The sequence below is a fragment of the Leuresthes tenuis genome, unplaced genomic scaffold, assembly GCF_036924035.1.
Source record: "Leuresthes tenuis unplaced genomic scaffold, fLeuTen1.0.hap1 SCAF_15, whole genome shotgun sequence".
Classification (NCBI taxonomy): Eukaryota; Metazoa; Chordata; class Actinopteri; order Atheriniformes; family Atherinopsidae; genus Leuresthes; species Leuresthes tenuis.
The window spans coordinates 22,092,856-22,163,400 of NW_027325369.1; the positions used below are offsets into that span (position 1 = coordinate 22,092,856).

Consider the following 70,545-nt stretch of genomic DNA (forward strand, 5'->3'; position numbering starts at 1 on the left):
AGCAGACAAGTCTAAACGGAAAAGTCGAATGATTCCTCTTTCAGATACCGCAGCTCTCTTACCACTGATAGCTGTAAAAAGATGTTTTTTGTTTGAACAAAAAGTGAAACCAAGAAAAAAATACAAACCAAAGAAAAGATTAAAGACACACTGGTAACAAAGCACCAAACATCTTATCAGATTTTCCATTTTTGGGCAACAAATCCCCTCCTGTTGAAGCATTGTTTCCAGGAGGGCACTGTAGGAGCACATCCTGCAGGGATATCCTTGTGTATTTCTGGCCACAGGATATTTGCATCAGATCTGTCTCCATGCCTCTTCTAAATATAGAATTTAGCAAAGTAAGGTTTCTCTTTTATTGGCCTTTAATCCACCATAAAGTAATCTAAAATTACAGAAGAAAAAACAAAAATGTTTCAATGTGTGTTTTAAAGTTTATTTCAGATGCTCAGAATATTGGTCTCTAATTCTACCATATTTTTTAATCATAATATTAAGCACAGGCAGGCAGCCTGTGTTGCTATAGAGACAAGACCACAATGGGAGGTTAGGAATCTGTAAGGATAAAGAAAAAAATTAATTAAATGATAAGAAATCACATCAGAGGTGAATTAAAGTCCAGACATATAACATAAGACATAATTTAAGACATAAGACAGCTTTATTAATCCTCACAAGGGAAACTCATTTGCCAACAGTCTGGAGCAGACAATCAGTCGCTGGCATATCAACAAAACACAGAAAACAAGCATCGCTGCAAATAAGTTCAGTAACATAACACTGAGACGCAACTTCACCCATGATCAGTATCCAAAAAGATTCAAGTAGCTACAAATGTATGTCTTAAAATCTCACTGCTGCTGTAACAAAAGACCTCCCAAAACATTCTGAAGTGTGACACAAGGGCTAAGAGGTCTCTAAAGATACTTTAGCTTCAGAGCCTTGTGAGTTGGAGACTTCTGAGGCATTCAAGAGCACCCTCCAAAAGACTTACTTTAGCTGAATGACCTTGTCATATTGCCAGATATGAGTCGTAGGCCTAGAGGAGACACAGATGCTCAGATTAGACTTGCACATGCTCCAATAGCAATCAACCCTCCCCTGATGCCTTACCCCGCACAGCCATTGAAAACCAAAAAGCTTCTTTGACCCCTTATGTACAGTCCTGCTATGTTCTCCAAAATCAACTGTAACCTGCTTAATTCATAACAGAATTGATTTGAATATTGTTTTTTGCAAACATGAAAATAGCTGATTACTATTTGGAATCAAATTCAGACTCTTTAGGCAGATGTCGTTTATCTACAAAATAGCCACAGCTTTGTGTGGGCTTCAGCTTTTGTGAGTTTCTCCTAAAAGCTTGCAAAAGCTACATGAAAATGACTTCAATTTTACTGTGTGGCGTAAATAAAGAACAATGCACACATTAAACCACACTGGAAAAGTAACGTTCAATAAAGCGTGAGTTAATTAACAGCTAAAAGCTAAATGCATGTAAAAACAAAAAAGAAATTATAAAAAATAAAACCTTCCATGAATGAACTGATTAGGATGCAAGAAATGCTCTAACTTCCCTCCACAGTCCAAAAAAAGTGCTTGATTGCTTTTAGATTTTATTGATTGAATTGATTTTCAATTCATTGTAGGAGTTTGAGTGTGATTGTTTTTTCCACTGTGTTTACCCGTCTCTGTGTTGGCCCTGCAGGGGGTACCCTGGTTAGATAAAGTGAGTATAATGCACAATGCAGGCAATGCTAGGTGACTAAAAAATATGAAGTATTCATATTTTAAAACAAGCACAACAAGGGGCAAAATGAACAAAGATAACAATGGTTAATAGCAAAGTTCCATCTTTTTGCTGGAAGAGTAAAGCACAGGTGTATTAGTAGAGCTAAAATTAGCCGATTAAGATGACATTCCCACTTGCGCCCGCTGAAAGCATTTCCCGACTGTCGCTCTGCTCTAATGAAATCCTGAATTTAAAATCGCAGCTTCATCTGAAAAAATCAGCATTCAAAAAAACCTAAAGACCTCTGGGAGGAATGTGGCGACGCTTATGTGCATGACGATCTCTCACAAAGAAAGTTAGGAGCAGAAGAATGTCTTGAAGGTTTTTTACAGACAGCCCAAAGCATCCCAGAGTTGGTCGATAAACTGACTCCTGTGCATGTATACTGAAACAAAGCGATAGTCCATTAAAATGGCCAAGTCAAGCTACCGCAGCTCGATTCAACTGTGCATGGACAGTTAAAGTCCATTCAGTAATGTCACACACAGCACAGGGAGGTAACACAGGTGAACTCTCTCAGTAGACAATATGGACAGGAACTCATGGCCAGCAGTTCAGCATCTGGGGTACAAAGATGTTACTTCTCAGCAAAATGTATAGACTTACTTCATCTGTTGTTAGTAAGCACTGCAATCCCTCTTCATTCACTGTTACCTCTCCATCTGCAGTCTCAGATTGCCCATATAGACTGAAGGCTGTGTAGAGAGGAGCCAGTCATGCCTGCAGCCATGTCTAGGGGAAACAAATTACGTTGCCTTCGTGATATCCCTGTGTGCTTGGCAGATCTCCAAAATTGTCCTTGATCTCCCATTTCCCATGACGATCAAGGGAAAAAATAGCTTAAACTTTCCTCTTTTCTCTCCATTTTTTCCTACTCTGCCTCCTTGACATGACCTCTTCAACTCATCTGAAATTCTGGTCTTAATCTAGGCATTAGCTCTGTCAGTCGCTCCCATATGCCAACAACTTTCCCACAGGTAAGCTGGTGCATATCCCATCCCAATTGTTGTCATTAACTGAATTTAATATTGTTGAGCTATGTTGACCTGCAACATTTGCCTAGTGGTTAGGGTTACATCTACAATCAGGGAGTGACTGTAGAGCGACATGCCTGGTCCTGTAAGTTTGATGAGTGTATGAGCCTCAGGTACACCCCTTTCAAACACACACACTGCAAAAACCCACAGTTACCGATCTTAGACAGACTGTTTTGATTATTTGGAAATGGACAGTTTTTGCTGGGTTGAGACTGATTCAGTTAGGTTTAGCACAAACTGGGAAACAGGCTATGTCTATAGCTAACAAAATTCCCCTACCAGTACTTCTAAAGATTTAAGGATAACTCCAGGTTTCACTCCAGGCTCCATGTCCTGGAGTGAGAGCAGGTTGATTGTTTAAGTCAACAACTGCTAAGATTGTCTACAGCACAAAAACTTCATATTGCCACATTAAACTCCAACCAAAGCAAAACCGTGTATTTTCTCATTTTCAAACATTTTCTATATCAAACCTATCCATGACCCTGCTTATGTGTCTAAACCTAACCGACCAAAAAAAAAGAAAATAGGGTCAGATGGTTCTCGAATCATACTGCTATGCCTAAAGCCATCTCTACCTATCTCCTTAAAATGTTTTTGTAGATGTTAAACTGTTAAACATTAATTTTGGGGCAGTTTTGTGTAATCCATTCATTTTCTATCCCGGCTTAATCCAATTCAGGGTCGCGGGCGGGGCTGGAGTCTATCCCAGCTGCCATTGGGGAAGAGGCAGGGTGCACCCTGCACAGGTTGCCAGTCCATCACAGGGCCACACAGAGAAAAACAACCATTTCTGCTCACACTAACTCCTAGGGTCAATTTAGAATCTCCAATTGACCTAACATGCACGTTTTTCAATGGTGGAAGAAAGTCGGAATACCTGGAGAGAACCCACTGATGCATGGGGAGACACACAGAAAGGCCCCAGCTGGGATTCAAACCAGAAAGCCTCTTGCTGTGAGGTGGCTAACCACCACATCACCCTGCAGCCAGTTTCATGTAAAATTTCCCCACAATTTTTGAGCCTGGAATGTTTTATGCCGTGGACCAAAGTAGCCATTAGACATTCTGGAGAGACTGAAAACTTTTTGAAAACATACTATAATTATAATCATGCTGACTGCTCATCAATCATCTTCTGAAAGTCTTGTGAGGAAAAATGCTTTGTGGTCTAAATAAGAACATTTGAGTTAAACTAGTGTGTTTCACAAAGCATTAAGGGCATTTTTGGAATTGCGTTATTTGTGCTGAAGAATCAAAGATAGAGGCGTCTGGCTACTATAACAAGAGTTGCTGGGCACACAACAAAGGTGGCTTTTCAAGAGAAGAACCGTACACCAGCTGTGAAACATGGTGGTAGAACTGTTATAGTTTGGAGTTGTTTTTTGCCTCACTGTCTGAGCAGTTAAATATTGTAGACTGTAAAGAAAAGACAAGCATTTGACTGTTTGTCTCCAGTAATACAATCTGTTTTAGTGCTGTATGTTGGATTACAGTCTTAAGAGTAGAATATCTTCTGTAAGTTCACTGTGTCTACCAGCCAGTGCAAACCCGAATCAAGTTTACTCAGCAGGTTATAATCTGCTTTGCAACAAGCATCAAGCTCACAGATGCTTTAATGCAAACTTTTATGCTGATAAATAATTACAATTATCTACTGTTATTAGCTGACTGGTGGCTGTAAATGTGAATTTACTGGGGCCTTATTTCTAAATGTAATGTGAAAATTTTTTTGAAATACAGCGAGATTCTGTTGTAAATCCACAAATTTACAGACGTTTGACACAGAGGGATTCTAAGTAGATACAAGACAAATCATCAGGAACTGTGTCAAGAAGGATCACATTTTTGCCTGGTTATGTAAAAAGGCAACAATTTAGTTGGAATGTACTTTCTTTTCCATATATCCAGTTAGCAAAGAGACATCGGGTGTTATTATTCTTATTTTCTCGTGGCAAAAAAAGCAAAAAAGTGTTTTTTTTAATGATCGTTCCCAATGCCTATCAAGTCTGTAATGTTCTTGCCTATCTATTTTCTCTTGATAATCTTTTTTTTTATTATTATTATTCCCTATATTTCTGTAGTAAAATGATTAACACCGAATTTAGCACTGGGGCTGGGATTTCAGAAATCTACCAGATTTATTTTATGCATTCAGGCACAAACCTCAACCCTCGTGTTGCTCCTCTTCATTCCCTTTCTCTCTTCGATAGTGTTCGATGTGACCTGGCTAGCTGTTGCTAAGTTTATCTCAATAATCTGTGCCCCAGAGGCACGCACAGGCGGTCCAGAAAAGACAGAGTGCACTGTTGGAATAATGAGAGAGGAGGGGAGGGAGGGATGATGGGGGAGGACGATGGGATGAAAACTTTTTTACAGGAGGTACAAGCTGAAATCAGCTTCGGGAAGAGGAACCATTGGCAACCATGCTCATAAGTGGATGTCACAATGGATAAATGTGACAGCTGTTTTTTTTTTGTCACATAACAGTGGGACTCATCAGCTTCAAATGGCAGCAGCAGATAATTTTAATTATTAGAACTAAGATCAGGACTGTGTTCGTGGTGACCTGCTGTTGTTTGCCTGCAAAGCTCGAGAAATGACTCAGCTACTTAATAATTAACACCAACCCCCAAACCTTTTCATGGGGCCAATGCCAATTATGCCACAATACACTGGACTGTGTCTAATTAATGACCACAATGGCTTACCAAACTGGTTAAAATCTTTTCTCTTTATAATGCTAAGAATAATTCCCCTGCTATTTTCACACAAACACTGGCTCCAGTAACTAGACAGGAACCTAAAATGTACATATATATGCACACAGGATGCCAGTTTTGTGTTGAATCAAGCACAGCAATGGGCAATTAAAGGAATTTCTCTTGGACTGGGAGATCTAAGTTCTGCTGGTGGGGCACCGTAGAAGGCATGGTTGATAGATGTGTCTAGATGTGAAACACGAGTCTGTAAAAACATGCGCTAATATTTATAAAGCAGCAGCTTAAAAAAGTCTTTATCTGTCTTCATCTGTGAAATAAAAATAGGACTGAACAAAATGAGCAACTTTAGCATTAAAACAGAGGTTTGGATGAAATATTAGTAAGGATTCTGCTGGCTGGTGTGATATTAATATGATATTATCTAAATCAACTCCCTCCCCCACCAAAAAAAAACAAAACATAAATGGGAGGGGTGCAAGTGAAAATAGCAAAAACTAACATGAAACATATCAAAGCAACTCCCGACGCTTAGAATCTTAAACTTGCACATATTCCTAAAAGTGATTACAGTGTTAATCTACTCTTATATCAGTTACTAAATCAAATGACTGTTTCCTAAAAGCTTCATGGTTTGTAAAAGCATTTATTCCCTTTGTTTGTTTAGCAGCATATTGTAGCCCAGCTCAGGCAGTGTCTATCAGTCTATTGGCTCAGTGATTTGAACCACGCCCTCTGATAACTCATAAAGTACTCAAGATGGTGAAAAAGAAAATCTGTATGCAAAAAAAAAATATCTGTATGCATTTCTGCACTATGCATTAACACTTCCCTCTTAGTTTAACAGTCGCTTCTTTGTTTATCACAAAGAAATCACTCTTTTTTTTTTTTTTTATTAGTGAAAAGTTGCTCATCACTGCTGCAGTCACATAAGGGATGGTCGTCTGGCTTTAGGACACACAGCGGCCTGATACTCACCTCATCTGTGGGTAAACCACAGGGTGTGGTTGACATGTCATAAAGGCAGCTATTGTAACTTTCCATTTCAGTTCACCCCAAAGTTGCAAAGGAAGGGCGAGGCTCAGAGACTCTGTGCTGATGACACTTTCGTTCTTTTACTTAAAAGATTCTTAATGTTTCTGTCAGTAACAGTTTTATTCTAAATAATATATTCTGAATTACAGCTTTAATTCCATGCAGACTGCCAATTGACCAAACTACAAGTTGTCACGCAAAACTAGATTACTTTGGAGATTAAACGTGTTGTGTATGCATGCTGAAAATGCTCTCATATTCAGACTTTGCTCATTGCTGAGTCTAGAAAAATACACTCCTACCAGCATGCCAACGCCTCTCGAGAGACACTGATAATGACACCTCATGGTAGAAAACATTCACTCACCTTTTTACAGTCTCCCAACATTTCATTCTTGGCTACATTCCTTTGCAAAGCTGGTGAAGATTCAACTCTGCAAGTTGACACAGGAGTGCATGAGTCCTCCTGTCTCATATCCTGACACCATGCACACAGAGTGTCTGTATCTGGGTGTGTACAATGCAAACACAGGGCAAAAATGCTTGCAGATAAAGAGATGTTCTTAACTATTTTACTGCATGTGTGACTCCACTTTTCCTTGCGGCTCAAAAAAAGGTCATGAGGATGAAAGAGAGACAGATGGCTGATGAGAGAGAGAAAGAGATCCACTTCAGCCTACTCCTAGGACTATTTCCTTTGGCTGTGTCCTTATTACTGTGGCACCCTGGGTGGGAGTATTGGAAGCCCGGTGGTTGTGTAACACCTTTTCCTGCCTCCGCACTATCAAACTGTGCTACAACAAGGTTGAATCACAGCAGCTTTCATCTTAGTGGGAAAGAGAATTTCAAGTTGTTTTTTTCTGATTTTTCTGTTTTCCTGCTCCAACCTTTACTAACTTTCTCCTACATGCACTGCAAAATAAATAGATACATAGAATAAGATAAATATATATAATTCAGTAAATATCTGTATCAGTTTTCTGCTCTATGAATACATCAGACTGAGTGATCAATCAGGGATTTTCCTTCTTTGGCTGAAGTAATGTAAAGTTATGGAAAATTGCAGTGAAAAACATGTGGGGCAAGTGAAATGGGCTATAATGTGGAGACATATCTCAGATGCAAGAAGTTTACATATTGAATTAAAAAATCTGAGAACATGAGAATTTTAACTTCATTCTTCTAAAAAAAAAAAGTGTCAAAGACTTACATTTAGAGCATGCATTGATAACTGATCCGTATACATCCAGACAGAGGAAAATGGGTGGCAAAATATTATCGAGTCGAGCACTGAATCATTCAGAAATGCAGTATGCCACATGACTGATGTCACCGATCTTTCTCATTAAACACAAGCAGCATTTAGTAAATAATAATAGTTCCAGTTTCAGAGGGCAAAAGCGTTGTTTACCTTTAATGCCGATTAATCATGTCAAAATGACCCAAATGGCATTTTCATTCATCTTTGATTTTCTTCTTAAATGACACGTGATTCCAGAAAGCAAACAAATACACTGAAGAGCTGATTTTCTTATCCGAAAGGCCTCCATTTGATCAAGGAGTAGACAGGAGTCAAAAAGTGAAAACTGAGCAGGACAACATCTTTATAGTTACTAATTATCAGGGCAGGGCATAATAATGCAATACAAAACAGCTGGAAGTGAGTGCTTATGCTTTGCTGGCATTTTCCAGCTGAGATTTTGATTAAAGCTCACATTCGCTTGCCTGTGATCTGTTAGGAATGGTAAATAATGCATCTACGGTAACCTTTGAGATGCATGACTAATTACATAGAATTGGGGAAAACTAGTAGACACTGATACAAACAGCACAGAAAATAAACTTCTGTGGTTTGCTCTGAATACCTTCCTCTGCAAAACACAGAAATCTATGGATTTAACTTTTTTTTATTATTACTTAATATTGGTGATTTTTAACATAATTACTGTGGCTTGTGAAACTGTTTACCTGCTTGGTATTTTCCTTTTTTTGCATTATAACCTGTGATTAATATAAATTATTTGGGGGGGTGTTTTTGTAAGAAAAAAATAGTGATATAGAAATAAAAAAATAGATAAATGGAATTAAAAAGATAATTAAAATAATTCAACAGAAACCCAAATAACAAGCAAAATAAATAAAAAAAAGCTGCACAGGAGATAGGTAGAGATGGCTTTAGGCATAGCAGTATGATTTGAGAACCATCTGACCATAGTTAAATAAGTTCCACGTGTGTCACATTATCTCAGTATACATACACCTGTTCTATACAACACCACCAATCAAGAGTCACCACCAAGCAAGTGACGTCATGAAGATCAAGGAGCTCTCCAAACTAGTCAGGAACGAGGTTGTTTGGAACTCCAAATCCTGATTGTTTTATAGAAAACACACCAAATTCTGAAAATCCCAAGGAGCACCATCAAATCCACCATCACAAAGTGGCAAGAATGTGGCACCACAACAAACCTACCCAAAAAGGGGCGTCCATCAATACTCACAGACCAGGCAAAGAGGAATCTGTGGTATGACTTTGAGATTGCTCGACACCAAGGGAACTCACCCAACTCCAACCAGTTGGGGTGGTTTTGCTTTGAAGAATGAGCTAAAGTCTGAGCGACCAGATATAGGGCATAGAGACATGCCCTATGAGATCCTAAGAGAACCCCCTGATCCTAAGAGAAAACGCCAAGGAGATAGAATAAGAATTCAAGCCTCTGTCTTCTGATCCATCATCATCCATCAGATAAATGCAAAAATGTTTAGTGATCAACCTGGAGGTTAACATTTACATTTTCTGGCAGCACTGGCTGGACCTGTTGTAAGGTGCAGGTGATCTGTGTCAGGGCTTATCATGTTTATCTGGAAAGTGTTAGAGAAACCAATGGAGAACTGTTTCCTCATAGTGAAGTTTCAGCTGAGACCAGCTGCACCCAAAGGTTATTTTCACATTATGTAAGCCCACGCCTTTTCATGGCCTCAGTTGTTTCCTTGCTCTGCAATTGAAGGTGGGGATCAAGGATAAAGGTTTCAATGTAGGGAAAGTTTAAATTGTGCCTGCAAACAAGCTCAAGAAGGAGACGTGAGAAGGTGATGGAAAATAAGGTTTGAACACCAACTGCCTTTAATATTTTCCAATATCACTAGAGTTAAGCTAAGTGCCATTTATTTTGAGCCAAGGAGCCCTGATGCATAATTGAATTTGTTTATGGTATGTATATCTGCTGTGCTCTTCCTCCAGCAAATAACTATGAAAGTCTAGCAGTATTTGGAATTTTCCTCAACAACTAGAAAGAAAGCTAGTGATGAACTATAACGATCAAAATTGCTTCAGAGTATAAGAAGTCTCATCATGCTTTTTGTCTTATGTCACAGAACTCCATATTTGTCCCAAAACAACTGATAACACTGACAAAACCTAACAAAAAAATGTAGAAGAATGCTGTATGATCAATTCTTGGGTGTTTTTGTGTGTTCATAAAAACAATACATAGTTGAAACGTAATTAGAAATATCTATTTCCACCTAAAAGGAGCTAAAAGGCCACACCCGCCTACAGCTACAGCAGCGTGTGAAAACTGGGAAGCGATTGGATGTGCATTACCATGGCAATGCGGTGACGTCTTCATTCCTTGCTCTAATTGGAGGAAACCCCGTGGCCCCAGTCTCTGCAGCGCTCCGGTCATTCAAACTATCTTCAAAGACCCGCCTCCTTCCCCCGCGCTTAAGAACTACTGGCTAAAACTACAAACAATCCCTGTCAATCAAACGAAACTAAGACTTGTGATTGGATAGCCCATATCTAGATTAACCCTCCTCCTATTTTAGCATGTTCAGTTGGATTTTTGCTGCTCCTGCCATTCTTTGCCTTTCTGACCAATCTCTCAAATCGGATCAATTTGGGGAGCAAATTTGGACTTCAGTACGTCAGATACAATGAGTATTATATTTTTTCCTTCAAGCATTTGATTTCGGGCTTACCGTTGAACTGACAAAGTGTTTTGTCGTTCGCTGATTTGGATAAATAACGCTAACATGACATTTAATATTAAAAGGAGTGGCCGATTTAGCTAACGCTAGCTAATTTTTGCTAACTTGCTAGCGAGCTGCACCAGACAGCTTTGTGGCGGGTCGCCTTGCAGAACGGATTGACGAGTAGATCTCTACTTCAGATGCTAACAGCAAACCTCGGTTAAAAAAAACGTGACAAATTATGAGACATTGTTGGCAGTAATTGTGGTTAAATCGAGAATGTAAATTTAGACGAGGGTAACATGTATTTGCCTTTTTTTCGGTTTTGCGTCTTTTAATGACTGGCATAAAGTTTTTTTTTCTTTCTTTTTTTTCAGTGCTATCAGTATCTAATGATTTAAAAATTCCTCTTACAGCTTGTGGGGAATAACGGCCGATCCCGTGCTTCACCCATCTTTCAACTTAACAGTCCTTGACCGCCACACACCCCCGGATTTCTTTCCCGGTGCCCCTGAAAATATAAACTATGGATAGAACGGATCTTATTCAGAAGGCCAAGCTGGCGGAGCAGGCTGAGCGCTACGACGACATGGCAGAATGTATGAGGGAGGTTACGGAGAAAGGAGGCGAGCTGTCAAATGAGGAGAGGAACCTGCTCTCCGTCGCCTACAAAAATGTGGTTGGTGCGAGGCGGTCCGCGTGGAGGGTGTTGTCCAGCATCGGGCTGAAGACCGAGGGCAGCGAGAAGAAGCAGCAGATGGTCAAGGAATATCGGGAAAAAGTGGAAAAAGAGTTGGAGGAGATCTGCAACACTGTTTTGGTAAAAATTTTTACATCTACTGCAAAGGTTCATGTTGCCTCGATGAGATGGAGACCACGTATTTTAAATTGTGCTCTCCGAGCAGATTTGTGTTGTGTCCTTACTGGTTAGAAGAGAGTGGGTGTAACCGACTTTAATCACCGAGGATGCGTTTCAGTAACTTGCTGCTTCTCCTGTAGGAAAGCAGAGAAATGTAATTGTACATTTCTTCTGGTATGACATCTCCTGTGAGCTCTTTCTGTAGTGTAAATATGGCCTTTAAAGCCAGAAAGGACAAGGAAGTATTATGTAGTCCTCCCACTGTTGTTGCCTTTTGGGAATCTGGATTGAGAACAATGAGCTTGAAGCTTTGCGAGGGCGTGAACTGCCTAGAGGTCATAGTACCAAGTCAGCAAGGTGTGTCTGAGTGAGTTAACTTTTAACTCGGAACACACACACACAACAAATGTCTGCTTTGGATACAGTTTTACAGTGTGCTGAGTATTCAGTCAGTCCCATCTGGCAGAGAGAAGCTTTTTGTGGTTACCCAAGTGCAAGATTTTACATGCACAAATGACTCACACTCTTCCTAAAGCCCAGTTTGTACAGCTCACCAAAATGACACTGTCCTGCGGAGTCACTTGTTACAACTAGTGGATTTAAATGCATTCTCAGGCATTACTTGCCACATTTTGAGGCTTAGCTTTAATGGAACGCTGGCCTGTTGTCCTTTCTACTCTGCTAAATCTAATACAACAGCAGAGATTGGTGCTTTACATTGTTTTTAGTCTGCTTTGATGATGGATTTGAGGTAATCTGGGGGGAAGCTTAGCTGCAAGATTGAGATGATTTCCCCAAGCCTCTGTGGTATTAAAAATGCACTGTAAAGCAGCACGGATCATTCAATTTCCACCAGCTCCTCCATGTGTGTTAGACTGTGTGCTTGCATGCATTTCAGTATCTCTGCGCACATGTGTTGAATGAGGGTTTGTCAGCTGAAGAGGATGTGTCGGTCCTCAAGCCTTAGCATGTCTGCCAAAGCCTGAGAAGTTGGCTATGCCCCCTCAAAAGCAGACGAGCAGAGAGTGCGATGGACTTGTTAGCTGCTTGTGTGCCTTTGTGTTTTAATTTCCTCCATGGTGAAACCAGACGGACTTCCCTCTCAGTTGAGAGGGAGTATAAGGACATGGATGTTTGGACTCTGGTTTCGACACAGTGTGTGAATGTTGGACTTGAAGGAACCGTAAGCGTAGCAGACTCAGACTGATGACATCCTCAGAATGTGTTATTTTACACAAGGTAAAGCCTCTGTAAAATGAAAGAATTGCACAAATGTAAAGTGTTTTTTCCAACTTGGTTCTTTGATTATGACACTTACTAAGCAGAGCAGTGACGCAAACCATTTTAAAACCAACGCCCTGCAGCTAATCAGTGTTTCCAATTGTATTGATAATGAGGCATCTATATTTGGCATGTGGTCCTGACAGCAAAGCTACTCTTTAGCCCCCAACAGTGTGTAGTTTTTCTTTTCTGTGAGGATTGACCTCTGTCATTAGAATAGAGGTGTTGGTGAGCATTTTCATTCCGAGTGAAATGGTTAATCTGCTCTCTAAATCAGTTAACTTGTACATAAATCACGGTTTCACTAACACAGATTATCCCTTGTAATCTCCCTGGCATGTTTGCTGAAAGACTAGCATGACTTAGCCTTGAGTGTAATCACAGGATGTGACTTTCTACACGTGATTTATGTTTAGTGACACTGCAGCATATTTTGTTACGACTCTAAACCATTTTTAGTGACTAGTTTTAGAGTTGAGTCGCCCAAAGTGTAAAAACAAAGATTGATAAGTATTTCCAGTCAGTTCTTTGGTTGGAGGAGAGACAAATGGGAAACGCTCTTGTGAAGTGCAGTAAATTTGTAGCACAGGTTGTAGATGTGATATCACAAGGGCAAAAAAACACAAAACGCATTTTGAACTAATTCAGCAATTTATTTATTTTTTTTTTTTTAAGCCAAGATCTCATTTTACAAGAAGAAGTTAGAAAAATGTCTGTTAATTGACTAATGTGGTTACTCGGGATATTTGGCTGACCTCATTCTTTGGGCCCTTAACATTGCTTAATCTAGATGTAACCACAGGAAGTGACCTCGGATCATAACTCTGCCCCTGCAGGCTTGTACGGGAGACATTAGACATGATGGGTGCAGCACTTTATCTTCTGCTGCTCTTACCTCGATGCACCCACCACTCTAGAATAGAGTAATTCTGGGCTCATGAGAATGTATGAGCTGTATTTATTGCCCCAGAATCCAGTCTTTATGCTCCCCAGCAAGTAGAAGTCACTGATGACTTGTCTTCATAATGTTACACAGCTGTTTTGTTCCAGTACCTTATGTTCTCTTTACTGTACATCTGTAAATGCTCTCACACTGTTCAACACTACTGTGACTACTACTCTTTATTTCTGATTTTGCATTCAAACATTTTAAGAGATTTGTGACCTCAATAATTCACGATGACCTTATTATCACTTCCCTCCAGGTTATAATAGATTTTAGTAGTTTTGTCAATATCCTCTGTTTTTGTTTACTTGATGCAGGCAAATAAATTGATCCCTCTGAAACAGAGCTGCATTTTTTCCACAGCCACAAGATGTGACTTCCAACATGGTTGTTTAAGTAATAAGAATCTCTTCACTGCATCACTTAGGGTTTAATAACTCGTTGCCAGCGGAAACGCATGAATCACTGCAGTACTTTTCCAATGGGAGGCTCTTACTTGCTTAGATAAATCCAGGTGGGGACTTTGACCGTACAGTTTACCCTAAAGTTTTGATTATTCATTGACTAGTGTAGAAATGAGGGACATTTGAATATCAGGAAACTCAATTTATGTCCAAATGTCGATGTCTGTAGTCTACCGGTTCTTCTGTAGGTTGCAAAAATCCCTGTTGAGACCAACAGCCTTTGATTTAAGAAGATATTCACTTGCTATGTCTCTCAATCCCACGAACGATGCCAGAAGCCGTGCCAAATGTTAAGTCACTGTGGGGCGTCTCTAGATGGAACAGCGACTGGTGCATTCTCTTTTCTTTTTTTCTTTTTTGCATCTGAGCTCAGATTTACGCTCTGCGCTCCAGTCTATGTGGAGGCATATCTTACACTTGCCACACAGAAAAGGAGCTGTGTTTAGGTTTATAAAATATACATGCACACGCTGCAGTTATTTTCTCAGCTTTGTGGTTTCTTCTAAGTATTACAAGCATGATGTAATGCAGGTAGGCCGGGCTTGTATGTTTCCCTAGACTTTGCTTATGGATTATTTGTGTACATTTCAGAAGGGGAAAAAAAAACCCAAAAAACTGTGCCAAGTCTGTTAAAATTGGCAACAGCAGTGTCAGCAATAAGACATCCAGTCCTGCGGTTCAGTGCTGATGAGAGGAGTGCGTATTAGAAGAAGTATGTATCTGGGGCAGAAGACAGCTGGGACACCCCAAAGGCCTAACCTGGTTGTGGACAATTTGGAGCAACCGCAGCTGAAACTAATACCGAGCTCCTAATGGAGCAGAAATGTACATCTAGCTCAGCAAAGCGAGTATTATTGATGCAACGCGTGGAAGAAGGGTTGGTCCCACTCATTTACGTTTTTATAATGCAAAGTGAATGTGTGTGTTTGTTGTCGTTGCCATTAACGACTTAATGGCTGTTCTAGGACTATAGCACAACTGCCGTGTCAGGGAATGATGTCAGTCTCTCAGACTTGGCTCGATGCAGTCTGTGAGATGTCGCTGTAGGCTTGTGGTTTGGCTGAGCGCTCTGAAGAGCCTTAATATTCATGATTTATGATGTACATCTATTTTTTTTTATTATTTTTTCCCTTACAGAAACTGCTGGATAATTTTTTAATTGAGAACTCAAACCCAGAGAGCAAAGTCTTCTATTTAAAGATGAAGGGGGACTACTATAGATACCTCGCTGAAGTTGCTTCTGGAGACGACAAAGCAAGTGAGTTTATAGCAGCACTGCATTAATTTTATTTTCTAAATCACTTAAATGTTACTGTTATACAGCATTGCATTCATACTGCATGTTGAGACTTGGCTGTTATTTGTCAGGTTGCCTTTTGATTGTGTGTTCCAGACTCTCCCATGAATCTGGGTCTCTTTATACTCTGTGTATTTTGACGTATCGTTAATGGAGACGTTATGGCCACCCTGTGGCCCGACATTTTTGTTTCGGGGTTTTTGGGGAATTTCTGTGTTCTCTTTGAAGGGGTTTGCTGCTTATTCTTTCAATTGGGGGGGGGTGAAGTACTTCTGAGTCGTCGTGGGTTTCCCGACAAGTGAGCTAAAGCAAAGACCTACTTGGAGGAAGCCCTCTAAAACAACTCAAACCTTAAAATTTCAGTGGTTCGAGTGAACACGATTTACAACATCGTTATCTGGGCCGTTTCCATAGCCACAAAGTAAAAGCCTTTTACATTCAACATTACTGTGACTTCGTACGTTAAAAAGTCCTTTTACTTTTAAAAAAAAAAAGAGTAAAATTCTGCTGTGTAGTACTTTTAAATAGACCTGCAGAGGGAGCTGAAAACTTAATGTGCCACTTGAATTTAATCAGTTTTTTCATTTTTACAGCGTCCATCAAAGCCTCTCAATTTTCAAAAAACTGTAAATATTAAATATAAGCTACTCAAATTCAGATAAAATGGAAACCACGTGGGTTTAAACTCTGTTATATTGTCTTACAATAAGTGGGCTGTTGTAAACCATGTTCTGTTTGATTCATCTCTTTCCTCAGAGACCATTGAAAACTCACAGCAGGCGTACCAGTCAGCATTTGACGTCAGCAAGATTGAGATGGACCCCACACATCCCATTCGCTTGGGTTTGGCACTAAACTTCTCGGTCTTCTACTACGAGATCCTCAACTCTCCAGATAAAGCCTGCGAGTTGGCCAAAAAGGTCTCCATGCTTTCTACTGACTGTCAACCACTTGCCCACGCCTGCTGTTGAAGTCAGCCACACACGGGCTCATGTTCTCAGTTTAAATGTTATTTTTCTTGGTTCACAGGCATTCGATGATGCCATCGCAGAGCTCGACCAGCTACACGAGGAGTCTTACAAAGACAGCACCCTAATCATGCAGCTCCTCAGAGACAACCTCACAGTAAGTGCTCTGCATTCACATGGCACGGAAATGTCCATCTCTGTGGATAAATGGTGTCGTGCTCCTTTAAAAATATCTTCCGTACGGTTTCACTAGACTCCAAAGGCACTTACTTTGTGGTGTTTAGTCATGTCTAAAAGTAAAACGTAGTGTTTTTCGCAAAATTGGATTCTACTTCTGGCAGTACAGTTTGATTTTTGTGGGGTAACTGCTGTCTATACGAGCCAAAGAAGGTGGCTGTGGTTGATATTAACATGTAAAACAAATACAAGGAAGCGTTAGAAAGGACGCAGTGTTTTTCCTTCTCGTACATTCATGCTCATGCCACTTCATCCTCATTTTGGAAATGAAAGAAGAAGGAAAAAAAAGTCACTAAGGGGAACCAAAACTAGCTAAATCTGGAAAAACAAAGTTTCCACAGCAATCCCCTCCCATCATGCTTTGATTCATTGTGTGTTTATGGAGGTGAGGGGGTGATGTCTTATTTGTCAGACAGGGAAAGGGTGAGTCGCTGCAGTGCAGCTCGACAATGGAATAAAATCCTAACATTTTAAATGTGGGCAATAAATACAAGATGAGCGTTGATGGATGTTGATAGACCTGCAACTGCTTGGGTAAGGTGTGAGGAAACATGCTTTTAAACAGGAATTATAAAGAATTTATTTCTATAGACATTCATATTGGTTCCTTATATCATGGATACAACTGAAATAGTCATAAATGAATGTTAGTCAGGTTAATATCCATTTAAAGCATGCCCTTTGTGTTTTGATTCAACTAGGTTTGGGAGTCTGGAATAAATGTCTATGATCAGTGTTATTTTCTTTCCCTTGTAACAATCTGAAGCTACAGCCTTTTTTTTTTTTTTTTGCAGTCTCCTTGACCAACATTTGTTGAATTTGTCTGAAACTGGTTCAGTCAGCTAAAAATAGACTATGCCCTGTTACAGAGTCGACAGAAACAGGATCTACTCATGCATGTAATGCCGCGTTATGGGGCAACGATGCCTTATAATTGTTCGTTGACGGAGAAAAGAGCAGCCAAGTTTTATTTTGTTATGAAATCTCTGTCCGCTAAACTAGAGATGATTACCTCTGCATGTACAAAATTGTAAACTGGCCTTCATAAGAACATTATAAAATGCAGAAGTTCAATCTGAAGTGTACTGAGCTTACACGTTGTCCAGGGACCATGCTTTTTATTGGCCAGAGGCAATAATGTGACCGCATTCTTAGTTGCAGCCCCTTTCATAGCAAGGAAACAAGCAAAATGACTGTACAAATGCCAGGGTAGTGTCCAAGTGTTAAAAGACCTTAGAAGTGATTAAAGAAGTCTTAAAAGATTAAAGAAGATATTTGAAGGCGTCTTTAAATCACCGTCTTTCTCTCCGCAGTTATGGACATCGGACAACGCTCCCGAGGAGGGCGACGCTGTGGAGGGAGGAGAGGCCGGCGAGACTGAGAACTAATGAATCCACGCGCCGACAATTGGGATTGTCTCCAAAAACAACTCAAAAAGGAAAAAACCCCAACTTTTTACATATTCAGTCCTTCATGCTCCACTCAAACATTCTACCAATGAATCTCATCACTGAAAATGGTCATAAGGAACAAAACAAAAAAGAAAAAAAATCTTTTCACGATTCAGATTTGGACAGCAGCTGGTGAAAAGAAGAACCCTCCAGTCCTTCAGTTTGTCTTGGCCTTCCCATTTGTGCTGTTTCAGTTGTAGAAGAGTATTACCTCGACATATAAGACCCGAGTCCCGCTTTAAGAGGCAGAGAAGCTGTGAAGTCAGGGTGTGGTTTTTGTTTTTGTTTTTTTTGTTTTTTCCACAAGAAATTGGTTCTCTCAAATCTTTACTTTATTTTATTTTTTTTTTGTTTTAGTTTGTCTGTTTCTGCACAGTTGTGTAGTACTGTTACAGCAGCTGAGGTTTAGGTTCAAACAAATGTCATTTTCACACTGCAGGGAATGCCAGTGCACTTAAGATGCCGGCAGCAGGTTCTACAACACAGCAAAGTAATGCCCATTGGTTCAGTCCTAACTTTTTGTCGTGGTAATGATGCCAATCTTTCACTGAAGCATGTATTACTTTTTGGGGGGGGGGGATTGGGGTGGGATAAATGGTGGGTCATGTCTTGCCAATTGCAGGGACCATTTTATTGGGAGGAAGACAGTTTAGTCATGCATGTCTTTTGAGATATTACACTGGAATGGGAATAATTGTTGTAACTCACAAAATCCATGTGTCATAATTAGTAATTTTCAGTGTTTCAGTGCAGGTTTGTACTCGCTCTACAAGAGGGTGATTTGTTAGTCAGTTCAGTGATTGTCACTAGAGATTTGGACCACTATTGTTTTTGCAGTTCATTCAGTTGTAGTCCCCAAAAGCCTTGTGGAACTGTTGAATCCTGATGTATCAGCTATGTTAACATGAATAAAACATTTTATAAACCAAGTCCCATGTTTCCTGGCTGAATTGAGCTCAAACAATGAAAGTTCACAGACATTTGTGAACTCACAGACACTGTTTGGATTTTCTTTTAATATACAATGCCAAATGAGTATGAATTAAACCAAATATTATAAAACTTTGTGTCCTGAACTTAAATGATTCTCCACTGGAAGATCACTTCCAAGTGTGATTTATCCATTTGCCAAGATTACCAAAGATTTGCAAAAAAAAAGATGTGTACATATAATGCACAAATAATCATAATAGTCTTGTGTTAATAGTTGAATACAAAGGCATTACTGGTGGAAGGTATAAACATTTGGAAGCATGCTAATTATTTTTGTGCATTCCAAGTGGAGATGCTGTCCTGTAAATTTAAAAACGGCAAGAGGAAGAAATAAAATTATTAATGTTAAATGCATATAGTGACTATAGTTCATACTGAAATATGGAAGTAAAGGGCCGCTCATAACAGTAAAATATATCTCTAAATAAAGGCTAGCAAACTAGAAAGATTAGCTGCACGCAAACTAGTTACACCATTTGAATATTGCTAACTCTAAAGGCTCAACAACTTATTTGTATTATATGCAGTACAGTGGATGGAAAAATATTATTATATTGATATGTTATTCCGTAAACTTGTATAAATATTTCTTGAACATTGTGCTACTTGTGCTACATTGTGCTAATGTGGGGGCTGAAATGTTCGTCCCGGGTTTGTCAAAAGCGGATGTTTTATGGTCAAGGCACTTCCGGGTAGATCAGCTAGCTGTCGCTGAGACAAACCGAAATATATATTTTTTGACAATGACAAGACTCGCATAGCTGACAGAGCCACTCAAATATGAGGAGCATATTGGTATTTGTCTTTTTTGTTCCTTGTTGGGTAAACGGTTCAACTAAGTCGAGGTTTACCACAGGAGAGAAAAACGAAGAAACCCCTGAGTTTGGTAAGTAGCTAAGGCGACAGAGAACGTTAGCTAACCTTAGCTTGACTAACAGCTGTCTGCCTTTGCGGTAATGAGAGAAAATTAAACTAATAATTTCCAATTGTGACTAATGTTAAATTCGAGCTACTTTGATAATCGACGTGATATTTGTCCTAAGTGTTCGGGCATTAAATCGTGGGTAGTTGCTAAATAAGATCTTATCGTATCGGGCGAGTAGGTGTGGAACTCGCGCGTATGAACAAACGCTGCTTCAGTTTGGACGGGTATTGAATGGTAACTGACTACTGTCCGTGTGTTGCAGACACTCTCAATTCCCTCCTGTTTGATTATGAAGTGCTGCCTTTCTCGGACTTCCAGTTGCACTCCGTGAGGAAGAGGGACATCCACACCCAGTCGCACCTGGAGCGTCTGGTGAGCTTCAGAGCCCTGCACAGGTACAGCTTCACCCAGCTGCCCGACCCTCTTTCGGAAGTACACCATCGGTGAAAAAAATAAAGCCTAAAGTATGAAGCAGTTTATGCTGTGAAAGTTCACTGCCGTACCGCCTGAGAAGCTCTGATGAACTAGGGACCTCCTGAAATTTATATCCACGTGAATTCCCATGAATGTCCAGACCCAAAGTTTCCAATCAGAGCATTTCACTGTGATAAAGTGATCAGGGATGTCTCTGTTTTAATGTTGTGGCTCATCTTTGCACATTGCATGGTTGCTATAACGTGTCCTCGTGCTGAGGGCAGGTTTCCATTGAAATGCCCAACTCACACAACATGTTGATTTGAGAAAGTAGCTCAGAGGCTCACTTGGGTGACAAAATTGTTGTTATACTTTTTGAGTATGTACAGCATAATGGTTGATTTAAAAAAAAAAAAGAAAAGAAAAAAAAAAATTTACAAGCTCCCAAAACATACTTTCTCATGATATACATTCCTGGGATGCTGTATCTTTCCCCAACCTGCAACCTTATACAGCAAAATGAAGAAAAGACGATTCTATATTACATTAAACAGTGCCTCTCTTATCTAAAAAACCCCACAGACAGTCATGTTTCCTGTTCTGAGAGGTTCTCCTCCTAATAGAGGAACTATTCTCCAACTCTGAGAGAATCGTTTAAATTCTGCCTACATAAAAGTGTTTCATGACTTACGACAGCTACAGTCTGTGGGATTTTTAGCAGTTCTATAACTGTAAGCCACACGGTGACAAGCATCTGATGAACGAGGCTATGGCGTCATGTTTGATGTGTGCAGACGGTATGATGACGATACCTGCTCAATTGTAGCCTTGTTTGAATTCCACACGTTACATTTAGCTGGTTAGGCTTCTTTTCAGGTCTGTTTCGTTCTTTTCACAGTGGGTTTTTCAGCTTTGCGTTGATCAGCATGTCACTCTTTGCTGTGCTATTATTGGTATATTTGGAGACATCGGTCATAGACGCATTTCCGATCATGTCAGAAATAAAAGTGGCTAACAGTAAAACTGGCTAACCATTTTTAGCCACGATCAAAGCTATCCCAATGATTCTATCATGTTGGGTCATCTTTAGTTCACGGCTGAAAATCCCACGGTTTTTACTTGGCATTAAAAGTGATGTGTGGATGTCACTGTGGGCTTTCTAAAGTGCCTGGGAGAACTATGGTCTTGTTCCAAGGAAGGTTGAATACATGCAGTATCACGTGAGAAGTCCACATGCTGCTTGTGATCGGTAGCAGCCGTTGTTGCCCTCTGCTAGAATAATCCTCTGTCCAAGCTCTTTCCTCTGCCTTCTCATTTTGTGCCGGAGGACTTTTAAAGTTATGGCATCAGTTACATTGCTTTTCTGTTCAGTTTTGATCATTTTCTTTCTCTGACATTTTTGTTTCAAATTTTTTCAAGTTGTAGGCTCTTTTATAACAATTGCCTTGATTTCAACATCTTGCCAATCTCTATCAATTAAACGGGGTAGACATGGGTAACAAGGGCCACTCCTTTTCCTACCTTACGCAATCAGAAACCTGTCTGGGAGCGGTACCATCCCCTCAGGAAAATCAAGTCATTTTAATAGTTTTGTGGAATTTTCTTCCCCACATATTTGGTAACCAGTGTAGACTAACCCATTTGGCATTTACCAGAATGTCCTGATTGTCACTACGAGCTTGGCTTCGAGACATTTTCTATATATTTTATTTTTTTGTTTCAGGTGTACCTCTTGCATGCACCATGCTGTATTTGCGATCTGTTGATTCTGAGTAATCTTAAGAAAGACAGAAAAATTTTATGACAAAGAAAGCTATATAATTACAGGGACCAATAATTATTTCAGTATAGATATTGCAGTATGAGTAGTGCTTGAAGATATTCTGGAAAAATGTAAACTTTGGGTATCTTTGATTAGATTGAACTTATTCTGTCAAATCAAGAAGACATGTCCCTTAAACCTTTTGTTAAATCCAGTGTGACTTTCGTACCTAAAACACCTACTGATGCTTTTGTTAAGATCGATGACATGTTGTCATCTTTTTTCTGACTTCAGGGAGTTCAAGCTTTACTTGACCACAAACACGGACCTTTTTACTGACAAATTCAAAGCTGTGTTTGTCGACAAACACGGGAAGGAGGAGAACTATGATGTTCAGCTTCAGAACTATTTCACCGGACATGTTGTTGGTGAGTTGACAAAGACTTTTTTTTTTTTTTTCCTTAAACCATTCTTTACCTGACCCAACGTTAGTCGTTGGTAGATTCTAGCATCCAGACCAAATCCATATTTAATAGATGACTTTTGTGTTTACAGGGGAGGAGAACTCACGTGTGCAGGCACACATAGATGGAGATGAATTCTCTGCTCACATCCTCACAGATGGAGCAGAGTATAATGTGGAAGTAAGTGTCTTATCATTACCTCTCAGTTGAACCCAATTAGGGAAGAATCGACGCCCTTAACATTTTCAAAGGCACTTGATCAAAACATTTACTGAATACGGTGCTGTACTCTGTAAATCTTAGCAGCTTTTCAGTGGGATTTTTATATAATCCATTGGGATTTCTCTTCTAAAGTGGTTTCCACTCATGAACACTGCAGATGTTGAGGAGAATGTGTGGACAATTTGATACGGTCTCTTTCTGCAGTTGTTGTTCACACAAGCGCTTCACAGCAGGAGGTGGAGATGCCCCCTCCCAGCTGGAAATGCGAAGGAGGGTGTGCGGGGGAATGGCTGTCTAGAGCGCGTAGGAGGCGCAGAAATGCATAAATTCCACTGTGGAAAAGCTGTGTTGTCTTTGCAACACGTTGAGAATTGCAGATGAGGCTCTTTGTTGTGTTGATAAGCGTACTGCAGGTATCTGTATGTATCCACAACAGTGGGGAGCGAGCAGAAAGCTGCATGCAAGGACAAACTCACCAGCACACACACCCACCCACGCTCACTCGGACAGCAAACACAAATGCTCTGAAATGTTTACTGGCGTGTTCATGCATCGTCTCACCTGCTAATGTGCCAGAGATTTGACTACAGATCTGGGTAGAAAATCTCCACAAGAAGTTTAGCGGGAATGTTGTGGGCATTTACATTGAAAGAGAAGGTAGTAGTTGCATAGTTGATGCACTATAGCCAAGATTATCTCAACCTGAGGGTAAATGCATCAGGTATTCTAAAGTATGGAAAAAGAAGCATGACATCGCATCACAACTTTACACTTTCCAGTTATTTATAGCTCGTAATTTTCTAAATGCATTGTGCCGCACTCGGCTCTATCTTTTCCCTGTTTTCAGTTACAGACTTATCTTTACAGCCACAACCTGCTTTTGTTGATGTGTTGTGTTTTTGTCCTAAACTCCCCCCTCTCTTTTTTTTTATGGAAAACTCTAATACGATCTCCCTTTTTTCTTTTGGCCATCCAGCCCCTGTGGAGGTTTACAGATTCCCCAATTGATGGCAGGTTGCTGGTTTATCGCTCCGAGGATGTCAGGAATCTGAGCCGCATCGTTTCTCCAAAAGTGTGTGGTTACGTCCATGCAGAGGCCGAGGACATTCTGCCTCAGAGTGTCAGGAGGAGCTGGGAAAGACATGGGGCACAAATGGAAAATGGTGAGCTGGGGATGCAGAATCCTCAAATATATGTACATATTTGTGCAGATTACAACCTAAGCTTTGTGCTTTTTATGTAGACTGTAAAGAGAAAGTTAAAAAGAGAGAGTAGGAGGATTAATGTTTAGGTTTGAGAGAAAGAAGGAGAAGGCTTTAGCCTTGAGACAAAAGAGGTGGGTGTGAATTCTGCAGTAGTGACTTTAATTAGAGCCTGTTTCTTTAAAACACATCTTAGCGCGCTCATACATACTGCTGACAAGTAGGTATTATTTATATATATATATATATATATATATATCTTTTGTGCTATCTTGGAAATGTAAAGCATATAGCAGTGTTAATGTGCCAGAGGAGATATCTACAACACCTCCCTTTGGTTCATAGCTGAAAGCTCTCACTTGGGAGATGAGTTGAGGTGAAGGTTCGTATGGAGGAGGCATTAAAATTCATGGAGACTCTGCAGCCCAATGAGATGAGTCTGAGTCGTCACTGCTCTCCCACAGCTTGTTGATGAGGCCAGTGCTGCACTCTCCCACTCTTGTGAATAATGTAGAGCCAAGTGCACTGTATGATGTAATGCTCAAAATGATGTGCTCCTGTTTTCCTGCTCTGATTGCGAAGAGTTTTTAGTCCATTAAGTATTCAGGGTCTAATCTAGGATTTCTGTTTATCAAATAAATAGAACTAAAGCATTTTGTGTACTGCAGCTGCGTCTTTTTCCATCCATTAATATGTACCTCTGTTCAAAAGGATCATATTAGAGCCATGGAGTGACCCACTCGACTCCACTTGGCCACTCTCCTCCACAGGGTCTGCCTCTTTTGAAATCTGTAGTACTCTGTATGCCTTGAAGCACATTGTTAGAGTATGACAGGCCATACAGTGAAAAGCCAGAGAGCTCAGGCCTCCCAGCAAACAAATTCATTTTCAAGTACTTACATTTCCCTCATCTGCAAGATCCAAACCCAAATATATGCTCTTAAGCACAGAGAAAAGTCATATTGTTCTTCTTAAGAGTTACTGCCACTTCTTCCTCCAACTGTCAGAGTTTTCTGATTGATTTGATTGATTTAATTCAAATTGATTGTGCTCATAAGCCTCCATGACCCAGGCAGTTGAAATCTGGCCCAAATGGAAAGCAGGACCCAACAAAAAATGAAGACGTGCTAAATTTGAAAATGAGGACAGCTTGCAGTGAAATACTGGAGCATGGCCTCATTCACACTTGAATGTTCTGATGAATTTCTGTATAGTGGATCTCTATGTAAGCTTAGGTGTCGCCTACATTGTGTTGCAGCTTCATTACTGCTGTTCCTGTCACTTTCTTGCAGAATACCATCACAGAGAGAAGAGAGAAAGTCACGACCACAGGAAGAATACCTGCCCCTTGTTGCTGGTTGCAGACTATCGCTTCTTTAGAAACATGGGCCGCGGACAGGAGAGCGTCACTCTAAACTATCTGGTCTGACGTCACGATTCTACATTCAAACCTTTTTCATTCGAACAACTTAAGATGTTTTATTTACCTAGAATAAAAAAATAAAAAATCTGTGTTGTATTATCAGTAGGCTAGTATCAGCAGGAAATTCCCCATAGTTCTGCTAAAATTTTTATGAGTGCAAATCAGTATGTTTATTTACTTTTCTTTCTCACTGCAGATCGAGCTGATTGATCGAGTTGATGACATTTATCGGAACACCACATGGGATGATGAATATAAAGGCTATGGGGTCCAGATCCATCAGGTGTGCATCTGTCTGTAAATTGTCCTTTGGCTCTACAGCCTTTTTTTGTGGTGCTTTCTAGTACTCTGGCTTTATAATGGCTTCATTTTATGCAGCGTCATCCCCGGAAATGAGGCTGAGAATAGCACAGTCCTTCAGGGGGTTTGAGGATAGCATTTTTAGGAGGAGCTGAGCGCTTGCCTCGTGGGGTGATTTAATTTGTTCCAAAGGCTTTAGGAATGAATAGAGAGATTGTTCGTAATGCTGGGAGTCCTTGGCTGTCTCACTGAAAAGATATGCATTCATGCAGCTGCTTTTGGATTATGTCTCAATTTTTTTTTTCACCATAAATGTCAAGAAGAATTTGTCCTCTGTCACGTTGAACCACAGTTAAAAGCCCAGAATGTGTTGATGAGTGACTGATTAATTTCCCCTTTTTAAACCTGCAATCAAACTGCTAGCATGAAGCTGAAGTCAGGCCAATTCTGAAAACCTATGTGCGCTGTCTCCACCATTCTCAGATTATTATTAATAGGGAGCCTACAAAGCCTCCCTCAGACCATGCTGGCAACGACTGGGTCCACTATAATATGGAGAACAGCCCTGTGAGGGGCAAGGAGGTCTGGGACGTGAAGAGACTTTTAGAGGTAAGAAAGCAAATTTCAGAGAAGGACATGAACTGTATGTAGGTGATCAAAAATTGAATCCTCAACTAACCTTTTTTTTTTTTTAAATCCTCTGCCAGATTAGTCCAAATACTTTACCACATCCTTTCAGTTTGTTGTCTTGATATCAAAGTGAGCTGCTCTGGTGTTAATGTCCATCATCAGTTGTTTAGATGCTGCCAGTAAAACTAATTTAGACTCTAATTAACGTTTGTGTGTAATTCTCCTCGTGTTCCTCAGCAATTCAGCTCAGACGTAGCTGACAATGCCTCCATCGTGTGTCTGGCCCACCTGTTCACCTACCAGGACTTTGACGAGGGCACACTGGGTCTGGCCTATGTCGCCCCCTCCAAATCTCAAGCCCTGGGTGGCTTATGTCCAAAGCGTAAGACACCTCGCTTTCCTGTAAAATGACTTTATTTTGATAAGCTAAACATACGTTACTGTATGTACCGACTTTTAAAAAGTTTTTTTGTTCATGTTCTAGCTTACTACCCGTCTCGCTCTTCCAAGAAGCCCAGTTACCTCAACACAGGCCTGACCAGCACCAAGAACTATGGCAAAACCATCCTCACAAAGGCCAGTTCTTTCTTTCTTTTTTTAAAACTGGTTTTTAATCCGATTCTTTGATAGATTTGATCACTATGGGCACCTGGTTTCAGCCTTGATTTTATACAACATGTCATCCTGTCAAGTTTTTGTTCTGAGTGGAGCAGGAACACCTTTTGTGTGGGAGTAACGGTGATGCAAACACAAGTATTGTTGTATGCAGCTGCCAGGCTCCCGATCACGCCGGATCAGCACCCCCACTCGATAGAATGTATTGTTAGTGAAATTTGTCCTTCATTAGCCGAAGCATCCGGCAGTAATGCCCGTCATAATTAGATGTGGTGGGTTTGTATCTCAACAGGAAGCAGATTTGGTGACGACTCACGAACTGGGTCATAACTTTGGAGCGGAACATGATCCTGATAACATCCCTCACTGCGCTCCCAGTGATGACAACGGGGGGAAATTTGTCATGTACCCCATTGCTGTCAGCGGAGACCATGTTAACAACAAGGTGCTTATCCAATTAGAATCATTCTCACACAACATTATTCCAGCTCTGATAATAGAGCAAGAATGACAAGAAGCATTCGTTTATGCCAGTTAATGATATAAAATGTGATAGGAAAGGCATTTCTAAATGTTACAGGAACCTTGATAATTAAGTCACAGTTGTTCTTGTGAAATGTAATGACTCACAGAAATGAATCCAGAGAGAATAATAGGCTTCAATAGCACATAGGCATTTGTGTTGGCTGCAGTTTCAGTGTTTAAGTGGTTATGATTTTTATGTTTGACCCTTTTTGAAGATAAAGAAGCATGAAAACTTTACAGAGATTGTCAAAATGCGTCAATAAATGCACTCGAAGGCCGTGAGACTGTTAGGTTGGCTGTAAACTCTTTGGCGAGCACATTTTTTTCCACTGTAGTCACTTCCACACACACGCTGCTTTCCATTAACCTGAAAGCCACTTCACACCTCAGTGTCATGTCTAAATGAACACGCTGTTGCTTTTCTGTGACACTCTGCAACTGGAACTTAACCAGGTCCATCTCAATAACTTTTACAAATCACTTTCAAAAGGGTTCAGATTGAGGATTCAGAGGAATCTGACAGATTGTCTCACAAAGTAAAGACATTGCACTCTTCTATCCCATTGTTTTCTGTGTAACAATAAGCACAAAATATTTTAGTGTTTAAGCCAAATATTTGGGGGAAAAAATCATTTGAGTTGCAGCTTCGGTTTTCTGTGATTACATAGCAATATTTTCATCTTCTTAATATAATGCAGTGGGCTTTTCTTTATGGCAAAATGACACGTAATGGCAGAACTGTTACTCTCAGTTAATTCTTTAATGACACCCAGAAATGTACCATTACAGAGCAGTTAAGTCGTTAAAGAGCTATAAGCCTGAATAGACTCAATTATGCAACTTTTAGAGACATGAATGATGCTGCTCCCCATGGCTTTAACAGACCGATCAAACAGTTGATGCTGCATATCTCATGACTGACGGGGGTTTATGGTTTTGTTGTCTGTGCAATTATTCATTGGATATTGATTTACTTTTCTGCATAAATGAGATAATGTTTTTTTTTTTCTTCAGTGTTTTAGTTTCATGGCAATGCTTTGTCATTCTTTGCCTTTCATATTTGTCCTTCAGTTTTAGGTAACATTTATCTGCCCTCATCTGTTTCTCCTTCCCTCCTTAAGCGCTTCTCCAACTGCAGCAAGATCTCAGTCGGAAAGACTTTACGTCTCAAGGCTCCGGTGTGCTTCAAGGAGAGGAACAGTAAAGTATGTGGGAACTCCAGGGTGGAGGACGGGGAGGACTGTGATCCTGGGCTCCTCCATCTCAACGATGACCCTTGCTGCACTGCAGACTGCAAGTTCAAAAGTGGTGTACAGTGCAGGTAAGTTATGCAAAAGACCGATGAATCATACACACAAGTCTCAGGAATGACTCAAGCAGTGCATTAACTGATGTCTCCACAGTGACAGAAACAGCCCTTGCTGCAGGAATTGCATGTTCGAGCAGGCAGGAAAAAGATGCCAGGAGCCCATTAGTGCCACCTGTAAAGGAATGTCTTCCTGCACAGGTGATCTCCTCCTGCTGGTCTAAATCTGGAACTGCAGCGTTTATTTCAGGCTGCTGTGTTGTTTGGCTGGTCATGTCATTAGTTGATCAGCTAAACAACCTGTGTAAATAATTGATATCTCAACCTTTTTTTCCTGACTTCACAGGCAACAGCAGTCAGTGTCCTCCTCCTGAAAATGCTGATAACAACACCGTGTGTGTTGACAACGGACGGTGTTACAATGGCGAGTGCAACCCCTTCTGTGAGGCCGTACAGAAGCTGCAGTCCTGTGCTTGCAATGGTAACGAGCATTTGATTATTACAGGTGTTTTTAAAATGTTTTTGATCAGGTGGATCGTTTTTGGCAGCGATTCACTTTTTATGTCGGTGCGTTGTTTACCTTTGAAAGTCAAATACACAGAGCTTAAAAGAATTTTCACTGATTTCCAGAAGGAAGAAGTTGTTCTGTATTGTTTATTGTTCTGTATCTTTGTTGTGTTTTGTGTGTAATGTTTTTTTTTTTAACTTTTACTCCCAGAAACGGACAACTCCTGCAAAGTGTGCTGCAGGGGACCGGGTGGCATCTGCTCTCCCTTCATCCTGGAAAATGGCAGTTTTATTTACCTTCGCAAAGGCAAACCCTGCACCGTCGGCTTCTGCGATGGAAGCGTGAGTCACCAAATCTTAATCTCTCAGTCTCACCGACTAGATTCTAGCTGATCGAATATCTGCAAAAGCATGCTGGAAAAATCCGAGGCTAAATGCAGCGACGACTTTCTCTTGTTGAAACAGGGAAAGTGCATGAAGCAGGTACAGGATGTGATTGAGAGGTTGTGGGATTTCATTGACAAGCTGGACATTAACACGTTTGGTAAGTTGACTACAAGCAGGCTGCTTTACCATTTAAAAGCAAAAGTAACTAAAGCAGGCAGAGGAATATTTGATTAAGTTTTTTCTTTTGTGTGTTGCTCTCTTTGTCCTCGTGTCTTCATCAGGGAAGTTCTTGGCTGATAACATTGTGGGCTCAGTCGTGGTGTTTTCCCTCATTTTTTGGATTCCTCTCAGTATCCTGGTTCACTGTGTGGTAAGAACCTGATCTTCATCGTCTTCCCTCCCTTTTACATCGTGAGTAATCACCTCCACTTCTTATTGTTGTCTTTTTTTCCTCTGTAGGACAAACGACTTGACCAGCAATATGAAGAGGACACAAAGTCAATTTACTACCCTCCAAGTGTAAGTTCATCATGCTTTTTATTCTCATATATGATCGTGTGCACTTGCCTTGCTGCCACACTAACCAAACTAATCCAGTCCAGCATAGCTTTATGGAACACTGACGTCTTTAATAAGGAAGAAAAGGGGAGTGGTTTAAATGTTTGCCTGTTGCCTTACAACATATAAACTTAGAGAAGGTCTTGCTTAATGAAGAAGGCGTATGATTAAATGAGGTCAACAGAAAGGCACCACACTGTCACACCCGTTTTAACATTATTTTTTCCAGGGCCATTTTCACTAGTTTGACTAGTTCAAAGTGACATACTTTAGCACTAATATATGAATGAAATAATTTGACATCTCGTAACGCCTGTGAGGGTTGCCTTGTGTTGCTTGCCTCTATGAATCAAATCAAATCTAGATGAGCTCAGCTGTTTTTAACACCTTGGACCTAAAACTTTGATAATTTGTTGTATTAATTTTGTCTTATTTGATTGCTTATTTAATTCTTGATATATCTGGTGCTAAATTGGCTCACAGTCTTGGATAAGAACAGGACAAAAAAAGTTCTTTATAATCCCAAAGTGGATAAACCGTCAGTAACAGCTGCACAACGCTGCTGCGTTCCTAAATGACCTGTTCGTCACTCTTTGCCTTGGAACTGCAGCAGATGGTGGAGGTTTGTAGTAGAGCTCCCCCCATAGGTGAGTGTGTGTAATGGCATGGTGTTGCATTGTTTTGCCATTGAGTCCACGATGCATGGTCAGTGGCCCGTGTTTGGGATACTCCTGCAGTCGCTCACTCACTCTCTCTCTCTGATGCAATCGATGATCGAGCTGCACGTTTTCCAGCCCTCAAAGTCGCATTCATCTGACAGAGAAACCCATAAATGCGACTGAACGTCTGTGTGTTCCTCTGCACAGATGCATAAGGTCATCTGATCAGATTTTACCTCCACTAAGTTAACATTTTAGGAGTACTCAAAGAGCGAGAGGACCAAACAGGTTGTTGTTGTCTGTCGTGAAATCTGATGTGAAAGTGTGAGTCAACATTTTCAGTTTGCATCTGCCACAACAAACCATGGGTTGACTGTTTTGTAGGTGATTGTATTTATTTTTACTCTTTTTCTTTTTGGCTGTCTGTACTTCCATTTTAGATTTAACTGGGACCATGTGGAGACTGAGGGTACATTCCTATTTAGCCCTTTCTGTTGACATTTTGACTTGCCAGTGCTCCATAAGCACAGGGGGTCAAAGAGTGATGGCTTACTTTAATGTAGATGTGCCATTAGGTCCTGTAACCCGAGGCTCTGGTACCCCTAAACGGACTGCAGCCATGTTGAGTTGTAACACCTCTGTTTGACAAATCAAAATGTCTACAGGTAGAAAGGTTTCTTTTACTCATTCCCACCATTAATTGAGATATTGGGGGCTGTTAATTAGGATAGAGATAGCAGATAGCTATTGAAATTTCTAAAAGAATTATAATCTTTTGATGCTGTAATGTTAAACTAAGATGTTAAGGAGAAATAGGATAGTTTGAAATTAACAGAATGAAGTAAAAGGGAATGGATCCCCTGTCAAAGACAGATTTCTTTGATGTCCCTCTTCTCACGTGTTGCTTTTGTTCTACAGAGTCAAGACATGTTGAACAACCTCGAGTCAGCGTCCGTGCGCATCGTCAAGCCTCCTCAGCCTCCCTCCTCCTCCGCTGGCAGGACCGCGCTCTTGTCTCAGTTCCCACAGCCTCAGCAGCTGAGCCAGGTCCGCGCCCATCCCGCAGCCAGCTCCAGCAGTACCCAGGACCCCGGCCCGAGCTACGGCGCCACCCCGGACAGCGGAGGGGGGCCGCAGATGGCAACCATCCAGGAGGACACCAGCAGCGACTCTCCCCTGGCAGAGGAGGGCCAGTCGGACGATTTCACAACCGCCGGAGCCTGCTCGTCGGCTACGAAATCCTCCTACGAGGATCTGACAGACCAGAACCCGCAAGCCAGAGAGCGGTGGCAACTCAAGAGGCAGGACTGCATTGACACAAAAGAGACGGAGTGCTGAGAGGAAGCAAGCAGCCCATTTTATGTAAAAAACAAAACAAAAAAAAAAAGTCCACTCCTCTTGATCATTTAAGGGAACAAGCGAACACACGCAGCAGCGTTCGCCTTTCAGTTTTCACGCCACAGCCGACCGCTGTGTAACGTAATAGCAGACATCTTCCTGCATCTTTTTTTAAGAGTCACCTGTACGTTGAATTTAACCACTATGACGAGTCTGAATCCCTTCAACAGTTTTTTGTGCCTTTTTGAGTTGATTTAAAGCCTGACATCTGTGAAAGTGAAAATGAATATTTTTCTAACAAAAAGCTTCTGAATATGCAAATACTTTTCAGACACAAAATGAGATGAGAACGGAGCAGACTGAATCTGAGGCTCTCATCTGTTTTTTTTTTTTCTTGTACTACGCAGTAAGCTATGATTGTCGACCACTTCTCATCCCTTTGTTTATTTATGTCATAACTGGACGTTAGCCAGTAGAGGAAACATTTCAGTGTATTTTCTGTTCATTAAGCAGATGGACACAGGACTTAAAAGATGATGTTTTGTCTTGAATTTGTGTTACATGCACTTAAAGGTATTTTTAACTTCACTGGAGAATTTAGATTATATGATGTGCTACATCTCTGTGTATATGATGCGGCGTTGTGTGTCAATGTCATATCATCGTACTCGGCTTCCAGTAATGTTGTGGTTTGAAAATCGGCCTCTCTGATGTCGATTCCTTGCCACGAAAACAAACATGGTGCCTTGTACAGAAGTAGGTTGACCATTCCGAGCAGGTGAACGTTTCACGGCGTCTTTCATTTGATCTGCGAATCCCTGGGTGCCGTTTTTCTGTTTGGTTTTCTGCATTTGTGCCGATCCGAGCTCTGAAGCTCTTCTGCGTAGTTGATGCCGTCTCGCCACTGTTAGCTGCTGCGTCGCGTTAACATTGCAAAACACGTATTTTATTGTAGGTCAAGAAAATAACTAGATTGTGCTAATTTTTATACACATACGACAAGCTGGATGTGAAAACGGCCGTGTCATGTCAGATAATGTGTATGTTCATGTTGTTTGTATACCAAGTTCTTTACTTGTATAACTACACATGTCAAAAATAATAAAAAAAAGTCTTTATTGAGCATTTTAAACACATGGTCTTGCATTCATATAAATCAAAGCTCCAGGGCTAACCATATGTAAAGGAATAGTTTTCACAGCAAACATCCTCTGCTTCATTGGTTACAGAGGAGGCTGCTTTCGGGGCTCTTGGCGTCGACGTCTCCCCAGTAAGGCAGGATGAAGGGCAGCTCAGACACGCGGCTCTCCAGGATTCCCCACAGGTGCTGGACCACAAACTGGTTTCCCTTCTCAGAGAGATGCAGCCCATCTGACAGGTACACTGTGTAGTCCTATAGAGACGAGGATCAACCAGGAAGGCTCGGATTAAAATTCAAGACCCGATCAACCTGCTTCAGGGTTCTAATATTCAAGTAAAAATCAAGAACCTGCAAACGTTTAGCATATAAATGACAAGGGTGACTTAAGTTCAGTTTTCTGACCAATTGACTGCGAAAATCTGACGAACAATGTGCAAAACCTTTTGGAATGAGACACTTTTATATACACGGAGTACAGTGATTTAATGTGAAGGACTTGCAGGACAGACTAGTAATGATATAATGATAGACTCCACCCACTTTTCCATCTTTCTGCATGAGTGTCCACAGATCGAGGACTTCTGAACCACACTGGCCAGCCGCCTGGACACAGGCCAGGGCATACTGCCCCGCCATGGAGTTATGACGATTGAGAGGACATCCTGGAGGAGACACAGGGAGGCACTTTGCAGGCGAAATGTTAAAACAGAAGAGAAAGGTGGCTCAGTGTTACCTTTGAGAGCGCACTCCTTCTCCCAGGCTGGCTCGTGAATAGGAGGAGGAGTAATGAAGATAACTTTGTCTGCTGACACGCCAGCTGAGGTCAGAAGCCTGCTGATCTCCTTCAGGTTCTCAGAATACTCCTGCAGAGGGATGTGCTGCTGTGGGTTCTCATCTACAAAAAGACAGAAGGGTAAACAAATGCTTTTATTAGTCGCAAGCTACATTATCCTGCAGTTAAAACGTGAAAAACATCGGCACGTTCAAAGCCCCCCTCCCAAACACATACCACAAAGATAGATGAGAATGTTGTCCTGTGTCCTAACAGCATTTAACCTTATAACCGTAATGACACATTACACTACTGTCCATACAGACTTTTAAAGAATCCCTTTAGCATGACCGCTAATATTTGTGTCGTTCCCACATAAATGAAATTAGACACTGAAATTGCAAGAGAGCACCCAAACTGACTGGAACTAAGTGATCATTACAGGACGACAGCTGGAAGGCTGTACCTTCCAGTGCAGAGTCGTTGGCTCCAAAGAAGACCGTAACTGCTACTATGTTGTTGTCTGCTGAGTTTTGGCCACTAATGAGGCGAGGAAGAAGAATCTTGGCCCATCTGGAGTTGTAGCCAGACAGTCCTCTGTTTACAACGTCACATTTTCTGAAGAGGAAGTAAATGTCAGATTCAGCGACCAAAGGCACAGTTCCACCCTTAGAATCCTTAGAGACATGGGGAGTTATTTATCGAGTGAGGGGTCAGATTTTTTCCCCCTAAAGTTTAGAGCCTAAAAAAAAAAAAGGTCACTGTAGTGTAATACTGATTCAAAAATTGGATCTGTATATGTGTTAATAAACTTTCTTACGACCTCTTTCAATGACTAAAATAATCTGCTAATCGTAGTTTGGATTTCATATCATATCCTCAACTCAAAAAATTAACTCGTGTCCCCAATTATTCTAACTGAAAATATAAATTGGGTATCAGACAGGGGAAATTAAAAAAAAAAAGTTGAATTCACGTAGCATAGCCCGTATCATATTTATGTTTAACCTTGGTTAAATTGTAAAAATTAAGCTCAAACAAGTGGGAATTGCTCACCTTGCAAGTCTGTTGGCTAATTCAGCTCCCCATCCATTGGCTTGAAAAGAAAACTGAAAGATGCAACAGCAAGTGTCACTACTTCCACATTTAGGCTGGCAGTCCTCCAGCTACAGTTTACCGAGAGTGTATCACACAACACGGACAATACTGTCTGTAAATAACGATCTTAATGTACATACAAACCTGTGTAATAGAGTCGCCAAATAAAATAACTTTGGGCCAAACAACTGTTGTGAATTTGGACATGTCTGGACAAGTCTGTCCAGAGTCTCGAAGGAATCACGAAAGATAACGCGAGACGTCGTAATCCCGGAAACCTTGGTCACCCAGATAAATAGAGGGATGATGAATTAGTCGAACACTCCTGTTAAATAATGTTTTTTTTCCAAAGCCTATGAATTCTGGGATAGTGTCTGATAGAACAATGATAAGGTAGACAAATAAAAAAAGCCGCTATGCCTATCTCCACCTCTATTTTGAAGTGACGCATATGTTGTGCCACACTAAAAATCTTCCGTGTGAACTACCGACTGTTGTCAGATTATCTCCAGGATTCAGCACATATCTGAAGGTTAGCTGGCGCCACCATAAAACAGTTCTGACAACAGCTTCGACAGACATTTTAACGCTACACGGCTTGGTAATATTTTGGTACATTTTTTCTTCATCTGAATGCAGTTTAGGATTTTCTGTTTACCTTCTTTACGTTTACCGCGCGACATTCATCTGCGTTGCGTTGCAAACTCAGCCACACGTGAAAAGGGAAAAGCATCACTTAGCCAGAAGTGGATAGTTTGTTTGATTGATCAGATGGATTTAGTCTCATGTTTGCCAAACGTGGCTATAAGTTAAAACATTTTTATGAGCTAACTGAAGAGCTTGAATGTGTAAAGAGCAGTTAAAGAGCCAGGCACCATTTATCAACAGATGCAGCATGTTTAGTGGGTAGCCACCAGCTTTGGACCCCTTGAGTTATCACCTTTTAGTCCACCAAACTGTGTGACGTATTAGTCATAAGCTGAATTATTTACCATGACTCTGACGTCATTTTTGTATGCTTCAGAAGGATGTTGCGGCGTCCCCAGCCGTCCGACTCTGAGGCGGACCTCCTGAGAGAGCAGGAGCGTTTTCTGACCTCTGGTGCTCCATCTGCAGCCAGTGTGGTCCGTCGTCCTGACAAGAGGAGAGGGGACGCTGGAGAAGTAGAAGGAGGCCATAGCGAGGAAAATGGAGGAAATCAGAAAGATGTGGTCACCATAGAAGGTTGGAAATTAGTAGTGTCTATTAAACTTCTAAGACCTGTGTGAAACAATTATTGTCATCTCGCAAAATTAAACTAAAACACAAACAACCTAATGTTCATTTGTTATGTTTGATTAAGATCTTCCAGACCAACTCCCCTCTCTGACACCAGCCCCTCCGAAGAAGTCGCGCTTTAAAGCCAGCCGTGTTACCTTTGAGGATGAGAATGCCGAGGAGAGACTGGACAGACACGATAGTCACATCAGTGCCGTTCTCTCCAGGATTGTTGTAAGTCCCTTTTGTAAAAAAATCAAAAGGATATGCTAACAGGTGTGAACGAGTGAGTATAACTCTATCAGTGTACTGTACAGTGCACCACCAAAAAAAAGCCATTATTTTGCCTTTCTATATGTTCGCCTTGATATAAAATTGTAGGTTTTTGCTATTTTTTTTCTTCTGTGCATCTGTAACATTATTCTTTGCTCTAAGGAGAGAGATACCAGCTGTACTCCGATATCTCTGCCAGCATTTACTGGCATGGCTTTCCCCAAAGTCCTGCACCGCTCAGAAACCAGCAGTCAGGTAAAATGCAAAGCCTTTTTTTGATCTGTTGCTGTGGTTAATTTGGAAAATTGTTTGTAGATCAGTGAGACAGATGCAAACATTTGAAGACCCGACTGACACATAACAAAATGTTGAAAAATTTAAGTGGATTAAACTCTTTTTATGTCACCTGTATATACAATCGCACACATTGCAAAAGCTCTAAAAGTAAAATATACATTCTTATCTGTGGGCAACGTCGTATTATGTGATGTGACTCCGGTTATTTGGTACTGACCTGCAGGTACCGACTTCATCAGCTGGAGGAAAGAAGAGCATCTTTGCTCGTCAGATTGCTACTCAGAGACTTAAGGAGGCCAAAACACTTTCTCAGACCCCTGAACCAGGACAGCAGAACCTCCCACCTGAAACACGTATGGATACGGATCATGTTGATGCTGCTGGTTATCGTAAGTAGTATCGAACTATCGAAGGTTCGTTTTAAAAGCTATTATGTTCTCAATGTGTCTTCTTTTTCTTTCTCACTCTTCTCATGTTTGTTCTCTAGAACCATCCATAGTCTCAGGTCCCAGGTTGGTGTCAGGTCAAGGGCTTAAGGGGCCCCAGAGCTCAGGAGAGACCATGAGAATCCACAGGGAGAACCAGGCCAAGCTCCAGGCAATGTCTCGGTCTGAGATACTAGAGGAGCAGAGAAAACTCTTGTCTCAGCTCGGTAAGCAGTGATGTGTTTTTTTTTTTTTTTGTTTTTTTTTTATTCGAAATACAGCGCGTGAAACCGTTTTGTAACTCTTTGTTCAACGGGATTATTTCTGCTTCTCAGATCCCAGACTGGTTGAGTTTGTCAGAGATCGTAAATCTCAGAGCGTCCCGTACTCTGCGCCCTCATCTAAACATCCCGCGGAGAAAAGCTGTAAGGAGGATCCTCCTCTTAAAAAAGTCAGCCAAGAGTCCTCCAGTGCTCATGTGTTGTTTCAGAAACTTCAAGAAGTGGAGATGGAGGAGGGAGAGGAGAAGGCGATGGCACCACCTCCATCTGTGACCGGTACGATTTATTCAAAAGAAAGACTTTTTTTTAAATTAATTATTTATTTTTTTTATTAACTCGTCCTCTTCAGCTGCTGCTTTCTGCTGCTGATGCAGAAGCAAATCAACAACAATTAATTTATGACTGTTTCTATCCAACAAACGTCTTATTGTCGTCGTCCTGTGGAATTTTTGCCACTTAACTCTTCTGGTAGTTTTGAGAGAGTACATGCTGATTGTGTAACATACAGTGGTGCTCAGTCAGAAACAGGCTGCTGTATGTTTTCATAGCAATCCGTCCTGTGGTGTTGATAGAATTGTAAAAGCTGCTATGATTTGCAACAATGGAAAGTTGGCATGACAAGTGAAAGCTTGGAGCTCTATCACTCATTTAAAACCACTGTCAAATTTAAATTGGCTAACAACGCTTTGGACTTTATTTGACTGAACCTGTGTTTTCATATCCTTTTATATGTTTTTACAAAGTTGCCGTCTAAGTTTTCTTAGTTTTCTTTGCATCTTTTTTTTTTTACGTGTATGCAATGGTGTCATTAGCTCTTATAGCACTAACAAACAACTAGGACTATAAAAACAAGCCCAAAAGTAGTGATTGGGCTCTAAAAAAGAAACATGTTACATGCAAATAAGATATAAATGGTCTGCTTGTATGTTGCATTAATCTGAACGCCATCTGGTGTGTACAGTTATTAAAATCCAGTCTTTTCACCCACTCTCTGCATGTTGGGCTGAGTCCTCAGCATTGTAAGAGGAGTACGTACAAAAACTCCATCAATCCAGCTATTTCGGTTTGTCTCATTCCTTATTTAGCAACTGGGCCAATCCTTTCCTCACAGGGACAAGAGGAGAAACTGTGCCATTTTGCTTGTTAATATAGCAAAACGTGTACTTGGAGCGAACCCACATAAGTAGCTTATCTTATGCAACCAGACCAAAAAAAAAAGCCCAAAAACAACACTGAAAACTATTCAAGGTTATTCTTCTTCATCTAGGCGTGTGTTATGGGAGTAATTGTGTTCTTCTCCTGTGTAGAATGGTTCATCCTAAGGAAATAAAGATGTAACAGTGAATTTAGCAAAGCAAACAGAAGTTATTACAAACACAGTTATAGTTTCTTTTGTTATTGTTACACACTGTAACTTTAAGTCCCTTTTGGCCCATTTTTACCATAAATTCAGAGGCGAACCTGCCAGTGAAGCCCCAGAGGGAATGGGTCCACATGGACAAGCTGGAGCCGGAGAAGCTGGAGTGGATGAGAGACTTGCCTGCACCCAGAAAGAGAGGAACTCAGAAGGTAAGGGGTGATTTCTTTTCAGATCTGCCACCTTATTTAATGTTCTGGATTCAAGCTGATGGGACAAAGAGTGTTTGCCTGGAACTGAACATATCAATCAATCAGCTCAGTTTGTGGTTTGGTGTGTCCTGAAAGGCCATGCAGGCTCGTTTTGACTTTGCGGGGACCTTAATTCGACCCACCGAGGATCTGCCGACTCACTTAGGGTTGCACCACCACGGAGAGGAACCAGAGGTCAGTAGAATTGAATTAAACAAAAAAATATGGTTCCCTTTTTTTTTTTATTAGAAATAAACACTGATTTTAAAAATGATTAAATAGTTCAATTAACTTTGACAATCTTTTATGTTTATCACGCTTTTGAAAAGTGTACGTTTTTGTTTTCTGTGATGATGTCACCCCAGCGGGCAGGTTACGCCTTGCAGGAAGTCTTCCTGCTGTCTCGGAGTCAGGTCATCCAGCAGAGGAGTCTGGCTCTCGGCACTCTAGCCAACATCCTGTCAAAGGTGCACGAACTTACACGCACCAAGTGTCGCGCATCATTCCTGGAAACTTTATGGGCAATCAGTTGTGTTTCTGTGTTTTGTGTCCTGTAGGCACGAGCAGGAGAGTACCTGCCTGTCCTGAAAGGCAGCGTGATTTCCACTCTGCTGGACGCCGGCCTGCTTTTCCTGCTTCGCTTTGCTCTGGATGATGGTGTGGAGGGAGTGATGTCTGCAGCGGTGCATGCTCTGAAATCACTCCTTGTCTGTGCAGAAGATGAAGTAAGATCATCCCGAGTATTTGATTGTTTAATGATGACAATTATTGCAAAAGTTGTCATCGCTTTGTGTCTTAGCATTTTTACTGTTATTTTGTCTTTTTCTGAGTTTCTGTATGAGTGTATGACAGCAGAGTTCTTGTGGGTCTTCCTGGATTTCTTTCAGGACTGTTTGGACTGTACTTTCTCCTGGTTTCGCGGTCTGTCCTCCTTCCCTCTGCTGCCGACTTCTCAAGAAGAAGAAGAGGACGAGGAGGATGAAGGGCTTGATGAAAGCATGAAGGAGACAGCCAAGGAAAAGGAAGAGAAGAAGACTGATCATGATGTTACGAGGCAAGACGTTGTCAAGGTAACGACTGATGTCCGCTGCTTTAGGCAGCATTTGTTGCTGTTCGAGTTAACAGATAAAGGCTGACAGGTGACTGCTCTGTGTTGCAGGGTCTGTTAAAGATGAAACTACTCCCCCGGCTGCGCTACATTCTCGAGGTCGTCCGACCGTCACCTCGGGTGGTTCAGGACATCCTGCAGATCCTGACACGCATCGCTCGGCACTCCTCGCCATCTGCCACACAGGTGACAAGAGTAACGCTGACAAGTTTCCAGTTTAACTGGTGGGAACTTAAACCGGTGGGAACTGCTGGATTACTGTGTTTCACTCTCAGGTGCTGGATTGTCCTCGCCTGATGGAGACTGTGACGTCCGAGTTTCTTCCCAGTTCCTGGGCCGCATCATCGTCACTACATCCTCAGTCCGTTTATGGACTCCCGTTGGCCAGCGCCATGAAGCTCCTGAGGGTTTTGGCTACCTCTGGGAGACACGCCTGTGCCAGACTGGTAAAAGTTTTTGATAACTGTCTCTAATTTAGCACTTGAGGTGGTCTTTATTAACTGGACGGGCTGAGTTGTACTTTCACATTTAAGCATTCATTGGTGAGAGCAGGTTCCCCATCCTTCATTTTTCCATGTCAAATACATCTCTGTGAATTTGAAATGTTATGCAAATTACAAAACATGAAACCTAGTCAAGTGGTGGCACTTTTGTATTTCTAATTGTTAAATGTAATGTATTTGTATGTGTAAACTCAGATTACCACTAAGTATGTTTAAAACAGGGTGTTTTCGTCATTTCGTCAGTAGCGTATCTTCCGCTCTTCTTCCGCAGTTGAACTCTCTGGGAATGAGGGAGCGTCTGTCATGCCTCCTGAGTGCCGAGCCCGGTGAGCTGCTGCTGGAGCCGACCGAGGCCCTCAGGATCACCACTGAGGCCTACAGGCTGTGGGCTGTAGCAGCCGGTTACGGACAGGCCTGCGACCTTTACTTGTAAGTCAACTCAAGATAACGCTGCCTGCTTGAGGTAGAAAGACTGCTAAACAGTCATCTTGGCAAGCGGCTGCTGTCTTCATAGCCAAGCGGACAGAAAACATCAAAGAAAATTGAATGTAGTTGTGAGTCAGGCAACGAAATTCTGTTTTAATAACAATTGCGTTCATTCATTGAATGTTATTGATTGCTGACCAGCTGGCCTATTTTACTATGTTTGTCTTTCTGCAACTTCTTCCCTTTCCTCTAAAATTAAACCCAGATTAAACGGCTGCTGTTTTGGCATAATGGAAAGTGCAAAAGTTGCATTTGCACATGAAAAAAACCTTCAAGTGCAGCAGGAGACAGTTGGGAGCTGTGTATCGCTGCTGATAACCATGTTTAAATCAGAATAACACCGTCTGAGTGCACCTTGTTTATACTGAGACGAGCGTTTTTGTGTCGGCATCATTCAACTTCATGCGGATCAAATGGTGGCATTAAACTGTATCCACAGTGAGTATTTTAATTGCAGTACTTTCACTGTGGACTGTTTCCCCCCAGAGACCTGTACCCAGCCTTGGTGAAGGCACTGCAGTCGGTCCACAGAGTTCTGCCGCCCTCAGACCCTCTGCTGCCCCTGCATCTCCAACGGTTCTTGGCTCTGCTTTCTCTGCTCACACAAGTAACGCACTCTGCTGGCTGCCATCAGGAGATCCAGGCTGGCATGGTCAGGTACAGAGGAGCTACACGACCACAACGACTCGCACACCGTTTGCCGGAAACCTTTGTGTCCACGTGTTGCCTTCTCTTTTATTTGTTTCAGTGCTAAAGGAGAGGTGTGCCCCCCTCCGCCTCCTGTGTCTTGGGGTCATGTCACTGGGCTGCAGGCATCCTTGTTGGGGCATTTAAAGGCTTTTGTCAAGAGTCTTGATGATCAAATCCAGAAAGACAGCAGCCTGGCTCTGATACCAGCTTACCTAGTCTATTTAGAAGCTTTCTACCACCAGCTCTCCAGACAGGTGCGGTATCCTGCCTCCTTGTTTTTACATATGTAGGAAAACTGTGTGTCTTTTTTAAATCAAACTCACGAACTCTGTGTTTCGTACAACCATAAGCTGTAACTAATGACGTAAACACAACTATCAGTCAGAAAAAACAAAAGCTAACTCATGAAATGAAAGATTTCGACTTTTCTGATATTCACCAGAACTGTTTCAAGCCAGTGGAGACACTTCAAGAACTGGAGCTTCTGACGTCTGAGGTTCTTCTTCCTCTGATGTGTCACGGTGTTTTTCAAAACTCGTTGAAGAATCTCAGGTACGCCTGTTTTTTCTTTCTTCCCTTTGAGCCAATCCTAGTTCGTCTGATTGAAACCTTCACGCTTTATCATAATTTTTTTATACAAGGTCTTCGTCTGTGGTGTGCAATGTTAAGTCTGGTCGTCTGGGCCCAGAGACGACGCCTAACCTCCCTGGTTTGGCCTGCTCAGGATGGAGAGACCGACCTGGGCTGGTTGCTCCCAGCTCCCCCTTCCCTCTTCTGACAGGGCTGGGACTTCTCTTGGATACCATCACAGGAATCCATAAAGGTCTCAGCAGGAAGGTAGAGCTTCTTAAAGAGTTTGAAATCATAGGATAATCTTATTGAGTTGGGTTAAAATATCCTGCCATTTTGTGGCAACGTATATTAAAACCGCACGTTTCACTCAAACGTTTTCACTTTTCATGTCTGATCCTCTCTAGTTCACTGGCCTCCTCCTGTCAGAGCCTGTGATTGGTTACCTGCGTAGCTGCAGTAAGGCCACACCCAACCTGTCGCACACCAGGGCTTGGCTTCTTCGTCACGAGCATCACGTCCTCTACCTGCTGCTTCGGCTGGCACACAGACTCGTAGGCCTCAATTCATTTTTAACTCCAGTCCATTGAACAGAAAAAAACTCTAACTGTTGGTTATAACCTACTTCTTAATCTGTGTGATTATGGACAGTTTGCATGCGAGTTCTTCTATCATTTCTGTAATAATGCTTTTTATTTCTGCTCTGTTCTCTTTTCTTTTTGATGTTTCTCAGGTTCCCATTGAGCCAGAAGTAGCAAAACATGCCTCACTTTACCACCAGGTGGCACTGGTGCTGCTTCCCTGGTTATTGCCAGGCAGTGAATACCTGGCACATGAACTGCTCTCCAGTGTTATCTTCAGCAGGGACTTTATATCGTAAGAGTTCCTCTTATTTTATACAGTTTAATTAGCCATAAATTTCCGCGGAGTCCCCCCAGAGGCTTAAAATCCTGATCTTTTTCTTTGGTTCACTATCAGACGTTGAATTGACATAATTTTCAAAACGGCAGGTTTTTTGTGTGTGTGTGAAAAGGATGAAATTGCCGGGAACAGTGATGTGGAGCTTCTGTCTCTTTGATTTGCAGAGAGGGACACAGCGGCGGACCTGAGGCTGTGGAGCTCGGAGAGTTGAAGCTTCAGGACGACACGCAACACCAAAGCGCTCCGTCTCTCCAGACCGTCGGCGCCCTCCTGAGAGAAGCCTGCGTCCAGCTGCCATCCATCCGAGGCTGCTTCCTCACTCACTTGGCCCACCTGGAGCCGTCCGTACTTGCATCTCGAGATTCTCTCCTGGGGCGTAACCCTTGGATCAACTCCCATCTCCTCCCAGAGCTCACTGGTCCCACGCTGCCCTCCGACTGGCCTTTCCTGCCCCTCGTCAGTCTGTACGAACGAATGGGGGTCTCTGATGGTGGAGGGCTGGCGGTTGAGGAGCTTCCTCAAGGGGCTCTGCAGGCAGTGACCCACTGTCTCCAGTGGCTGCTGCTGCTGGAGGTCTGGAGGGAAGACGCTCTAAAGGTAAAAAGAAAACAAGTCAAGGCAGATATACTTTTATTAGGTGTCATGATGGGAATTCCTCAGGAGGCTTTTGAGTTGCTCTCATATACCGCGAGTGAAATATGGAAAAACTTCAAGTTTAACACAGATTCTCGGAGGTTGAATCAAGCAAACTGAAAAGCAAGCAGCTAAATGAGCTATCGTGCTAAATTGGCTATTCTTAGGATCTGGACAAATGGAGATGTATATAGAGAGACTAAAAAATCTGATACGCAGGATTTCCCTCTTATATCTTTTAAAAGACGAGTCAAAGCAGACAAAGCTACTAAGAAAGAAAATGCTTTTTTTTCCTTTAGGAAATGTGCCTTTTTAGATAAATAATTAGTGGATTAAATTATAATAAAAAGTAGTGATTGTAATGTAATTTTGCAATATTGTGGATGTTCTTTTGTGAACCTGGTGCTTGGTGTAAAAAATATATTTGTTCCCCTCTCTGAAGGTGATCCCTCCTGTCGCCAAGCTCGCCCGCCTGTCCTGTGTGTTCCTGTGTTCAAGTGACTTGTTCTTGGAGAGACCGGTTCAGAAACTGACCTGGGGTCTGTTCAGACTGCTGACCAGGTCTGGTAAAAACATCTGAAACATCACTACAGTATTATGCTAAATCTGAATAAACAAACTCAAAAGCTCCTAATGAATGAATGTTTCTCCTTTTAAAGGGGATCCAGGCTGGACTCTTTGGACCTGAACGTGCCGCCTCCTGGTCTCGCCTCCTTCCAGGACTTGTACACAGCCCTCTTGGCCCAGTATGAGGCCGTCTCTTTTGGAGACCGGTTGTTTGGCAGCTGGGTCCTCCTGCCCCTGCAGAGGAGGTACAGCGCCACCATGAGACTGGCTGTGTTTGGAGAACACGTGGGGATGCTGAGATCACTGGGGGTCACTCTGGAACAGGTAAATTCAGTACTTGCCTTTTTAAAATGTAAATACGAAGGAAGGTTTCCAGTTTGGTTACTTATTCTTCTGTCCGTCTCTTCAACCGAAGCTGTCCATCCCGATCGAGAGGTTCACCTCCCCACCTGAAGACTCCCTCCCTCTCCTTCGTCTCTATTTCCGCTCCTTGGTAACAGGGACCCTGAGGTTCTCCTGGTGTCCCATCTTGTATGTGGTCGCCTTGGCTCATGTGAACTCATTCATCTTCTTACAGGATGCTGCAGCACAGGTACCGCTCGGCTCACGTATGTTTCACCTGTACAAAGAAAGGCGTAAGAAACAGAAAACATGTCATTTCTTTCTGCACAGGAGAGTGTTTCCTGCACACAACGAAACGTGAGGCAAAGTCTCACATGTGTAATGGTTTAACAAATCCAGAGGGTGCTGCAGCTGCACTGAGTTGGAGGCTGGAGCTTAGGGGTTTTACAGGGATATATGAACCTTTTCTGCATTAAATACAAGCTCAGTGGATTTTGAAGAGCCTTCATAACGGTCTTCATTTCATTGATTAAAACAGTGTGGCAGCCTCAGAATATTTCTTGGCTCGCTCACGTTTGAAATTCTGAAAATCTGTGGCATGTGACTTGGATTTAACTTGAAGTTGTTGGGCTTAAATTTCTAGAATGAGAAAAATACTTTCCAACTTGCTCACTCACTCAATTCCCAAATATCAGAACAGTGCTGCTGAAAATATTACAACGTGCAGCTGGGATAGTATGAAACATCAGCTTTAACCACATGTTATTTTCCAGGAGGTGGAAGCTGCTCGACACAGCATGTTGAGGAAAATCTACTACCTGACAGATGAGGTACTCCCCTGTTTTTTTTTTTGCATGCACTGCTTGTTTTCCATAACTTTCCCCATCTCGCTTTGCTATGATATGTTCATTCCTTACTCTCTCCCTTCTTCTTCTTCTCACTCCTTCCAGTTTACTGACAAACTGGTTTGTTTTGTGCTGTTTTACAACTTATTGACGTGCTTCCAAGTAGCTGTTCCCTTCTTGAAGTGTTTTTCTTTCCACCTGTGCATATTTTAGCTAAGTTTTTGTTTGTTATAGTTGTTCACCAGTGTCTTTTGTGGGGTTTTCAACCAAAAAAGGACCATTTAAAGCAGGGGCCAGGGGGGATTATGGAGACCACCCAGATCAATTAAAATATTTTGACCACTGGGTGTAAAAATCCAGACAAAGAGTAACGTTTAGTCTGCTTAATTTAAGAGAGCACTGAGGCGCCGTGGGGATAGAAAGTGTGAGTTTGAGTGCGCATGCATGTCATGTTTGTGTCTGTGTTGGCCCTGTGACGGACTGGTGACCTGACCTTCTGTTGAGTATATTTCTGACACATCTGTAAGAGATTATGAGGGGGTTTAAAACCCAGACGATGCGCTCTTTTATTGCAGTAACTTTACACAAATTTAACTCTATGCGAGCATTGATCTGCCTTTGTCGAGTCACCTTTAACATCACATTGAACACCTGAAGTGATTCCATTTAGAAACTTAGTTCCTATCAAACCAGTCCTGATTATTTTTATTTGTTTTTCTTTTTTTCTTTAGCATGTCCGAACTGCATCCGAATTGATATTTAGAAAGTCTGCTCACCCAAAACAAAGTTTTAACAAGAGTTAAAAAAAAAAAAAAAAAAAGAAGAAGAAAAAAAAGTCAAATGTAACTTTGTAACTTGACACAGCGTCAACATAAAATCTGACAGATTTATAGCCGTGCTGAGAGGAATCAGTGTTGCCACAAAAAGAAGGTTTAAGGTCAAAACACGGAGGATAAGAATGTGTGGACAGATGTGTGATGTGTGTCTGCCAGCACAGGCGAAGCGGGAAGCAACCAACTGGAAAGCCAAGTCACAACTGCTTTGCTACATAGTTACTGCTGCCTCTGACATTACCGAAGTAACCCGTGCAGTCAGACTGGTAATAGACACACATCTGATCACTTAAGAATAAAAGTGCAGACAGTCTATTCTCAAGATGGGATTTCAGAAACAAATATGCTTGGCCTGCAGTCTGAATATAACCCATGAGAGCTCATGTATCATTTGCTCCTGCAGAATGCATCTGACTCCTCTCTGGGCCGTGCCAGTTATATATTTTTTTTATTCCTCTAAATGATTGTAAGTCTTTTCGACTACATCCGCAAGCATTTTGGTTTCTACCCAGTGATGACACTCTTTGAGTGTATGAATGGAGAGGTTCCACATTTGTGCGTTTTTCTGGTGATGAAAAAATATAGGCGGCCTTTATTGACATCGAGTCATTCTCTAAATTGAGATTCTCCATGATCTCTCCCGGTAATCTCAGAAGCACCGCTTGTAAAGAGTAACTGGTTAATGACAAGACTTCTGCTGCTCTTCTTACTCTCAGTGTCTCATTTCCAGGTGTTGAGGAACAACTTGCTTCTTTTCCGTCTTCCCCAGCAGCACCTACAGCTCGGTTTTGATACATATGAACAGTTACCCCCCATTAGGGCTAAGCGCTTGGAGAGTGTTCTGCGTCTGCAGGACAACAGCGACGACAAAGGAGACTGACTGGAAGAGGGACAAATAAGGGAGAAGTGAAAAATAAAGGATACAGAGGACGATGTGAGGCTCTTTGCATGTGGAATAAAGAATGAAGGAATATGATGGTGGGAAGGAGAGTCAGCTGTGAAAGACCATGTAGACATCAAGATGTACCTTGACCTGAGAAACAGCGTGGACACACAAATGTTTCTGTGGACGATTTCTTAAAGAATACCAAACCTGAGCTGGACTCGGCCAGCTGTGCAAATCATTTTTGAGAACTGTCACTATAAATGACCTGAATGCCTTTTCAGCCACGGCCAAAGGTTGAATCCAAATGCAGAGAAATTAAGTACAGATGCAACGTGGCGCAGGTCCTACAGTTCCTGTCTTGATTCTGTTTCTTGTTTCTCTTAATATTTTGCCAGAGTTACAGTTAGTTTCTTGTGCTTGAACACCAGCCCAGGACAGTTCTTGGCGTCTGACAGGAAAGACGTATTACCAGCTTTACAAGTGCCTGAAATGGTCTTTTTATTTGTGAATAAAACAAGACTCACATGATGATGATGTGTGACCTTTTGTTTCTAATCCCTGTAAGACTTTGCACTGCGTCTCTATCCTGCACATTCATTTTAACTTGGTATGACTGATGGCCACAGTAGGCCTAAACTTTTCAAACTGGGGTGAAAAACAAGGAAAGTTCTCTCAGGGCTGCTGGAACGTTTCACATAAAGAGAGCTCTCTGTTCTATCTTGTTATTGACTCGCTCACCAGAGTCATTAAATGCTCCATTACTTTTCTACTGAAACTGTCAGATCAGATGTGGAAAATGCCCACGAGCCACCAGTTTGCTTTCTGTCAACATGCTTGGTTAAATAAGCTTGATCCAGTCACATTTACGTAACCTTTTTGTCACATGCTAATTAAGTTCGACTTGATATTCAACTTCAGCAACACAGATGCCTCTCTGAAACTATATGTGGGCTTCAGCACAGCATATTCTCCTGTAGCTTCACCCTCTGGACAGCTCGTGTTGTAAAGCATGATGCTAGTTCCTCGTTTTCAAAATGCCTTCAGAATCCCTGGAACAGTTTCCCTGCACACGTTAGAGAACAATATCATATTAAATCAGTCCTTAGCTCGGCTGTCCAAGGCAATGAACCGACCCAACACTGATCATTATTGTGATTAATATAACAAACAATTTTTTTGACCGTTCTTGGCTCTTGTCAAATTTCCTGGTATGTAATAGCTGGTGTAAGACGATGCCACCACCTGTGGGGAATTCTGATGGTCCCGAGCTTCGCTCCACATCTGGTCTCAATTTGCTCTGATACATTGAGGGAAACGTGCAGAAGTGTGTGTTCCATGACAAAAGCCAGGAACGTGGAAGAGACTCATGTTTACATAGTCCTCCCAACTGCCCGGTGCAAATAACAATTCAGTTACCTACGAGGAAAATACACTCGCTTGTGATCATGAGATTATTAATGAGTTAGTCTTCCTGCTACTTCTAAACCTCTGCAGAGATTTTAGTTGTGGGAAAACAAGTATAAATTTCGGTCAGGATCAGGGTCACTCCCCTCCATAGTGACAGTATTAAATGATTTATGAATGTGTGCTGGAGCCTCGAAAATGGATTATTGTTGAAATTTATGATACACTGGCCCTCCTGACTGTTGAACAGAGTGGTTTGATACCATTAAAACCTAAATATTAAAGAAACAGTTTGGTATTTTGGGTAAATAAACGATACTTTCTTGCAGAGGGTCCGATAAGAGTATCTTCTCATTGTAAAATCACTGCATGCAGAAACTGGTTTGCATGCAGCAGCTGGTTTGCTTACAGCGCCGTTAAAGAGGTCGTATTTTACAGATTTTTAAAGAAATCTTTCTATGGTACTCATTTCTTACGTGTGTTTTAGTGCATGTAAAAGATCTGCAGAGTTCAGCCCAGTTTCAAGGAAAACGTAGAAATACTTGATGTGAACTTGCTGTGCATGTTTTTTTTTTTTTAACTATTTCCCTTTTCTCGCAGATATGCATAGTGTTTGTAAGCCTTATTTTCCTGCAGCAAGGCTGGTATTTAGGCTGAATCATGTCTTCTTTCCCAATTTTTACCATTTTGTACATTTTGACCAGCTGACCAGACTGGGCCTTTCAGGAGGGGAGTCTTTTTTTGACCTATAAGAACATTTTTGAACAGAGGAGACGCTGCAGTACCACAGGACAAAAATAATTTGTCTTTTTAACTCTAAACTATGTCATCTTATCACAGTTGAACTCGTGAGCATAAAATAGGTGACTTAAGACAGACACAACAAGCACGACTAGTTGAAGTTAATATCCTCCCTCCAACGCATAAAGTTCATTTATGTACTTTACTCCATTTACTCCATTAGTTCAATGGAGTCTTTGCTTGTTGCTTGGCAGCTTCATTGCCGTGACGACACAGGGAAGGCGCAACTTCTGGCCAAGAAATATTCCAGCACTATTGGGATCATTCTGAATTCGCAAACATTTTATTCACAGAACGCCCCCAATTCTCAAAAGTACATTTGGCAGCGTGGAATATAACCCTTTATAAATCAGTTTGGCTTCTAATGTCTTCGATAGATGAGGAAAATAGATTATTTTAAGTAGTTCATACAGCCAGATTCCTGTATATGCTAAGCTGACCAGCTATGGGCTCTAGCTTAATTTCTACATATTCTCACAACTCATGAAGAAACGAGATAAAGCCTGCTTTTCAAAATGATCTCCTCTGCTCTTCAGCTGCAGTTCTGATAATCTGCCTTTTGAGTCCCAAGCAGGATAAAAATGTTATGGTTAGCAGCACTGTTTGCATTGGCACTTTTAGACAACTACCTCTCCACCCTTTTTTTTCTTCTTTACCCTTGCAGCTCTCTCCCAACAAAGCCTGAGTATCTGCGTGATAATCAGCTTCATTAACATCAGCAAATGTGTTTAACATTGTATTTCCACCCTCCAACTTTTTACTATCTATAACAGTGATTGCAGAGCACAGACTAGAGGCTATTAAATAAATACCTCTGTGATTAAATCCATTTGAAATAGAAACCTAAGTAATTGGCAGATAACTGGCTGCCTGCTTTTTGTGGCAAAAGAGAAACATTTACTGCAAAGTTTCAGTTCCATTAGTGGTTTTCGTTTCCATTAAAAGTCTTTCTTAAAGGTTTCTCTTTGGATAGTGGGGGCAACATGGGGTCCAGTCTAAAACATTATGCCAATGTTTTTCTCCTCTTCCTGGGTAATCCTTGGAGTCTGTGCTTTAAAATGTTATCCGCAAGAATGTCTAAAGAATGATTGGCATATGCACCCGGGCTTGGAGAGAAGTTGGAGACCACCGCACAGGGGTTTTGGTGAAGTTTTTCTTTTAGTCACGGCCAGCATCGTGATGTCAGTCCTCGATCCACAACGATCCACAACAGGACCTTAAGCATCCCCCGCTGCGCTCTGACAGGTAATGAATCCACTCCATAAATGCTGAACTAGCGTAGTTAACTGCTGTGCAGTGAGTGTGCGCCTCATTCGTCATCTGCAGCAAACAATGTCGTGGGAAAGAAAACATTTTTCCTAGTCAAAACACAGTCAAAAACCAAACGAGACAACAGTGAAGGGATAAAGAGGCCACAGAAAGGTATATCCTCTGTGAGACGGAGAGTTGTCAAGAGCCTAAGAGAGCATGACGCTGATGAACTCGACAGTGAGGTTAAAAAACTCAGATGTCCAACAATTAAGAGAGCTCAGATCAGGATTGGTGTTTGATATGAACGGTTTTAACTCATGAAGTCTTCCCCTGACTCACTGAGTTCCTGTAACATACACACACATACACAGTTATACCAGCTCCACAACCTTAATTACAACCAGTCAACACCTAAAACTGGAACTATTTTACTGATGTATTCATATATTACTGCAATGATATCTAAAAGTACCAGTGTAAGCTATCCTGTGCAGTCTTGCCGAAGTGCAAAACTTTTGACTCATATTAGTCCTAATCTCTGGGCTGCTCAAAAGTCACATTTTTTTTTTTTTTGGTACAATCACAAATCAAATATAAAAGCAAAGTAAAAATGCTTTCAGACAGTAGATTATGGACGTCTCTGAGCCTGGTAATTGATGTTATGACATCAACAAATCATTTCAACTTGAAATCAGGCAGACTGACAATTTTCAGACTCTTTCTAGTTTTCTGCATATGAATCCTGACTATTCAAAAACTAAATTGCCACCGTAAATCTGATTTTAAATCGCAGGTAATCTGTGCAGCACTGGCATCTCAGAAACTGAGTACAAAAGCAGACCAGTTGACGTTGTAGGAGCATCCAAGAGAGCCAGCATTTCATTACAAGATCTGCAGGTAAAGTCGTGCAGCGGTTTGTGCCAAAGTGCACACATCTGTAATTGGGAACATGTTTGACCCACATGCCAGGAAGGAGTCGTTGCTGTCCAAAAAAAAGAACATAAGAGAAAAGTAGTTTACAGAACAAATCAAAAGTAAACAGGACAGGATGTTTGGTATAATGTGCACTGGAAAGAATGATTAAAGAGTCCACTGGCAACAGTAACAGTAGATATCTTTTCAGCAGAAGACTCTCATACCAACTGAGAAACTTCTTTGTGGACATGTTGTGGTCTGTGCCTTGGCCATAAACTGGGCAGCTCACACTCAGTGGTTCATGTATAAATTCTGCACGTCACAGAGTTTACATATTGTGTTTGCGAAGAAATTCAGCTAATTATACTGAGCACAACTATCAAAGAAGAAAAACTGAAAAAAAATAAGTCGGCACGGAGAGGGAGTAAATCAAAACTGCTCTTTTAAGAAATACAATGAATAATTTAGCCATCACAAATTAATTTAAAGAAACACTGTGGCAACATTAGATTTTTTTTTCTTAGCTCAGTTTTCAGATCTAAGAAAATGAGGCCATGAGTGGAGGTTTTGGGCAGGCATAGGTCTTTTCAAAGGAAGAAAAACAGACGGATGGAATGATTCAATCGTAAACCCGAAGCCCCTTTCTGACAAGGAAACTTAAATGGAAGTTAAAGTGTGTATCTACATGAATCTCTAAAGCCCTTTTTACACAGGTCAAAAACTAAGAAAAATTCAGTCACCTCTGGTATTTGTGTGCAATGACAAAGAGTTTAATCACAATTCAGTCCCACACTTGAAAAAATTGTGGAAATTTATTGACTCCAGCTCTGATCGGTATTTTCAATGAGGGTGATGTCTAAAGAGGGATCACATTTTTTGTAACAGAAACACGTTCATCGGCCTGACCTCTCACATGCAGGTTCTGAAACTGACAGCAACAACTGACGTGCAAAAGAAAATGGATCCACTTTACTGTCTATAAGACAGCGAGCAGCTTGTTCTCAGTCCTGCTTTGGGAGCTGAAGTCTACAATCTGGTTAGAAATAACTAATAATAATTAAATAATTTCTGTACACGTTATAGTCCTAAGAGCACTGAGAGTAAACATGCAACCATTGGCAATAAGTTAGCATTTAATTGCTTTGTTTTAGCGAGTGTACTCGAATTTGAAAAACCACTTAAACATGTCACTTTTCCTGTAAAATCAGTATTCCTGGACTAAAAAAAATCCTCAATTTTGGCACTTCATGCCATAGTGCAGCCAGTTTCGCTTGCTATAACAAGAACCGCACATAGACAGGGATTCTCAGTAGTTAAGCTGATGACTTGAGCCACCAGAGAGGGTCTCCAGGTGGTTGACCTGAAAGTCCAACAGGAAAGACTGAGAAACACAAGGCGTCGACACTGGGTCCAACGCGGTGGGGGAAAGGTCACAGCAACCTGATTAAGCTGGGGTGTCATGACAAGAAAAGGTTGTTTTGCACAACGTCAGTGCACAGGTTATGCTTGCATGAATTGTTATTACAGCATGCCATGGCTTACCACACCATTGCCTCATTCGAGTAAAAAAAAAAAAGATTTTAACCTCATGCAGCACATAGACTGACTGCTCTTTTTTCAAATAAATGGTTTTTTTTTTCCTTCCAAACTTTTCTGCCACTCCGAGCTTTGATATGAGCTATAACATCAGTATCAGAGGAGTCAAATCATTAATAATGAATCCACCATGACACCTCCTGGGGCATCTTGTGCATGAACACGCTGAGTCAAAAAAGAAAAAAAGAAAATACTGCTGAGATCAAAAATCTTGTCATTTGACTTTGATTTCTCTGGAATAGATATGTGCTGAGGTTTTTAGTCAGATTTTAATTCCTACAGGAAAATTAAGGAGACGTGTCCAAGAAAATAGCTAACAAGGTTTCTGTGATGATAAAAAAAAAAGTACTTTGAAACCACTTTTCTGCCAATAGCTGCAGGAGATTATTAAAAGTAATATTTCTGGTGTAAAATACTTCAATTGCATTGCCGTTATTTATGACCTCTGTGATGCTAAATGACTCAACTGTGTAAGCAGGATAATAAAATGTAATGCTACTTGCTGGAACTGCCTGCCAAGTTCTGACCATGCAGGGTGTCCCGTCTTTTTTTCTGGAACCTTTCATTTTTATATTCTAATAGTGTAAAAGAGAACAACAAAAAGCAATGCTGCTTAAAATGTTAGGAAATGCACAATCTTTAACCATTTTTAGGACACAAGGAGCTCTCTCGCACAAAGAATCCACAGATCCAAAACTGATGTCTGTCAGAATCCATGTTAGACCAGACCAACAAAGTCTGCAAGAAGGAAGCTGGTACCAACTCAGGCACTTGAGTAGATAAGAGTAGTTCCATTTATTCACATAAGCATGGGGCTGCAACAGCCTGAGACTCTGATGTCCCCCAGAACTTCAGAGACGTGCCTCCTCCAACCCAAATCAAAGTCCCTTCATCACTGTGACCAATAAGCAACAGGAGGTGGATCTGAGGGAGCAGATATGACCACATATGATCATCATTTCAGAGTCCATGGTTGTCCACAGTTGCTCTGGGAAGAGCGAAAGGATGAAACCTTTGAGAGGAAGTGTATGAAGTAACAGGAGTTTCTGAAAGGATGGAGACGGCTTGGCTGGCAAATGCGCTGTGAGCATGTGGAGGAGAGTGGCTGAGGATTTGCAGATTGTTTACGCAGCAGAGCCTTTAACTACTGGGAGTCACAAGAGAGGCAAAGAAGAAGACTATCAGATTTACTACCAAACGGCAGAGATGAAAAAAGGGTCTAACCTGAAACAGCGAGTGACCCCACAATAACCTATCTGCAGTCTTAAGCATTCCAGTGCATCTGTACTGTGTCTATTCATTCTTATTCTATCTGAATATGTCACCGTGGGAAAAGCTGTGATGGGCACTGATCACTGTTTATAGGCCAAATGATTTATTTATGAAAAACCTCTTACACAATTAATGATGTTTGCAAATCTTGTATGATGGGAATGAAGGAACCTTGTTTTTGTATCACTGACAGTAGTGACTGTGATAGGCATTTTGGATCAACTTTGATTAATTGAATTTTAAATGAAAAGACTGAGCTCATTTAAACTTCATGAGAATCCCCCGCAGACTGTTTAAGCCAGATTTAGATATAGTATTGATATTAGATATTGTAGCATTAACCCCGATAAGAGAACTTCTTTCAAGAATATGGCACACTTTTCCCAGGAGACAAATATCCTCGCTGTAATTCTCCCGTCTCACCAAGAGGAGATGCTGTTTAGACAGCTGCCATTCTCTCCTCTCTCTGCTCCAACTTGCCAAAGCCTGAGACATGCAGGGACCTAAGTGGACTAAATGAGTGTCACCAGGTCCTAATGCCATTAGGCGCTGTTGTAATTCACTGAAACTGATTATATTAGAGAGAAGACATGATGCTCTCACGATGCCCCTAACAAAGCCTGCCTTCAGGCCACATCTACTCTTAAAGCAGATAAAAAACAAGAAGAGAAAAACAGAGGAAGAGCAGAGGAAGCTAAAAATGCAAATCCGATTGAACAAAGCAAGAACTCTGAGAGACGGGTTATCGGCTTTACATTTAAAGCACAGAAAAGACCAGTGTATTTGCAATCGGGTCATTATTGCATTTTGATTTGTCTCTTTGGGGTGTAAATGAACTCCACTTTGAACAAATGTTTTATCAGTGACCACAGATTCATGCCTACACATGGCTTCAGTGATTTCCGTGTTTGAAAAAGAACACAATGAATACATGAATACTGAGGATCCCTTTGAAAATTCAGCATGTGCGTGTGTTAAAGACTCCTAAAAGACTAATAGGCTGCTTTCTGTGAGTCTTTTGTAAACAGAATAAAACTAACCAGATAGCGAGAGGATAGTAGATATCTATTTCTACGTTTACTTGTTGTTTATGTGACTAAAACCCTCATATTAGACGCTGGGTATGTGATCAAAGTGCATATCATTATGGTCAGGTTTGCTGCTCACGTCCCGTTCTTGTCCACCATCTCCCTCTTTCTCTGTACAGAGAGGGGTTATAAAATATTTAACACAGACCTAACAAGGGTTGTGCCTCTTGAGCCAGCCTGAGATGTGGATCTCAGCATGAAACAGATTGAGGGATTCACTCGTTTACGCTTTCATAGGCACCATTGGGTGATAAAAAGCAAAATTTTAAAGAGAAGTCTTTTTTCTTTTTTAATTTTTCTTTTTGCTTGAAGCCACCAGGGAATCCCGCTGCTCCTGCTTTATTTGTGTGTATGCTAAAAAGTGAACGTGCCTATGGGAAAGAAGCAAAAATAACTTTAATGGCAATTTCCAGATGCAGTAGTGATAGCAAAATTTCATGGTATTAACTTTTTGTGCCACATGTTTACCTGAAAAAGCTTGATCCTTTTTTTCTTTTTTCCTGTTCTGCAGATTACAACAACTTTGAATTCTTAACCATTTATCTTTGGATAATAGAACTGTCATTATTCAAATCTACATCATAAATACTTTCACTCTTCATGGGTTTATTTGGCGAATGCAGTTTTGCAAATGTTGCCTTTTAAGGACTTTCACTTGGCTCTGCTGTTGTCTGCAAGTGTAGTTTTTACTCTCTCAGCTCACTGTTTGTTCTAGCTTTCGGCTTTAAAGTTCTGTTCACTTCAGTGTTGATTCAGCAGCAGAAACTGAAAGACCAACCAGGAACGAAAATGAGATGCAGTCGTGTGACAAAGAAAGTAACCCCTATTTCAGTTTTAAGGTTTTTTTCATACCAAAACATTTTATGAAACCGCAGATTAATAGCACAAGACGTGTTACACGGTATCATTGTTAATTTCATAGAAACTAAGCCAAAATGCAGAAGCAGTGTGTGAAAGATGAAGCACACCCTTACTGCTTCCGTAAGAGGGGGGATTAGCAGCTGTTATTCAAATTCATTTGATTAGTTAATCATCAGTGTGAGCTTCTCTGTAAAAGCACATTGGTGGCAATTTCCTGGTCTGAAGCATTCAGGTGTGTGTTAGCACGATGACAAGGAGGAAAAACATCCGCAGTGATGAAAAAAACTGCTTCTCTACAGAGAGCTAAAACACCTCAATATGGCTCATAATGGAATTCTGTAAATACCTCCCCTACAAGATGTTGAAAAAAAATCGCCTCAAATTACTACCATCAAAGATAGTTCTTGAAGCTACTTAATCATGGGCTGTACCCCGTTTCTCCACGCACTACTTCTACATTTTAGCTCAGTTTTGTGAGATAACTTTTGGCCGTGTTATATGACATGTGTTCTTGTTCTTGTGAGGTTGTATTTTATCTCACTGTACGACATGGGGAGGACTAAAGGATTTTTTAAAATGTGTTTTAACATGTAAAACCTTATAATTCAAAGAACTTCTGACATTTCTAAAAACACCAGAGTACTGTTTGCATTCTTTTTTGTAAACTTGGAGCAGTCTACCTCGCACCCCCTTGATCACTTCCCTTGTTATGTTCCTGGCGTAGCTGTTGTTCTTGATTACGATATTTGTCATCAAGTAGACGAGAGGCAAATTAGCATTAATTTGGAATGTTGCTTCTGGCCACCTGGCGCTTGTATTTCCAACATGTGCTCTAATTTTGTCTTTGATTAGAGCACCATAATTCCTAAGGGAAATATCTGGCACTATTACAGCTAAATGTTTCCCAGTGTTCAATTGCAAATGTCAAACTGTGCATATTTGCTGTTTGGCACTGAGTATCTAGTGTTCAGTGGATTTTTAATAGTTTTTTTTACTGTCTGTTCTCAGAGTCATGACTTTGCCACAAAGCTAAAAAGAGATGTTCACTATTTGAAGGGATGCCTTTCACATTACAAACAGTCATTCGATCTTGTGTTAATGTAAAAACGTTGAGTGCAGTCTTAGAATGGATTTTAATCATGACTGTGAGTCATTTGAATGGATATGGTGGGAAGACTTCAGTTACCATAACAAATCCACAGTCTCACTCTGAAGCCAGTTTTAATTGAAATGTTGAGCTGTCCAACACCTTACTTCACACTCGCTGCTGTGATAGTGTTGTAGTCGTCGTGCTCAGCAGAACAGCCGCTTCTGGTAAACTAAACGAGTGCATGCTCAGAACCAAACAGTTAGCTGCCAGGATGATATGTTGCTCTGTTACGAAATTTTGTCACCCCCTCACCTTCCCCTTTTTTTCTTTTCATTGGTTACATCTCAGCACCAAAGCAACTCGATCAGATTTAGAAACTTATACATACATGGTTATATGGTTAGGGAAATCTGTACATGTAATGTAATATGATTATAGTTTCTTCAGTCATAAATTGTTACATAATTCTTGGGAAACTGGGCTGGTTAGAGACAACTGGTGATCACAGTGGAGCACTTTGTTATTTGGTGGAAAGCAGTAAAAAAAAAGAGGCTGAACTTTCTGGAGCAGACCTCCAATTTCATATTAAATCTTTCTACAGCATTGATGATTTTAGATCAGATTTAATGACTCATCTTACTTCTTTTGCTTTTATTTCGGTGTGTTGCTGCCATGACTGTTTTTCTGCATTGATTGATTGGAGGCAGCTTTTATTTGATCTATTTTTATCCATAGTCTTTTATATTTGTTTTGAACCATTTTGCTACTGTTTTTGTTTTTACTCTATTGTTTGATCTTTTTCAAATCATGTTTTTTAACACTACTCATATTGCTTTTATAATATCTCTGATAATATATTTCATTCACGAAAGGCACTTTGGGTCAAGTTCTGTTGTTTTAAATGTGCTTAATAAGTAAAGGTGACTTGACTGACATTGAACCCAAAACAAATAAGCTGCTTGAAATGCCCTCTCAAATTATGTTTTTTTTCTCAGTGTTTGCTTTGTCTGTGTGAGATAGTGGGACCAGAGTGGGGGACCTAAATATAGGGCACAGATAAGTAAAATCCCAACAGGAAGGTTGGACTTTAGGCAAGTTGGATTAGCTATGAAGGGGTCAAAACCAGGTAAGTAGTCACCCAAGCGATATGTACTTGGAAAACTTGGGCAACTCAAAAGGCCAAAACTTTTTTTCAATTACACACACTTATTGGGGAATACACAAGGAAACAACTCTGGAAACAGAGTAGTTACAGAGAAAATAGAAAATCTAGCATTAAAACAAATGAAACCAAAAGGAATATATACTATATACATATATAAGATGACTAATGACTGATGGCAAACAGGTGTGTGGCAGGAGCAGCACAGAGGTAATAACACGAAACAGGTGAGGAAGAAACGCAGGAGGCAGACAGACATAAGAAAGAGTAAACTTAACTCTAAAACAACACAGGAAGTGAGTACCTGAATAAAAATGCTAGAAAATATAACTAACTTCAAACTGAAACCGTGTTGATATGTAAATAAGCTAATGGGTGTTTTATGTACAATGATAGACACAGTATGCCTGAAGACATATTTGCATTGTTGAGGAATAAAGTTGTCCTTGTGCAACCTCTGTTAGGTTTGCCTCGATGCGAAACAAGTTGAATCCAGGCTGCATGTGGATTCCTGCCGTGCAAACGCTGTAACCGCACCGGGCTCATTAGGATGACTTGACAGCCTTGTGTGTAGATTCAATGTGCCCACATACATTAAACTTCATGAGGCCTTTTAAAGGCACAGGATGAAACCATCTCTGGATGAATGATTGTCATGCTCAGTAAAGATCAGGGACTCATGGCAGAGTGCAGTCTTCAGCTTTCAGGCGCTGATGTATAACATTAATCAAAACAAGCTTTATGGTTTTGTTGAGTTACTGGAAAAGTTGTGCAGTAGAACCCGACTCCACTTTATAAACACTGAATCTAAAGCGAAATATGAGAATATTATTAGGCTCCTCTGCATCCTCACTGACCTCCGTTACAGTCTTTGGATGGTGCGTCAGCGTCATTGTCTTAATTGCCTCCACCTGGGAAGGTTCGGATAAAAAAAACATACATTTTAACCCTAACTTTTTCTAAACTGACTATATCATATTATGTTGTAATGTGGGATTAAGAATTTGAGTAAGAAACACATTTTGAAACACTTTTTTCTTTTGCCACTTCGATCAAAAAGAAAGGGGATTTTCTGAAAATGTTAAGGCAATGTAGCTTTGTATCTCATGAACCAAAAATAAAGTATATATGTCTATATATGTATAGATATGAAGAGTTTTCATCCCCCCCTCTGATACAGATCTCTGTAGTCTTAAACATTCACAGCAGCACTGAGATAAAAACTGTGGTAAGCCACGTTCGCATGTGCCATCAGTTCCAGTGACAGCTGCTGCTCTCCGATAGTCAGTCTTTACACAAAATTAGCTTTGGTGTACACATCATCTATATGAATATTAGTACATTGAGTCAATGCATTCTGATTCCCGATTAACGCACAGAGAACCCCTTTACCGTCCCTTTCAGGAAACTGCTGCATATCGCCACTTATCCTTCGGTAGCGATGCGTCAGTTGCAGTAAACCACAACAGGAAAATGTACGTGCATAGCGCTCGATTATCAACATATATCACAGAGGATGGAGAAGAGGAGAAGTATAGATATTGTTTCTGCTGTTTGTCTCTTCTTATTTTCTTGATTTGTATATGTTCAGTGTCCTAATGAAGCAAAGGTATGTGAGGAGATGAGAGTGACGACAGGCTCTTGGCTGGCGGGCCATGTGATTGTTTTCTCTGGTTGGATTTAGGTGGTTATGTTTGAAAAGCAATGGGGCAGAGAAAAATAGACCCTTTGCTTTGTCTTATGTATTTAGATATTTTTGCTGTTTGGTGAGATTTATATAATTAAGTAATTGGGTTAAGTTAGGCTGCCTTCACACCAACCTTTTCTGAATTTCTAGACATTTCAAGCTTGTTCCAAATCGATAATTCAGATGTGTCATGTTGAAAAGAAACACAATTTCATTGAGTTCTCACAGGAGTTCTTGTCTGATTTAAAGTGTGTAGCTTATTTAGTCTGCCTTATGTTGAACGTTTCAGGCAATAGGCTGAAGTGTTAAAATTCTGAACTGGTTGTGATCACACAACCAACAAAAGAGGAAAATGCTCAGAGCCAGTTGTTACAGCTGTTAAAATTAAACAAACATTCAAACCAGTAAACTGAAGTTTTGACTGTCTGGCCAGACACAGATAAAATATAATTGATTTTGACGTATTTTGTCCTCTCTGTTTGCTGCTGGACATTTTCCTGTTCTAGTTTACAGTATATAATACAGCACACAGAAGACTTTCAGTTGTGTTCAAACTGTATTTCTAAATTGGCTGTGAGTAGAAGCTCTATTTTTGTTAACTGTTGGCTTCCTATTTCATATATAAAAGTTTATTTTTAAGCATATATAGCATTTTTGAGCCTGCTAACCCTTTGTGGTTTACGAGTGACATTAACCGACACAAAGAATTGATTTCTCATGGTGTCATAGATAAGAGTCCTTCAAAGACTCCTTTCATCATATTACAGTAACAAAACAGCTCTCTGTTTGGGTCACATGGCAGTGCTGAGTCGACAATCTGGATCCACCATCATAGACAACTAACCTGTGTTTACACCCCCATTAGAATGTTAAAAACCCATTAACTTCCACCTAAATGGAAAAAAAGCTGAAATGTAATTTAAGCTTTTCCATTACAGCCATTAACCTACAATGAGGACAGCATTTTTGAGATTCGACAAGAGGTCAGAGTCAATGAGTCTGTACACGCTAATTAATTAGACCCCCAAGCACTGTAAGTGTGAGTTTGTGTGTGTGTTTACGTGCACAGGGCAGTGGGTAGATGGATGTGGTTATAAACCCATTAAAAACATCGATACTGAAGTGATTGCTTAGAACAACAGCTTTATGGTAATCATTATGTCTCACAAACTAATGCTCTGAAGTGATGGGTGCACACACACACACACACACACACACACACACACACACAGATGCACTTTCAACAATACAGTATTGATTATTGGCTCTGTGAGTGTGTGCAACATGTGTGGGAAAACCATATTTTAGTAGCTGACCTAAGTGATGATCCACCAAACCCTTGTGTGTGTCTGTGGTAAATAAGGCGGATTACATCCAAAACTTTACATGCCCTTTTTCAGCAACGTATTGCTAAACCATGAACTGACACTTTAGCTTAATTATACCTGTTATGTGAGTCTCACATTGTACTGGATCTGTTGGTGTGGAGTAAACAGCATTTTCACTGTAACTAAGTTTTTAGAAAAAGTTTGAATGTTGCATTGACCTGTCATGCTTTCTGGTACAATGCCGTGATTTTTGTTTCACCTTTGAGCCAGAGTTTGCTGTAAAAATAGTTGCCTGTTAACACGACTGCTTTGGGAATGGAAGAAAGGTTACGCTGCAAGGAAAAATGTATGATAGCAAAATCTTTTGAGATTGATGACCAAGATGTAAAATGCATGAAAGACAAATGTTAGACAGAAGGGGAAAGAGGCCAGGTGATACAGTGTCAAAGTGAAGCATTTTATTCGCTGGTATTATATGATGCAGTCAAACACAGTAATATAGCTTGGGTTGCGATTAATCTTTTCCACAGCAACATTTTGACTGTCACAGCATTAAAGGCGCAGGTGGAGTGCATGATATCACACGATAACTTGGTTGTTAGTAGGACTGCACTCCTCTGGACAGAGATCTCTGATGTTGTTCTTGGGATCTACTGAAGCCACTCTCCAAATTTGGGGGTCATGGCCACGAGTGCTCCAACAAACACTGATACAACTGTTGCTCTCCCTTTCCTTGTTTTTTTGTTCTTCTCGCTTCTTCTCCTCCTTCCTCTTGATGTTTTAGCTGCTTGGTTGCTTGCTATATCTATGGGCTCTGATGCACCAAGTCAACAATTGGCTGTTGGAAACATCTGGAGCATCTATGAACATCTGTCTCTTGTCTTTTCACTGTATAACACACACCGTTTTTCCATCTGATTCATCAAGTTAAATCACTGTTGTTTGGGTCACCTCGAGAGATTACTCTAATTGGCTGTTTAGTGTAGCTCTCTAGGACATTTATGTGACTTTAACATTAACAATAATATGCTTAATAAAAGCATACATGAACAAAACAATCCAAATGATGTGTTAGTTTAAATTGAAAGAGCTCAAACAGCCTCCACCTGAGCGCTAGACGTATGTTGGAAAATTAAAACTGAACCTTAATGAATATTTTATAGACTTCTGCTTCATCTTGCACAACAATGTTAGACCTTCTTTGGTACATGTACATTATGTGTTGAAATTGAATATTGAAGAATGTCTTTGCTATAAAGTCTTTTTTTCCCCCCGACCCTGCTGGTGTGAGGAGACACAGCAGAGGGGTGTGCCATCACCACTTGTTCTTGACGTTGGTTTGGTGTATAAGAATCCTGAATTGCATTAAGTGGGTATAGAAAATGGATGGATGGAGCCAGACTTCCTTGAAAACTTTTAAAGTGGTCTTAAGCAGCATTGCTTCTGGCTTTGTGAAAATCTTTCAAAGTTTGTCTTTGGACATTGGCTGCTTTTCTCACTAATTTTCAGTCCAGTCCTTGTGTCTGATCATTTTCAGAGGAATGTGTCTCTTTTTTTGTTTTGTTTGTTTGTTAAGCCATTTAACAGTGACCCATGAATCATTCAGCCGTAACAAATGCAGATGATTCAAGGGATGAACCAGTGCTATGTCCAAACATAACAGGCAACTCTGCAAAGAAGCAACTTCAGATCATATCTTTAGGACTTTGTTATTGGCAGCCTGTCACAAAGACACAACACAATGTTCCCATTTCTTTAGTTGGATCTACAAAAACAATGTCATAAATAACATTGATTTGCAAGAATAAAATTGTGTTTTGGAACCAATTAGGTGATTTCTATAACATGATAAATCTTGGCTTGATGTGCAGTGTATTAAAAATTTGAGGAAACTGGACAAGTGAGGAACAAAAGTGTGTGTGTGCATGTGTTCATACGGTATAAACCAAAGTAGAAATGACCAGATCAGTTCTTTTAATCTTCTCCCAATACAGGATAAAGTTTCAAGATGTTGAGTGACCACTAGTGATCCCACTTTCCTGTTTTATATGCAAATTGGATTGTACATTAGTTGCTTTCAACATGCCCAAGTGCTATACAGATTAATGTTTGTAGACCCACATCTGCCTGCAGCAGCATGACTCAGTAGAGCATCAGAGCCAAGTGTTTACCCGCAATCATCTCCAAGTCTGTGACTCGACCCATGATTAAACACAGAGGCTTCCCGATCACTCACTTTAAAAAGCTTTATTTTTATGTGCACAACTGGCCAGCAGGCTTACACAAAATGCAATGTTGTTTTTCATCGGCAAGAGGCACATCAGTTTAACAGTCTGTCAGTCAGCCGTGGACACATTCATGTTCTCATGGCTAAAAGAATGTGAACATATGCAGTCCAGACCGATTCAGAATGTGCTTTGAGGAACAGAATCTCATTCTAAATTTAGTGCTACCTTGGTGGATTCTCAGAGCTGTCCACTTACGATCAGACGCATGTTGTGACGGCACCAATTCCGAATTATTCTAAGCAAATCTTTTTTTCTGCATCTTTTCCAAAATAAATAGATAAAAGTATCACAGTCTGCTCTGTAACACTTTATGTCATGTCACAGTTTATGTTTAATCATGTTTTGTTCTAGCCATGTTTTTCCCCTGTCACGTTCACTTCACTCACGTCACCTGTCTAATTGTTCACAGCTGCACCTCATGTCACTGATCACTCCCCTCACAGTATTTAGCTTCCTGGTTTACTTTCAGTCACTGCAGAATCCTCACTATCCCTCCATGCGTTGCACAGATAAGTCTGGTTTTCCTGCCTCATAGCCTTGTTCATAGTATTCATAGTCGTGTTTTGTTTTCATGTTTAAGTATTTTTGAATCCGGCTCTGCCGCGCTTTGCTTTTGCCTTTGCCTTTGCTCCCTGTCTTGTTTTTTTGTAGAATAAACCTTTTTTGAACTAAAAGAGAACTGCATCTGGGTCCTACCTTTCCATTGATCCTGACAAAAAGAAAGTTTCCATATCAACTAACCTATCCTGATACTCATGTAATTGCGACAGATCAATATTGGCCAAAAGACAGCCAAGTCTCACCAGAAATTGTGACATTGGAACGTTTGTACACATGTCCGATGCATAGTAGTTCCACAATCTATCATGAGAGAATGTACAATTCATGTACTTTTGAATATGTACTCCTAACTATGTAAGTAATTCTCTATATGGTATATCACCACCCACCTCTCCTTCTTCCTTACCAGGAATTTTTGTCCTTGTCATAAGTGGCAACATCATTCTATCGTAAGCGTCAATTTTGTCAAGTCACAACAGGAATGGTCACTTAATTGGTAGTGTGACAGGAGCGGTATTGCAGCACAGAACTGAGACCCATAAATGTAGCTATTGTATGATTTTTGAGCTTTTATTGTAAACTTGCTTAGTACAGTTTCCTGGACTAAACACACACATTTAATAATCTGTCTCAACCAGTGCATCAACTGGGTTTAATGTGCAATGTGATTTGCAGATCATAGACTAAACAACACAATGAAAAGCTGTTGTGGATGCATTTGACAGTTTAAGAAACTATTCTCGGTTTCTCGATTCATTCAACCTTTATCTGAACTTGAGAGATCATTTTTGAGTGTTATTATCAAAGGTTTTTACGAAAGGAAAGAGTAAATACAGTCAGCAAGAAGATGTTATAATTATTATAAGTTAGATAAAACAATTACAAGTGGTAGTTAGGAGGCTTAAAATCACATTTTTAAAATGTAAACAAGGTACAGTTTTATTTAAGTTAAGGATGTACTGTAAAATGCACTAAAATTTGAGGTAGTCTCTCCAGGTTTAGATAAATTTAATGGAACTTGAAGAAAGATTTACTCATTTTACATCCAATCCAGATACCCTTATCTGTCATCAACTAATCTGATGTTTGTATAGATGCTTGTATATGTTCACATGGCCTTTTCCAGTGATTCGCAGTATGACAATTGAAGTTATGTTCTTCTCCACTTTGCTGTATTACGTTGGAGACAGAAAACATGCCAGATAAAAACCAAACAGAAATCTTATTTTATGACAAATCTGGTGTCTGCAGCAGCCATTGTTTCAGAAGGTGCAAAGCCATTAACCTTTTCATTTTATTCTAAACTTTTTAACAACTAACTTTACAAAGTGTGGTACCATCCAAAATCAACATTGTTTTTTGATCCGTCTTAGTTTTTGTGATTGACTGCAGACAGCAAACACACAGAGCTCGTAACCTATTGTGCTCCTGAGACTGGAAGCTGGAGGCAGCTGGTGCTGGTGTGACCACAGGGAAATCTGGTATATAACTTAATTCCCCTCTGATCCAACTATCCAACACTCCTGTGGTTTGATGAGGCTGTGGAATTTACAGTGGTTTCAGTATGGATAGTTTCAAACTGTTCAGCTTGATTGATTTGCTGTATTCCAGACTCATAAATGTTTTGGGAAGAAGAAACAGCAGTACCTCATCAACCTTTCCTGTGGCTTTGCCTCCATTTTACATCCAGCTGGCAGATCGAGACACTTTTGTTCTGGTAAGCTGTGTGTTTGTACAGTGCTGCGCAAGTTCACACTTAGTTTAAACTTCGGGGTACACTGTGATGTTGTGGTTAGCACCATCGTCGCACAGCAAGAAGATTCCTAGCCTGATTTTGATTGAGGCCTTTCTGCGTGGAATGTTGTATGTTCTCCCCATGCATGTGCAAATTCTTTCTGGGTACTCTGGTCTTTTCCCACAGACCAAATTACATGTATGTTAGCCTAGGTGGTGATCTGTCTGGAATAGACTCCAGCCCCCTGTAACCATGAACAGGTTTAACGGATTTGGAAAATGTATGGCTGGATGGATGGATTAATTTACAACCCTGAACTAAGTTCATAGTCCCCAAATGGACTTGTTCACATTAATTTCTCACTAATATGAGCTCCTTTGAATTGTCCTCCTTGTTCATCCACGGATACATGCACATCTCTGTATTTATCTATCTAATTAATTAAAGGACTCAAAATGAAAAGGTGACGCAAAATGAGCAGTTTCCTTTGTTAATTCGATGTTTATGGAGTTTATATATGCACTATCAAGTTTGTCGTTCATATGGAACCTGACGTAATTTCCTATATACAACAACTGCTCTCAGAAGTCACTTTCACATTCACTCTTATTGCATTATGAATGACTGAAACTCTTCCTCTGCCAATTTGAAAAAATATTAATGGCTTTAAGTGATCATAAACTGCAACTCAAATCCATTTACATCTATTACATAATAAATAAAATGCCGTCTTTTAAAAATCTTATTCTGCTGTCAATGTAGTAATGTGTCAGCATGGGGCTCCAAAGCAAGATAGTCATAAAGTCCTGCCCATCACAATTAATCAATATACTGTATGAAGCTTACTTTTCAGCCTGCAGTCTCCCTTGTTCTGTCTTGCCAGCTGCAGTATTACTGACACTTGTTAGATCACATCAGGTAGCAAAGACCCAGTGACCAGGGATTTAGTTTCACACGTAGCACCACACTAACACAAGGTAACTTTATCAGGAGGTCAAATAATCCAACTTTAAAACAACCAGCAACTGGAAAAATAGTTTGTACATCAGACAACTTTAAAGAAATGATCTGAGAAAACAGACCACCTGAAAACAGACGACAGGATGTGAATAAAATCTGTTTTGGGAGCACAACAGCAGGTAAAATCATTTCAATAGTGAAGGTGCAGCTGTCTGAACCCAAAACTCGTTATTTCTGTTGCAAACACCAAAGCTCTGGCTTTGGGTGTGAAGCAACTGTGGAAGTACATGAGCTCAGTGATCCTCTCATTTTCCTGCTGTTTATTGAAGTTAGAACTCTATTGTTTGTTGTACGGTTTCAGCCTGTTGCTGTCATCAGGATCAACGTTTTCATATCACCAGATGGATCTGCGAACACTGCTGAATGCATCAAAAACATTCACCATTTTCAGCTGAATTTTTTACTTATAAGTGTCTTAATAGGTTCTGCTGATCTGCTGATCTGTTGTTGGTTTATGAAAATGAACTGCCTTCCTGCAAAGGAAGGATTTCAGAATGCACAATAAGGAGGGTCAAACATATATTGAATCGCTTTACAACAACCTAGAACCAGGGCAGTTTAGTCAAACATTTTAGCAAGGCTATCAATAATCTTGTCATGCAGGCTCTAATGCGGTTTCATTACTTCCTTGTAGAGTAGTTAGCCTGTGTCTGGTGCAGAAATCATCGCCAGTCTGGAGGCCTCCACTGAACCATGCTGCTGCGAGGTGCGTGTGGGCACAACTCAGCATAATTTCGTTAGCTCTGCACAAGAACGCTGCTCAGTGTCATGGGACAGCAGAGCGGCACTCACTTCACATTCGTCTGTTAAAAACAGAAATATAAGGAAAATATGAATGTGTTCATGCACAACACTGGTAAATTAACCGTTTACTGTTGTGCGAGAATGCGAATAGAAACTTTTTTTTACAATGAAGTTAAATATAAACAGAGCAGAGAATTGGTGAGATCATCACAGATTTTCACCATTGCTTTGTTTCTTCTCAACTCATCTACACATGGGTATTGAACCTAATGTAATATTGTTTGTCTGTGGTGCTACTGCTGTATGAAAGGTTTCGGAAATGTTTTTTGGCATGTAATAAAAGCTAACTAGTCAGCCAGTCAGCCCACGTTGAAGGAATTTTTGTAAAGACAGTCAGAGTTTCGACAGGATGAATCCATCCAATTTTGACGCCTCTTGTACTTCCTGTTATGATGCTGGCTGGTCCAAGAAGTTTCCCAACATCTTGCACACAGATTAGCACCTAATTGTTTTCAGATATCTGTGGTTTTCTAAATAGAACCTCCTGTAATTTTGGTAATCCCCTGACTTTTCGTAAAGTAAGATTAATGTCTCTCCATGTCCACCATAAAGAATGATTTGGATGGTTTTTAATATTTTGCCCAATTTCAGAGTTTTCATGTATGTTCTTAATTGTATTCCCTTACTTTTTTAAAGATCTTGAGCTCTATTTTATGTACCATAGTGATTTGATTTTAATTTGTGAAAATAAATATGTCTACTGGGGTAATCTCAGAGCAAGATGAGACACGAATGGGTCACAAATGACCGTCGGATAGTGTTGAAAAATTATGTCCAAAACCTTTTGTCTGGAGCACCTCTCAGCAGCGATGTCTACGTATCGCTTTCACATTTCTCAGTAATGACTTTGCCAGAAACAAATAGATCATAAATTATCTCTGAATAAGTGATTCCCAGAGTCGATGCTTTGAGTGGAGGGAGAACCCCGCAGGAGAAAGCTGCACTATTCTTATCATCATGTCATCAATAACACCAGCTGCAGCATTACTGTCAGGCCAATGTATAAAATATAGCCTAAGACGTTCTGTTAATGAGTCCCAACGAGCAAACGTTGGTTTTTCAGCTGAGCTGGGTGAGATTCTTTGTTTTCTCTTGGACCAACATCCTCCTTTTTCCTCTCTGGTCCTCCAAACACGAGTTGCAGCTTCCCCATGCCACATTTAGCATGTTTTGTTACATTTCTTGTGATCCAACCCCTCTTTGTGTGATGAAGCAACTAGTTTAAATGTAGTGTAACGAGGGAAGAGGTGTCTGTAAAAAAAAAAATTGCTACAGCCTGTTGACATTATTCCCCAAACCTGCTGCATGTGTTTTGCACATATGGGGAGACCCCTGAGAATAACACTTCATGGTCACCTCATTCGCCTCAGCTCAGAGAGACAATTTATTGTGGAATTTCACCATTTCGTCTTGAGTCAGGAATGTGTCCCCCTCCTGAATGAAGATATGAAAACTGACCTTAATGAGGATGACAGGATGAGTAACTGACGAGTGTAGCTCTGTATTTGTAGGAATGTGTTACTGAGCGTTATCTAATTCTTCTGATGCTAGTTAGATAATTTATCAACCAGAAGTAGAAGAAATTCTATCTGAAGGGCTACATAACCTGTGACCTGGTTGCAATGTGACACTGCAGTGGGACAAAAACAAAAATTCTGAGTTTAAAGTATAAAAACAGAGGAAATAAACGCACAACAGGGAACTCTTGGTGCTTTGTGATATCTAACAATGGACAGTGGACTACCCACTGAGTTTAGACTGCACAGGACAAATTTCAATGCACTGGATAGACTCCCTGGAGTGTCCTCTGGTTGCCGGGCAACGTGACAGCGATGACATGCCTTGAACATGTCAGTGCAC

General features: G+C 40.8%; 4 protein-coding genes across 5 annotated transcripts; 3 read left to right on the forward strand and 1 right to left on the reverse strand.

Moving 5' to 3' along the window:
* The first annotated feature begins 10,394 nt into the window (after positions 1–10,394).
* ywhaqb (tyrosine 3-monooxygenase/tryptophan 5-monooxygenase activation protein, theta polypeptide b) lies at positions 10,395–18,985 on the forward strand. Its single transcript, XM_072364884.1, has 6 exons — positions 10,395–10,503; positions 10,970–11,373; positions 15,241–15,361; positions 16,157–16,320; positions 16,430–16,525; positions 17,919–18,985. Exons 2-6 carry the CDS (start codon positions 11,080–11,082, stop codon positions 17,991–17,993), a joined length of 750 nt encoding a protein of 249 aa, XP_072220985.1. The 5' UTR covers positions 10,395–10,503; positions 10,970–11,079; the 3' UTR covers positions 17,994–18,985.
* Positions 18,986–19,728: 743 nt separating this feature from the next.
* adam17a (ADAM metallopeptidase domain 17a) lies at positions 19,729–33,420 on the forward strand. The gene is made up of 19 exons (XM_072365192.1): positions 19,729–19,935; positions 20,237–20,369; positions 22,445–22,578; positions 22,706–22,794; positions 23,813–23,999; positions 25,331–25,461; positions 25,658–25,744; positions 26,245–26,370; positions 26,629–26,773; positions 26,876–26,971; positions 27,303–27,451; positions 28,653–28,852; positions 28,935–29,038; positions 29,184–29,318; positions 29,556–29,686; positions 29,810–29,888; positions 30,013–30,101; positions 30,191–30,250; positions 31,867–33,420. The coding sequence occupies exons 1-19, from the start codon at positions 19,830–19,832 to the stop codon at positions 32,284–32,286; spliced, it is 2,601 nt and encodes an 866-aa protein (XP_072221293.1). The 5' UTR covers positions 19,729–19,829; the 3' UTR covers positions 32,287–33,420.
* iah1 (isoamyl acetate hydrolyzing esterase 1 (putative)) lies at positions 33,384–35,716 on the reverse strand. Its single transcript, XM_072365196.1, has 6 exons — positions 35,442–35,716; positions 35,256–35,308; positions 34,666–34,817; positions 34,161–34,322; positions 33,968–34,089; positions 33,384–33,679 (listed from the first exon to the last, which is right to left on the reverse strand). The coding sequence occupies exons 1-6, from the start codon at positions 35,502–35,504 to the stop codon at positions 33,503–33,505; spliced, it is 729 nt and encodes a 242-aa protein (XP_072221297.1). The 5' UTR covers positions 35,505–35,716; the 3' UTR covers positions 33,384–33,502.
* Positions 35,717–35,758: 42 nt separating this feature from the next.
* rpap1 (RNA polymerase II associated protein 1) lies at positions 35,759–47,907 on the forward strand. 2 transcript variants are annotated; one of them, XM_072365191.1, is made up of 27 exons: positions 35,759–35,829; positions 36,322–36,521; positions 36,640–36,788; positions 36,990–37,082; positions 37,348–37,513; positions 37,612–37,776; positions 37,885–38,106; positions 39,284–39,399; positions 39,535–39,633; positions 39,804–39,905; positions 39,996–40,163; positions 40,326–40,508; positions 40,598–40,732; positions 40,822–40,992; positions 41,321–41,478; positions 42,022–42,192; positions 42,284–42,479; positions 42,668–42,777; positions 42,867–43,062; positions 43,203–43,349; positions 43,529–43,671; positions 43,881–44,313; positions 44,792–44,910; positions 45,009–45,240; positions 45,332–45,508; positions 46,032–46,088; positions 47,667–47,907. In XM_072365191.1, exons 2-27 carry the CDS (start codon positions 36,326–36,328, stop codon positions 47,814–47,816), a joined length of 4,254 nt encoding a protein of 1,417 aa, XP_072221292.1. In that variant the 5' UTR covers positions 35,759–35,829; positions 36,322–36,325; the 3' UTR covers positions 47,817–47,907. The 2 variants fall into 2 exon arrangements, with proteins under 2 accessions (XP_072221292.1, XP_072221291.1); XM_072365190.1 differs by having other exon boundaries at positions 35,791–35,898.
* The last annotated feature ends 22,638 nt before the right edge of the window (positions 47,908–70,545 follow it).

Coding starts and splice junctions, on each gene's coding strand:
- iah1 (XM_072365196.1), bottom strand. CDS start 35,504: ATGTCCAAATTCACAACAGTTGTTTGGCCCAAAGTTATTTTATTTGGC. Junction 35,309..35,441: donor TTGGCGACTCTATTACACAG/GTTTGTATGTAC, acceptor TGCATCTTTCAG/TTTTCTTTTCAAGCCAATGG. Junction 34,818..35,255: donor TTAGCCAACAGACTTGCAAG/GTGAGCAATTCC, acceptor CTTCCTCTTCAG/AAAATGTGACGTTGTAAACA.
- rpap1 (XM_072365191.1), top strand. CDS start 36,326: ATGTTGCGGCGTCCCCAGCCGTCCGACTCTGAGGCGGACCTCCTGAGA. Junction 39,634..39,803: donor ACCACGGAGAGGAACCAGAG/GTCAGTAGAATT, acceptor ATGTCACCCCAG/CGGGCAGGTTACGCCTTGCA. Junction 42,480..42,667: donor ACCACCAGCTCTCCAGACAG/GTGCGGTATCCT, acceptor GATATTCACCAG/AACTGTTTCAAGCCAGTGGA.
- adam17a (XM_072365192.1), top strand. CDS start 19,830: ATGAGGAGCATATTGGTATTTGTCTTTTTTGTTCCTTGTTGGGTAAAC. Junction 19,936..20,236: donor CGAAGAAACCCCTGAGTTTG/GTAAGTAGCTAA, acceptor CGTGTGTTGCAG/ACACTCTCAATTCCCTCCTG. Junction 25,462..25,657: donor GCGTCACTCTAAACTATCTG/GTCTGACGTCAC, acceptor TTCTCACTGCAG/ATCGAGCTGATTGATCGAGT.
- ywhaqb (XM_072364884.1), top strand. CDS start 11,080: ATGGATAGAACGGATCTTATTCAGAAGGCCAAGCTGGCGGAGCAGGCT. Junction 15,362..16,156: donor TTCTGGAGACGACAAAGCAA/GTGAGTTTATAG, acceptor CTCTTTCCTCAG/AGACCATTGAAAACTCACAG. Junction 16,526..17,918: donor TCCTCAGAGACAACCTCACA/GTAAGTGCTCTG, acceptor TTCTCTCCGCAG/TTATGGACATCGGACAACGC.